The following is a 72,089-nucleotide window of genomic DNA, read 5'->3' on the forward strand; positions in this document are numbered from 1 at the left end:
TAGTGCGCCGTCTGGTACAGTAGCGCTGCCACATGACTGCACAAGGCTGTACCTGCCACACAGGTACACTGGCATGTGGCATCTCAGTAACTCTACTGGCTTTGAATCCCTCAGCACAATCTGTTACAACAACAATTATTTGTTAGAAAAATGTACCAGCTACAACTGCAATTAAAGAGACACAGCCTTTTACACAATAAATTTGTGAACTTCTGTTAGTGAACTTTAAAATGTGTAAAGTGATACAGGGATTGATATAATAGATCATGAGTAATCTCACTTTAAATTTAAAATAGCAGTGCAGAATAAGTAATGAAGAAACTATGAGAACTCTTAACAAAATATAGCTTCTGTGGGAGTCATTAATTTGACATTCTTTCTTGCACACCCTGTATTCATATTTCACATGATATCTCAGGTACCATATGATTCAGTGCAATATGGTGGTGTTTATCTGGATCTAATTTACAGCAATGATATGACTCACAGAAACTTTATTTTGACAAAAAAAAGGAACCGGTTTCTTCTGAACCTGAACTGAACCTGCACTGAACCTGCAGAATGACTTTCCCTTACACTCAGACAGTGAGGCTTTTGGCTTTTCCTCATAGATCTGAAGCACTCAGACCTAACCGGGACCTCTCCTGACTCCTTGTTTGAAACTGTGATTAACATAGAGATTAGGGTATTGCATTTCAGAAACACAAAATATTCATGACGTTAACCTATCACTCTGCTAACATTATTAACGTTGCAACACCTCCTTTCTTTGAAAGATGTTACTCTGAGGAGGTTCAACAGAATTCTGACATGTACTGATAAAAATCACTCTTCACAAACCAAATGATCATTTGCTTATTTTATTGTATTCACCAATGCTTAATAAATGTGTCAAAAAAGACAATAGAAACAAAGTCAGAGATCTTGGAGGTCTTTGTCTCCTCAACAAAGAGTCAATGAGATGAAGAAAACTTATCTCTTGGCATGTCTTATCTTGGATAAGGTGTGTTACGATGATGAAGTGCTGAAGATGTAATGAGTTTCAGATCCCCAAAGTTATTTGAGAGCGATGCAAAGATTGAGTGCGATGCAATGATAGTAATCCTATAATCCTCCATACGAGAAAAGATCGTTTGAAATGCAGATGCTTAGTGCATAGCTGTCCTCAGTGCCACATAGCTGACCATGTGCAAAGCCATTCACAAAAGCACCTGTGATAAATGAAAAGTCCTTTAGTTGAGCAGAAACTCAAAGAGTTCTCAACACAAAACTTAGGATGAGAAAGAAGGTAGCACAAGATCAATCCTGAGATTTCCCTCTACCAAACGAACCGTCTTACTCTATGGTGTCAGTGTTTATATACCCAGTTACCTCCAGGCAATAGCGCCCTCTAACTGTTCCTGTTGTTACTGCCCGTCACTCCCATACATTACAACCAGGTCTTAACAAAAATACTTGAACAAAAATACAAAAAGTACAGAATTACAAAAAGTAACGTTTGTCCGTTACATACCCCTCCCTTTGGTGTCAAAAATTTGACATATGGCAAATTTTTAAGTTTTGGGTATGATAATTGTCTATCTGGGTAGGATCAGATAACATTGTCACCTTGTAATTTACTGGACCTAGCCTTTTGACTACTCGAGCTGGGCCTCGCCATTTTGGCGCAATTTTAGCCATGAAACCATCATCTGCACGAGATAAAGGATGAGTACGCACCCAAACTAGATCACCCTCCTGGAAGTCTTGAGTTCTTCTCTTGAGGTTGTAATACTTTCTCTGCTTAGTTTGTGCTTTCTCAACATTTTCTCGAACAGTTTCGTACAGTAGTTTCTGGCGACCAAGAGTACTGTAGCTTGGTTGATCTGGATCTGGCGGACTCTGTAGAGCTCTTTGTAGTGGGCCTTTTAATTGACGTCCCAGGGCCACTTCAGCGGGTGAAAATCCGGTGCTTTCATGCCATGCAGTATTCAAAGCAAACCTAAATTCACAGATCCACTGATCCCAAGTGCGGTGATTATTGTCAACATAGGATGTGATCATGGTTTTTAGATTACGGTTAATGCGTTCAGTCAAGTTTGATTGTGGATGATAAGCAGTTGTGAGTTTTTGAGTTACCTGCCACTGCTTGCACAACTGATCCAGGAGGTTTGAGGTGAATTGAGTGCCTCTATCAGAAACAATAAAGGCTGGTGTTCCCCACCTTGTAAATATCTCTTCAATGAGAATACGAACAATGATGGTCGATTTGGCAGATCTCATGGGGAAGACCTCTACCCATTTAGAGAAGTAGTCTACCACCACTAGAAGATATTCATTTTGACGAGTACTCCGTGGGAATGGTCCCATAATGTCCATGCCAAGCATGTATCCAGGCTCAACAATGGGCACACTTTGGAGACCTCCTGCTGGCTTTAAGTTCGTAGACTTATACTGCTGACATTTTTCACACTGTTTGCAGTGTTGCCATACGTCAGTACGCATGGAAGGCCAATAAGCAAATTCTAGGAGTCTCATTAGAGTTTTAAATTTGCCTAAATGTCCACTGAGGGGGCTATCATGGGCATATGTTAAAAACTCTTCCTTCAAGCTAGCAGGTACAATAATTTGGAACTTTCGACCTCCTTTGGCGACTGGGACACTCCTGAATAAAATATCATTTTTCAAGACATAGTGGGTTCTCATAATATCAATGGTATTTTGGTTTTTGGCTCTTACCATGATTTCTTGGCACTCTGAATCTTTCTTCTGCTCAGCAGCAATCTGAGACAGGTCCATTGGCAGTTCACAAGTGATAGGATTAAGAACATGTTTTGAAGGTATGTGCATCAGCTTGGCTGTTGGTTCAACTAGATATCTCCTTGACAAAACATCCGCAACCACATTACATTGTCCTTTTCTATAACGTACTACGAAGTGATAGCCTTGAAGCCTGATAGTCCATCTTTCCAACCTAGACGAAGGCTTTGGGTGCTGGAAAAGCCAAACCAAGGAAGCATGGTCAGTGATTACTTCAAATGCTCTGCCCTCAAGATAATGATGCCACTTTTCCACAGCCCAGACTACCGCTAGACATTCTTTCTCTGATGCGGAATATGACCTCTCAGCACCTCTCAGTAATCTAGATGCATAAGCAATCACTTTCTCTTGTCCATCCACTTCTTGTGTCAGCACTGCTCCCAAACCAACTCCGCTTGCGTCTGTTTGCACTTTAAAAGAAGAATTAAAATGGGGAGTGTTTAACACCGGAGCTTTAGTCAGGTCATCTTTGAGGGATTCAAACGCTCTCTGACACTCGTCTGTCCATATCCATTTAGCTCCTTTCTTCTTTAGTGCATGTAAGGGTGCTGCTTTAGTGGAGAAATCTGAAATGAAACGGTGATACCAAGCCGCAAGACCTAGGAACCGTTGTAACTCCTTTATGGAAGTTGGTGTAGGGAATGATTTGACCGCGTCCACCTTGTCAGCGTTCACTTTGACTCCATCAGTAGTGATTGTGTGACCCAAGTAGTCCAGTGATGAACAGATAAATTTGCACTTCTTGAGATTGAGAGTGAGACCGGCAATGTGCAGACTATTGAATACTTGATTAAGATGTTGCAGATGTGTTTGAATGTCTGGTGAGTATACAATGATGCCGTCTATGTATACCATACAACACCTGTTTTTGTGCTCTCGTAGAACTTGTTCCATTAAACGTTGGAAAGAGGCAGCGGCATTTTTAAGACCAAAGGGAAGACACAAAAATTCGTATAACCCTGAAGCGTTTACAAATGCAGTCTTCTCCACTCTTGCAGCATTCATCTCTACTTGCCAGTAACCACTCTACAGGTCCAAAGTGCTAAACACCTTGGCTCCTTGCAAAGAATCCAGTATATCTGTAATTTGGGGCATCGGATAAGCATCGAGGTGAGTTTTAGAATTAAGGCCACGATAGTCAACGCATAACCGAGATCCACCATCCTTCTTATCTACTACCACAACAAGGGAAGCCCATGGTGATGTGGAAGGTCTAATGATTTTTTGTTGAAGCAATTCTTTGATTTGTTCCTCAATAAAATCATTCTTGACTCTTGATACTCGATAAGGTCTCTTTCTTAGGGGAAGTTCATCAATTGTTTTTATTTCATGTTTGATGCAGTTTGTACGTCCTAGCTTGTGAGTGCAAACTGATGACCAATCAAACATGAGAGATTTCAACTGATTCTTTACCTTGAGGGAGGCATGAGAATTTTCCACTGCTTGTTCAATGAGCTTCGAGTCTTCCTTTTTAGAGCTCCATTCGGCATCATCTTGAGCAGCATAAAACTGAATGGGAGCATTCTCATGAAGTTCATTAAAACAAATGGGGTGACTGGTGTTAGAATCAGGTAAGTAAACATGTGAAGAATTAAAATCAATGGTAACTTTTGCTTCCCTTAGGAAATCCAGTCCAAGGATAACAGGAACAACCAAGTCTTCATCATTCATCACATAAAATGTGACAACAAGTTTCACTCCATATATTTCACATTGCCAGAGAACCTTTCCCTGAGTTCTCTGACTTTGACCATTAGCAAGCATAAAAGTTTGAGTACTTTTGGTCAGATGCTCATCATTTCTCCTCAACCTCTGCCAAACTTTCTGCTGCAACAAAGAGAAGGTGCTTCCAGTGTCAATTACAGCATTAAAGTAAGAGTGATTTAAAATGATCGGAGTTTGCAGCACGCTATTATATTGAGAGCTGCAAGTTGAAGTTGGATCAACGAGCATGAGGTGATTCTGTTGCCCTCTTCCACCAGCAGATTTCTTTCTCTGCTCCTCTTCTTTTCCTTGATTCCATCTCTTTTTACTCTCCACCCAATCCTTCTCTATCTGAGTACCGAGACGGACCAGATCATCAACCGTCTTCACTGTTCCCCTTAACAACGAAGCCAATCGAGGGTTGCAGTTTCTTAAAGTCGCTTGAACGATCTCAGTTTCAGACATTTTAGGATTATTCTTCAGGCACAGAGCTCGGTAATTGAAAAAAAAGTCTCTGATGTTCTCATTAATCCCTTGACGATAGTTTGCTAATTTTTGGGCAGCAACTTCTTTATGATCTTCATTTAAGAAAGAAAAAAGAAACTTTTCTTTGAAAGAAGACCAGTCTTTTATATTTTGTTTCTCCGCTTTCCACCAGCTCTTAGCAGTACCTTTCATACTCACAGATAATGAGGCTAACAGCTCTTCAGGATACAGAGGTCTCAGATCATTATATTCTTCAAATCGATCAATAAAATCAATTGGGTCTTCTGCATCCAGATTACTGAAGGTAGGCAGTTCAAGTTTAACTGGAGGATTAGGAGATGAGGAAAGATATGTTACTTGCTTTGAATCGTGTTGTGTAACTGGGTCAATCTTGGATGGGTATTGAGACATCTTATGAGTAGTAGAAGTACTGGTGTGCAAGGGAGTAGACACAAGGGGTTTGAAGGTTTTAAATTGTTGCTCTAATTGTCGGTCTCGTCGCTTTAAGCAGTCCACAATACTTTGACCCATATCGTCGATTTTGGAAAGGAACAGCTGTTTAACACGATCCAACTCTCTTTGCAAGCCATAGCTCATTTTGTCTTCACATGCCTGTAACTCTGCCTTCATAGTTTCGATGGTAACCAGTCCACTGATACGATGCTCGAGATCATCAAGATGCTCCTCAATGCTACCCATGCGCTGGGCAACCTCTCCATTTTCAAATTGCAGTCTGTCTTCATGAAACTCAGGTGGTTGAGGAGGTAATGGTACGTCAATCGGTTTAGAAATAAGGTCACCTATCTGATCAGTGGACACATCTCTAAATTCTCTCTCTTCTTCAGAGTCTAAATAGAACTCACTTAATGTATCAATGAGATTAGCTACAGGGTCTCTGTGCTTAACAAAAGGTTCATCTGAGAAGTCAATGACATCTGCGCTCTCTGCCATAGCAGCAGATGATTTATATTATTTGTCTGTGAAGATTTATCAGTACAGTCAAAAATTTTCAGGTCAGGTTAAAATTCTGTCCCTGTTCGGGCGCCATTCTGCAACACCTCCTTTCTTTGAAAGATGTTACTCTGAGGAGGTTCAACAGAATTCTGACATGTACTGATAAAAATCACTCTTCACAAACCAAATGATCATTTGCTTATTTTATTGTATTCACCAATGCTTAATAAATGTGTCAAAAAAGACAATAGAAACAAAGTCAGAGATCTTGGAGGTCTTTGTCTCCTCAACAAAGAGTCAATGAGATGAAGAAAACTTATCTCTTGGCATGTCTTATCTTGGATAAGGTGTGTTACGATGATGAAGTGCTGAAGATGTAATGAGTTTCAGATCCCCAAAGTTATTTGAGAGCGATGCAAAGATTGAGTGCGATGCAATGATAGTAATCCTATAATCCTCCATACGAGAAAAGATCGTTTGAAATGCAGATGCTTAGTGCATAGCTGTCCTCAGTGCCACATAGCTGACCATGTGCAAAGCCATTCACAAAAGCACCTGTGATAAATGAAAAGTCCTTTAGTTGAGCAGAAACTCAAAGAGTTCTCAACACAAAACTTAGGATGAGAAAGAAGGTAGCACAAGATCAATCCTGAGATTTCCCTCTACCAAACGAACCGTCTTACTCTATGGTGTCAGTGTTTATATACCCAGTTACCTCCAGGCAATAGCGCCCTCTAACTGTTCCTGTTGTTACTGCCCGTCACTCCCATACATTACAACCAGGTCTTAACAAAAATACTTGAACAAAAATACAAAAAGTACAGAATTACAAAAAGTAACGTTTGTCCGTTACAACGTTGCTTCCTCACTGTGATAACTTTGGCTAGTAAAGAGCCAAGGAGCTAACGTTAGCATGTATAATTCTTTTGTAAACAAAACAGGCTTGTTAACTTACCTTCGTAGTTGTTTATATAGCTGGACACATACAATTTAAAACCTTTGTCCTTTTTTGATGTTGGTGTCTTCGATGTGGCCTGGATGATTCGATGTACATCGTTTGCCGTCATACTCGGCAGGTCCTGAAGCGATCGCGTAAAAAACGACATGGCTGCGGCAAACGTTAACGCGAACCGGAAGTACTAAAGCTGGCTGAAGAGTCCGGAAGCATCAGAACGGAAGTGCACGGCATTTAGCCTATTACACAGCCAAAGTTCAGTGACATTTTTATTTGTGCATGGTAGAAAGCACAAAGTGAACTCCAAGAAAACGCTGTGCTTGAGCAAACAGTTTGTGAATAGGCTACTACAAATGATGCCGGTGTGAACACATTGAATAGGATATGTTTAGTTGGTGAATAGCGTAGGCCACTATTACACAGTAGCGATAACGTTAAGCGCACCAGAGTTAAATATAATATTCAGAAGTAACCAGCATAGCTGACTTACAGATTCAGTTAACATCCACAAATGAATAAGCACGTCGTTTCAGGGAGCAGTGCAAAGTGCCTGTGCAAAATCAGTTTTTGTGTGTGTTTTTAGTAATTGTTAGTTTCCTGCTAAAGAAAACACATTTTTACTCAAATTAATCAAAATGGATTTATCACATTTTGGAACCAAACTATAATATTCAGAAGTAAACAGTGTAGCTGACTGAGTGTTTATGTCAGAAAGTTTATTTTTAAACCATATCCTTCTAAAAATGATATATTTAACGATATCTTTAGCATTTCTCATCAAAACAACGTCAACTTTGCACTGCACTTACTCGTGCCCATATACTTGTCGAGTTTGAAATCCATCGGACTAACGGTTCGAGAGATATGCAAATAACAGACACACACAGACAGACAGACGTTTCTGTAATTTATAGATAGATGTAAACACACACACACTGGAGAATTATCTGAATGACTCATAAACAAGATGTTGAAAATGTGAAAATAAAACAAAGTGGTTCTAAAATGTTCTACATTGTAAGTTGTTGTTTTTTTAGGAAGAAAAATCTATTAGCATACCTGTTCTCACTTGCACCTCAAGAGTATAGAATAGCTCTAGGTGTTCTTATAAGATATTTACTGTCAGATGTGTCTGCTATATGTACTGACTGCATATGTGCATCATAGTTATTTCTTTATATTAACATAAAATGTGGACAGTCTGATTCAGCCATGGCAAACTAAGTATTGTGGTCACTACAAAAAATGTGCAGTCACTACCGTAACATGGGATGTTTTGTCAAAAATAAAGTAAATTGAATTATCAAAAAAAAAGATGTTATATTAGTGTTTGGTTCAATGCATATTCAAACTAATGAATCCTTAACTTTGAAATCAGTACGATAAACTTTATGCCTTCTACAAAGAAAGATTGGGTTCAAAATACAACAAATCTCATAAATTACACTTAAAATATTATTAAAATCTTTATTGATTTAACCTGTAAAAATATTTTTCAAAAATAGAAAAAATATAGATTTATAAGGTAGATGTAAACAAAATCTTAATAGGTCATTATAATCCTTCTTAATAAATTGAAAAAAATTGAAAAAATCAGCTTAGTTAGCTTTAACAATTTTTTATTACAAAATATCAATGTGAATAGCAGTAATTGATACAACAACCAATAATAAAAAATACAGACAATAACAAATAAAGAAACAATAAAATGTATTTATAAACATCTCATCCTACAGCAAAATGGCAAAAACTAATACTGAAAGACAATGTACATTCAGAGAGAAAAAGAGGAATAATGAAAATTTCAAGGAAAAGGAAAGGATAAGGAAACAAGCAGAAAGACAAAGAAAGAAAGAAACACAATCAAACCATGAGGCAGAAAGAGTCTCAAAACATAATATTGTGATCATTATGACAAGATTGTTTTTTTGCTTGCTCTCCAGACTGTTTGTTCTATATAGACACAGGCCTACGCACTGTTACAATCGGACAGCGTTTCAATTCACTGACGGGACTGAGGGGAAACCGGTGCTCTCGACTATGCAGAATATCGATATGATAAAATGCATATATAATGATTATGTATCTTAGCATTAGCAATTCCGTATCTTTCGGGGTCTATAGTAAACACCACATTATCAAGCAATATCATGCCCGAATTGAGTTTTGAACATGCCCATGCGCCGGTTACAGAGATATGCGTGAACTAATCTATAATACGGTGATTTCAGTTTAAATTTGATTAATTGTGCAGACTTACCTTACTGATGTCTCAGATGTTTGTTGTTTCAAATAAAAAGAGACAAACAAAAAGGTCTCTGTTCAAGTTTTCCAGCGTCAGCCAAGTGATGGTTTCAGAACAGTCACGTCCATAACGGAAAGACGTCACGTCCGTAACGTCCGTTTTTCCTCATAAATGGAAAAAATTTAAACTAAACTAAAATAAATAATTTATGTTCTATAGAGAGCCGACACTTATCCATTCGGTTGGTATTATTTCTTTTGGCATGTGCATTTTAATTCACAGAATTTCAACAAAGTATATTGTCTCCCTCAAACTCACGTCTTTTTTTTTGTCACGTCCATAACGCATGTGTATTTCCCTCATATTAAATATAAAACGCATGTGTAGACTGATATTTTTCTAATGTCTGTACTCCTTTATTAAGGGAGTATGGACATATAAACAGACATTTAAATATATTGGTATTTTCTGAGAATTTATATTTTATGTTTTGACTGCAAATGTCACGTCCATAACGCTGGAATTGCTCCTGCATTACTTCAACATCATCATTTTTCCTGGAAAACTTGACCTACAGTGCAAGAGAAAAAAAACATTTCCAGAGAATCACCCAGACAAGTAAAGCCAAGATAAACCGAATAGTTTCGCAATAGTAGAACATTATGGAGATGTGTAATGGGTGCTCCATTTATTTCCTCAAGAATTTTGTTTCAATATAAATTTACAAGGAACAACAGACTTACACTTCTCTATAATGTTACCACTATTGCGAAACTGGGTGATTCTCTGGAAATGTTTTTTTTTTTCTTTTCTCTTTGACTGTATGTCAAGTTGAATTATGTTTCTGTTACTTTTGATTCATGTGGAATTCATATTTGATTAAATTATGTAAATCCAAAACTTTCAGTGAGTATCAGAGTAACGTTTTTTACAGATCCACAACTAAACATGCAACTTGGTAAACTGCTAAAAGGAGGAAGTCAAATATCGAGCACAATTTTTGGTTTGTGAAACCTGTTGAGAACTTCATCGAATCAAATCGCACACCGCAGACTGTGTAAAACAATGGACAAATTGTCCGTGACATCACACCCTCTTAACGAACGTTAACGGTTGTTTTAAGGACATGTTCGTGCATGCCCATAGACAGCCACTCTGAAGCGGTCAAAGGCGACTCTAAACAAGTCTAAAAGTCGAGTCAGGACCCATCGTCAAAATGTCTGTGTCCACCACTCTAGTTCATCCAAAACAAACCAGAAAAGAGACTCAAAGTGCTAAATACTGGAATTATCCTTTGTTGAGATGATTTCTTATAGAAGGAATAGTACAGACGAATAATATCATTATCATTAAAGTGAAAGTGAAGTGAAGTGACATTCAGCCAAGTATGGTGACCCATACTCAGAATTTGTGCTCTGCATTTAACCCATCCGAAATGCACACACACAGAGCAGTGAACACACACACACACACACTGTGAGAACACACCCGGAGCAGTGGGCAGCCATTTATGCTGCGGCGTCCGGGGAGCAGTTGGGGGTTCAATGCCTTGCTCAAGGGCACCTAAGTCGTGGTATTGAAGGTGGAGAGAGAACTGTACATGCACACTATTTATAATACAGTACTGGCTTTTTTCAGGTGAGAGCCCATAACATTATACAGCTGTGTTGTCTTGATTTAACTTAGCCCAATCATTACATGACTTGATTATCTACATTCGGTTACAGTCTTCGATTATATCATATTTACCCCCAGCCACCCCAAACATCATTGGGCTAGAGTACTGTACAGTATATGTACTGTAGCCTACAGTACAAAAAGTACTATATCAGTCAATGATGCCATTGGACTAGAGTGCTGTCAATCACTGCCTGATTCAACTGTAAAGCCTTTTTTACCATGCCAATAAAGCTATTTAAACCTGAATTTCTCAATTGCTGATTAATTTGCGATGCAGACTTTTTGAAAGAGGAGAGAAACTACTTGACCACAGACCACTTCTCTGTTCGTAATATGTAAACACTCAATTATTTTGAAGTATCTTGAAAATTATTAAATTATTTTGAAATTATTTATTCTGATTACTTTTGTGTGATAAAGATGACTGATAGATAAAGCTATTATATGTAGCTAGTATGAGTAATTGCTTTTTCTGTGTCCATATTTGACAAATAATAATGCCAAAAAGTGCACTTCAAATTAACATTTCTGAGAAAAATGTTAAATCTTTAATAGTCTTTAATAATAAATATATGTCCAAATTAAAACCTTAATACATGCAAGTAATTAAGACTGAAAACATCCAGCAACTAGGGAATGCACAGCCATATGTTTATATATAGGGCTATTCAGCCATCTACTGGTTACACAACAGTATTACAGATGATAAATGCTTCATGTCTCCCGAGGTAAATAGTACTGTAAAATCCCTTAAATATAAATATAATAAATATTTTAAGTCTGCAACTTGTTACTGTATGGGGATTTCAAAGCAGTTTGTATTGTTAGATTATAATACATTTCCTCTCTCATTTTCCAGGAGTGGAGCAACTTTTCCATAAACAAAATTCTGATGCTGACACAGAGGATGGAGTGATAGTACCAGAGATCCACTGTCCCTATCAGACAATAATCTTACTTTGTTCAGACACACCACCTTTGAATGACTGGGATCTTGATCTTCAGACGCCTGATTTATTTTATTTTAATATAAACTAGCAAATATTTTAATTTCCTCTAGATTAAAACAAACACAGTTCACAAGAGGTTGCACTTTATTCAAAAGTTTATAAAAATCACTTCCGACCAACTGTCTTGCATACATGGGTTACAATCCACTTGTATTATGGACTCACAGAGATGGATTATTTCCTTAAATATCTTTGTCTATGTTTATGTGAAGAAGCAAGTCATATATATCTGGGTTGGCATAAAGGTGAGTAAATGATGAGAGAATCCTATTTTTTTGGGTGGACTATCCTTGTACTGCTTGTGTCCAGTCACTGCTTTGTTACTTGTACTGCAACAGGAACTGCTCAAAGAATCATTGCAACATTTAAAATGTATATGAATTTTTAAAATGTATTCTGTATTTGTAATTGTGCATTTTGTATAGTAATGTATATCATGAGAATACTGTGCATTACATGTATATTATGCAGTGAATGTTTTGTGGATTCTGGTCTTTCCTGTCACAACATAATTGCATCCAAGACCTTCACTTCGATACTTGTGTATATGCTTTAGTGACAGTAAAGAATGTACATTTATTTGAATTCATATTTTCAATTACATTTATTTAACTGGTTGTATAAGTCACGATTGAAACGGTTGATGATTGTTAAAATCTATTTACAATTTTAAATGTTAGAAGGAGGAATTAATTAAAATAACTAAATACAATTATCAATTTTTAAAAAATGACAACAAGAATATTCTTTCCCTTTGAGGTCTGTATCTGACAGCAGGCCACGATTGTAATTTTCATATCGTTAAAATTACTCTTATTTAAGCGATCATTAATTTTGATGGTGTAAATGTATATCATGCTAACAATGAGTAGTGTGATGGCCATGGTTGCCAACCTTGATTACATGGTTGAGGTTTGACTTTCTTGACGGCTGAATATATCACACACGTTTGCTAGTATTCTCTTTATAACAGCTGAACCTAATCAGAGCCTTACATGCAAAATAATCATCAGGAATAAACAAATATTCTCCGAAAACATTGGACACTACAATATTTTAAGTATTATATACAGACAGTACTTTAATGTGCAATTACACCTGAATAGACTGAATAGATCTCTTGTGCTCCTAAAAATCTTCTGCCAACTAAGTAGTAGCAGCAGGTAAATACATATAAACTTAAAAAACAAACATAACTTAATATCACTAAAATGAAATAGAAAGCTGCGATTACAGACGCTCACATCCACACATAAACACACCACTGACGTCTTCACTTCCTGGTCACGAACCCATCAATCAAAAGCTCAGTAACCAATGAAAACACACTGCTACTAGCCCCGCCCCCACGAGAGAAATGTGTCAGAACGGCGAACGAAAACTCAGGGAGCGTAAACGAAAACTTCAGAAGCGTAAATGAAAACTCTGGAAGCGCATTTGTAAGTTCAGATCAGCGATTGAAATATGTGAAATAGTTGTATAATGTATTAAAAACGAAGTCAAAAAATTTGCCTGCGATTTATTCTTTTTCAGTTTTAGAGATAATTTATTTAGTTTCAATTTATATTTTCATTAGTTTCTTGAAAAGCTACGTTCATTTTTATTGGCACAAGAATAGCTCCATACCTGTGGGTCACATGACCGATAGTTTGCGCGTTGGCTTAATCCATATGCTCAGCTTCTCATTTGCGGTGATGCGTGTTCCAGTAGCGTATTCATATCTGGCTATATCACTATATAAAGCCTATTACACGCGCTCACACGTTTATTTATTTTTTGCAAGGAGTAGAATTTACAATTTCATATGTGGTTTGTGGTAGATTTTTTCCCTAAACCTAACTATCTCTATCTATTGGTTCCCGTCTTCGACGTCCCCACTCTATAGATCACCAGCTTTTCTGACTCGATTTCCCTAAACTAGTTTTCCTTCCTAAACTAGCTTCCTACACAGGAATAAATTGACAAACAGACCTGCAAATGTCCTTTAAATGCTTTAATCACGGCCAGGAGATCTTCCCGAGCAGTTCTCAGGGAATCTCTCCCAAGAAGCAAGGCCGGAGGATCTCAGACAAATTCCATTTAGAATCCCACCGTAAAAAACAGATACAACAGTTTTTATAGTATAGAGGTATGGCATAAATTTCATGCTGCATTACATAATTTCCCCACTATTTGATTGGTTCTTCATATGCAAACCCCTCTGTTACTAGGTAAAGCAAACTCAAACCTTGTGCTTACTTATCACAAGTTTTTGCAAACTAGTCATGTCTAGTTTCACTTACCATTTCTCTTATTTTTACACATAGACACAGTCAGTCAGTCACAAGTTTTTCCCCAAACATTAAAAGGATATGAATGTTGTTCCTGCAAGAAAAGCAAATGTTTAGTTGATTAATTAACGTTGATTAATTAAAATCCATAACAGGTTTCAACAACCAGATGCAATTACACTTTTCCAGTTTCGTCTGGAATGCGGCCCAGATCTCCTCCTGAAGTGGTTTGAGCGATCGGATTCAAATCCTGGCTGAATGTCACTTCACTTTCACTTTCATGTTCACAGCAGATCTTGATGTTGATGAGTTTGGTCTTCCATCTCTCTGTCCTTTACACCAGTACTGACCCTGATCAGACTCAGTAGCTTCTCTGATAGTGAGAGTGTCTCAGGCAATTAGTTAAGAGCAGCATGTATACAGCAGTACATTACACAAACCACACACATTATTCGCAACATACAACCGTCGGAAAATATGTACACTTTTTTCCTTTTTCCCTTCCCTTCTCTCTCTCTAAAAAAAAAAGGAGCCCTACACAGAGTTTAAGAGTTTGAGCGCAAAAGGAATGAAAGATTTGGAAAGACGGTTCGTCTTACACACAGGAAGCGCATAACGACGCCCAGAAGGCAACAGAGAAAATTCACCTGCCAAAGCATATCACGGAGAGTCTAAGTCAAAGTCAAAGTCACCTTTATTTATATAGCGCTTTAAAAAAAATACATTGCGTCAAAGCAACTGAACAACATTCATTAGGAAAACAGTCAATAATGCAAAAATGATTGTTAAAGGCAGTTCATCATTGCAGTGATGTCATCTCTGTTCAGTTAAATAGCGTCTGTGCATTTATTTGCAATCAAGTCAACGATATCGCTGAGGCGAGAGGCGACAGCGGCAAGGAACCGAAACTCCATCGGTGACATAATGGAGAAAAAAACCTTGGGAGAAACCAGGCTCAGTTGGGGGTCAGTTCTCCTCTGACCAGACGAAACCAGTAGTTCAATTCCAGACTGCAGCAAAGTCAGATTGTGCAGAAGAGTCATCTGTTTCCTGTGGTCTTGTCCTGGTGCTCCTCTGAGACTAAGGTCTTTACAGGGGATCTGTATCTGGGGCTCTAGTTGTCCTGGTCTACGCTGTCTTTCAGGGATGTAGAGGTCCTTTCTAGGTGCTGATCCACCATCTGGTCTGGATACATACTGGATCCGGGTGACTGCAGTGACCCTCTGATCTGGATACAGACTGGATCCGGTAGCTACGGTGACCTCGGAACAAGAGAGAAACAGACTAATATTAGAGTAGATGTCATTCTTCTAATGATGTAGCAAGTACATCGGATGTTATGGGAAGTGTTCCCGGTTTCGGTTTAACTAATTAATGCAGCCTAAAAATCCTTTAACGGATTTGGATAATAAAAGCATATTAGTATGTTATGTGTATGCCAGGTTAAAGAGATGGGTCTTCAATCTAGATTTAAACTGCAAGGGTGTGTCTGCCTCCCGAACAATTTAGGTAGGTTATTCCAGAGTTTAGGCGCCAAATAGGAAAAGGATCTGCCGCCCGCAGTTGATTTTGATATTCTAGGTATTATCAAATTGCCTGAGTTTTGAGAACATAGCGGACGTAGAGGATTATAATGTAAAAGGAGCTCATTCAAATACTGAGGTGCTAAACCATTCAGGGCTTTATAAGTAATAAGCAATATTTTAAAATCTATACGATGCTTGATAGGGAACCAGTGCAGTGTTGACAGGACCGGGCTAATATGGTCATACTTCCTGGTTCTAGTAAGAACTCTTGCTGCTGCATTTTGGACTAGCTGTAGTTTGTTTACTAAGCGTGCAGAACAACCACCCAATAAAGCATTACAATAATCTAACCTTGAGGACATAAATGCATGTCTTAACATTTCTGCATTTGACATTGAGAGCATAGGCCGTAATTTAGATATATTTTTGAGATGGAAAAATGCAGTTTTACAAATGCTAGAAACGTGGCTTTCTAAGGAAAGATTGCGATCAAATAGCACACCTAGGTTCCTAACTGATGACGAAGAATTGACAGAGCAACCATCAAGTCTTAGACAGTGTTCTAGGTTATTACAAGCAGAGTTTTTAGGTCCTATAATTAACACCTCTGTTTTTTCATAATTCAGCAGTAAGAAATTACTCGTCATCCAGTTTTTTATATCGACTATGCAATCCATTAGTTTTTCAAATTGGTGTGTTTCACCAGCCGCGAAGAAAAATAGAGCTGAGTATCATCAGCATAACAGTGAAAGCTAACACCATGTTTCCTGATGATATCTCCCAAGGGTAACATATAAAGCGTGAAGAGTAGCGGCCCTAGTACTGAGCCTTGAGGTACTCCATACTGCACTTGTGATCGATAGGATACATCTTCATTCACGGCTACGAACTGATGGCGGTCATATAAGTACGATTTAAACCATGCTAATGCACTTCCACTGATGCCAACAAAGTATTCAAGTCTATGCAGAAGAATGTTGTGGTCAATTGTGTCAAACGCAGCACTAAGATCCAATAAAACTAATAGAGAGATACACCCACGATCAGATGATAAGAGCAGATCATTTGTAACTCTAAAGAGAGCAGTCTCAGTACTATGATACAGTCTAAATCCTGACTGGAAATCCTCACATATACCATTTTTCTCTAAGAAGGAATATAATTGTGAGGATACCACCTTTTCTAGTATCTTGGACAGAAAAGGGAGATTCGAGATTGGTCTATAATTAACTAGTTCTTTGGGGTCAAGTTGTGTTTTTTTGATGAGAGGCTTAATAACAGCCAGTTTGAAGGTTTTGGGGACATATCCTAATGACAATGAGGAATTAATAATAGTCAGAAGAGGATCTATGACTTCTGGAAGCACCTCTTTTAGGAGCTTAGATGGTATAGGGTCTAACATACATGTTGTTGGTTTAGATGATTTAACAAGTTTATACAATTCTTCCTCTCCTATGGTAGAGAATGAGTGGAACTGTTCCTCAGGGGGTCTATAGTGCACTGTCTGATGTGATACTGTAGCTGACGGCTGAATGGTTGCAATTTTATCTCTAATAGTATCGATTTTAGAAGTAAAGTAGTTCATAAAGTCATTACTGCTGTGGTGTTGGGAAATGTCAACACTTGTTGAGGCTTTATTTTTCGTTAATTTAGCCACTATATTGAATAAATACCTGGGGTTATGTTTGTTTTCTTCTAAAAGAGAAGACAAGTAATCAGATCTAGCAGTTTTTAATGCTTTTCTGTAGGATATGTTACTTTCCCGCCAAGCAATACGAAATACCTCTAGTTTTGTTTTCCTCCAGCTGCGCTCCATTTTTCGGGCTGCTCTCTTTAGGGTGCGAGTATGCTCATTATACCATGGTGTCAAACTGTTTTCCTTAACCTTCCTTAAGCGTAAAGGAGCAACTTTATTTAAAGTGCTAGAAAAGAGAGAGTCCATAGTTTCTGTTACATCATCAAGTTGTTCTGAGGTTTTGGATATGCTAAGGAATTTGGATACATCAGGAAGATAACTTAAAAAGCAGTCTTTTGTGGTAGAAGTGATGGCTCTTCCATACTTGTAACAAGAAGTAGAATTTACAATTTTGGCTATATGAAGTTTGCACAGAACTAAATAATGATCTGAGATATCATCACTTGGCTGAATAATTTCAACACCATCAACATCAATTCCATGTGACAGTATTAAATCTAGAGTATGATTTAGACAATGAGTAGGTCCTGAAACGTGTTGTCTAACACCAATAGAGTTCAGAATGTCTATAAATGCTGATCCCAATGCATCTTTTTCATTATCAACATGGATATTAAAATCACCAACTATTAAGACTTTATCTGCAGCCAGAACTAACTCGGATGTAATCACCAAACTCTTTTATAAAGTCTGTATGGTGCCCTGGTGGCCTGTATACAGTAGCCAGTACAAACATAACAGGGGATTTATCATTAACATTTGTTTCTCTGGATAATGTTATATGAAGCACCATTACTTCAAACGAGTTATACTTGTAGCCTGCCCTCTGAGAAATCCTGAAAACGTTGTTATAAATTGAAGCAACACCTCCACCTTTGCCTTTTAGACGCGGCTCATGTTTATAACAGTAATCTTGGGGGGTGGACTCATTTAAAATAATGTAATCATCAGGTTTTAGCCAGGTTTCTGTCAAACAGAGTACATCTATATTATGATCAGTGATCATATTATTTACCGAAAAAAGTGTTTTCGTAGAAAGGGATCTGATATTAAATAAGCCAAGCTTTATCATTTGTTTATCCATATTGCTTCTGTTTTTTATTTGTTGAACCTCAATTAAATTGTTAATCTTAACTTGGTTTGGACGTTTTTTGTTTTTTCTAGTTCGGGGAACAGACACAGTCTCTATAGTGTGATATCTAGGTATAAGAGTCTCTATGTGCTGAGAATTAACTGACCTCTGTGGCGGGAGGCAGCTAGCAGACGGTCGGTTTAGCCAGTCTGTCTGCTTCCTGACCTGGGCCCCAGTTAGTCAAGTATAAACACTAAGACTATTTGCCATATTTCTAGAAAGAAGAGTGGCGCCACCCCAGGAGGGATGAAGACCATCTCTTTTAAACAGGTCAGGTCTGCCCCAAAAGCTCGTCCAATTGTCTATGAAACCTATGTTATTCTGTGGGCACCACTTAGACATCCAGCCATTGAGTGATGACAATCTGCTATGCATCTCATCACCACGGTAAGCAGGGAGGGGACCAGAGCATATTACAGTGTCTGACATCGTGCTTGCAAGTTCACACACCTCTTTAATGTTATTTTTAGTGATCTCCGACTGGCGAAGTCGAACATCATTAGCGCAGGTATGAATAACAATCTTACTGTATTTACGTTTAGCATTAGCCAGCACTTTTAAATTTGCCAAGATGTCAGGCGCTCTGGCTCCCGGTAAACATTTGACTATGGTGGCTGGTGTTTCTATATTCATGTTCCATACAATAGAATCACCAATAACTAGAGCAATTTCATCAGGTTTCTCAGTGGGTGCATCACTGAGTGGGGAGAACCTGTTTAATGTTCTGATCGGAACAGAGGAGCGGTGTTTTGACCCACGACTACGCTGCCTCACCGTCACCCAGTTGCCCTGCTGCAGGGGTTCTGTTGCCGGAACCGAACAATGTACAGGAATCCCTGAGCTAGACGCATCCAAAGCCGTATCTAGAGCCCTAACATTCTTACTGTCCTCAATTAAAGTTTGGATACCTTCATAGTTAGTGACGTTAAAGCAACAGGGCTAAAATCATTTAGTTGCCCTGGTTTGCTAATCTTTTTAGGAACTGGGATCACTTTGGATGATTTCCAAAGAGTGGGAACCACACTGCTCTCCAGTGACATCTGAAAGATGTGCTGGAGGACACTGCTCAGCTGATCGGCACAATAGCGTAGTGTCCGCCCACAGACAAGATCAGGTCCAGGTCAGGGGCCTCATGTATCAACACTGCGTACGCACAAAAACACGGCATACGCCAGCTTTCACGTTCACGGTCAGATGTACTAACAGTGAAATTAACGTAAGAATGTGCGTTCCTCCACGTAAACTTCATGCCTGGCGTACGTACATTTGTCGTGATTTTTGTCCGTTGGCGACTCATAGAGGCAATAAAGTGAAGTGGCAAACATTACACTACGAATTGTTCTATCGCACCACCAGCTGTCAGATTGCTTATAATTTGTAATTGATAAATTATTTGACATATTATTGTCACACGAGTCTTATTAAAATATTCTATTAATTATGCAATTAAGTAACATATATAAAGCATGTGCAAATTGATAGCCTACAACCCGTCTAGCAATGGCAGTGTTGGCTTTATTAGAGGACATTTTCAATGGACGAATCCGGAGAGAACGAGTTTTTAGGGACCACAATGATTTTCTGGCCCACGATGATGACTGGCTTATCAGCCGTTTCAGATTTCCAAGGGCTATACTCTTGGAGCTCTGCGCTGAGTTGGGTCCGAATTTGGAAAGAGAGACAGTGAGGAGCCACGCATTACCCGTTCCTTTACAGGTGCTTACTACACTTGGTTTCCTGGCAACTGGTTCTTTCCAAAGAGAACTAGCAGACCGCTCAGGTATAAGCCAGTCGTGTTTGAGCCGTGCAATGCCAGCTGTATGGGACGGGATCATCCGCTTGTCTACCCGGTACATAACGTTCCCATACGATGCAGGTGACCAGCCAAACATTAAAGCGCAATTTGCAGCGATAGCCGGTTTTCATAATGCAATCGGAGCGATCGACTGCACACATATTGCTATAAAGGCGCCATCTGAAGAATTTGCATATGTGAATCGGAAACATTTTCATTCAGTAAATGTGCAGATTATATGTGATGCACAAATGCGCCTAACAAATATTGTGGCAAGATGGCCTGGGTCAACCCATGATTCATTTATCCTCACAAACAGCATGGTTGGGATGAGACTCCAAGCTGGCAGGGTGCGCGATGGGTGGCTACTTGGTAAGTTATGCATTTAAATGTATGGTTCTATCTAAAAGTTTAATGTTTGTGTGTGTAATTATTCAACTGCCCATCAGGAGACAGTGGTTATCCACTAAAGACGTGGCTGTTAACCTCACCAACCCTCACCAACCCACAAACTGACCGAGAGCGCAGATACAATGATGCCCATTCTCGCACTCGGTCAGTTGTGGAGCGGGCGATTGGGCAGCTGAAACGTCGGTGGCGCTGCCTTGACAGGACCGGGGGGATGCTGTTATACCGCCCTGACAAGGTTTGCCGCATCATACTGGCCTGTGGAGTGCTGCACAATGTTGCGCACAGGCATGGCATAGACCTTGGTGAGGTGGGGGCACCGCTAGATGACCCTGACCCAGGACCAGTATATGTGCAGCACAATCAACAAGCCATTCAGGCCCGTATACGTGTAATTGCGACAATATAAATGGTACTCAGACAAAAAGTTAATTTTTTGACCAATTCTTTTAATGAATGGCTTATTTCTGTAAGTGCGTCAGTGACATTTTTTAAGTGACTGTTCATTTCTTCAATGGCCCTAACAATTTGTTGCTGTGACTCCAGAACAGCATGAGTCAAGACGCGACCAGATGCACGGGCTCAGTACTGGGGGAAGCATTAGAGACACCGGAGACGCTGGACTGAATGGGCTCTGGCTGCTCGGGTAGTGCGGACTCTGAGTGCGTGCCAGTGGACGTTTCTGTTGTTGTTCCTGCGGTTCCTAAGTCCAAATAAACACAGGCACATGTTACCTGTATTTGAGTCTGTTCCTTATTAATGGGTACATTACTACATTGCATTTTAAAATTAAATGGTGGCTGGTAGGCTATGTATCAAAGTTAAGGAAATACATTTTAAATTAGTCACCTTGCTGGCAGTCCTGTAGTATATCCGAGTCTCCCACATCAACGGATACGATTCCAGAGATTAACGTGTCTCCTACAATAGACGCAACTCTCTGATCAAAGGGTGCGAGTTCATCTGCCCCTGTACCACCGCCTGTTCTGCCCACACTTTGTCGGTGTGCAGCAGTTCTCCGCTTAACTTCCACCTTTATGTCAGACCATTTCTTCTTCAGTTCATTTACGGTGCGATTCTCAGATCCCACCACTTGACGGCATCAGACAAACTCTCCCACTCTTTTTTCTTTCTTTTATTATTAATTCCAGAGGACAAAGTTCCAAATAAAATATTTGTTCTTGTTTCTACCTCTGTTAGTAGGACCTCTAATTCATTTTCAGTGAAATTTCGTTTCTTGCTTGCTTTAGCCATGTTCTAGCAGGTTTCTTTTGCCAAATTAGACTAATTACCATATTTAAATTAATTTAATTGAGGGATGAGACAGGGTGTGGGGTTGTGCTCGTGCATGTGCGCTCAATTTCGCGTTAATTGGGATGTACAAAGAAAATGTATGTGGAATGCTGCGTACGCAGAGATTAATACATCTGATTTTTTTTGTGCGTACACACATTTACAGCTTTGACCGTAAGCAATGTTTTAGTATGAATTCAACGCAAGTCTTTGTACATGAGGCCCCTGGTCCTTATATTGACCTTACTCAGCTGGTCCCTGACACACTCTTGACTGATGGTGACAACATTTTGAGACCCTAAAGATTCCCCCAAGCAAGAAATATTTTTAAAAAGGTCATATTTCTCAAAGCGAGAGTAGACATTGTTAAAAGCATTCGGGAGATCAGCATCATATATCCCCTTAATTGTTATAGGTTTCCTGCTGTCTCCGTTTCCCTGAGTAACTGAGGACATTGCTTTAATTCCCCTCCAAGCTGCATGAAGGTCCCCACTACTATACTTGTGCTCCATCCTATCCTTATACATAATTTTAGCTTTCCTTATCCCATTTCTTACTTCTCTATTGATTTCTTTCTTTTCCTGATTACTCCCTGTTTAAAAAATGTGTTTCTTTTTATTCAAAACACTTTTTAGTTCTTTAGTGACCCATGGTTTGTTGTTAGGAAATATTGTGATATTTTTACATGGAATATTACTGTCTACACAAAAAGATATATAAGATGACACAGTTTGTGTAAGTTCATTTAAATCAGTGCAGGAACTATAAAACACGTCCCAGTCTGTACATTCAAAACATGCTTGTAGGCTGGCAATGCTATCTTCAGTCCAGCATTTCACCGTCTTAACAATCTTCTCCTGTCACTTACAGATGGATTTGTAAGTAGGTAACAGGAGGACGCTATTATGGTAAGATGCACCAAAGGCAGGCTTGGGCATGGACTTAAAAGCACCGGGCACTGAGCCGAGGCACAAGTCAATGGTAGTGTTATTCATAGTTGTTGCACAGGTGATATACTGCTCATATGTTTTTAGAGTCTTATGTATCTGGCAGTGGTTAAAGTCTCCCATAACAAATTTTGGAGCATCAGATGAGAGAGCATCGAGTCTGTTGGTCACTTCCGCTATTAAGTGAGCAGCTGAGGAAGCATTTGCACGCGGATGTATGTACACCAGGGTGAAGAAAAGCTGGGGAAACTCCCTTGGAAGATAAAAAGGGCGAAGAGAGATAGATAGCAGCTCGAGGTCAGGAGTACAAATTTCCTCCCGAACAATGTCAATGTCAATGTCACCTTTATTTATATAGCGCTTTAAACAAAATACATTGCGTCAAAGCAACTGAACAACATTCATTAGGAAAACAGTGTCAATAATGCAAAAATGAGAGTTAAAGGCAGTTCATCATTGGATTCAGTTATGTCATCTCTGTTCAGTTAAATAGTGTCTGTGCATTTATTTGCAATCAAGTCAATGATATCGCTGTAGATGAAGTGTCCCCAACTAAGCAAGCCAGAGGCGACAGCGGCAAGGAACCGAAACTCCATCGGTGACAGAATGGAGAAAAAAACCTTGGGAGAAACCAGGCTCAGTTGAGGGGCCAGTTCTCCTCTGACCAGACGAAACCAGTAGTTCAATTCCAGACTGCAGCAAAGTCAGATTGTGCAGAAGAATCATCTGTTTCCTGTGGTCTTGTCCTGGTGCTCCTCTGAGACAAGGTCTTTACAGGGGATCTGTATCTGGGGCTCTAGTTGTCCTGGTCTCCGCTGTCTTTCAGGGATGTAGAGGTCCTTTCTAGGTGCTGATCCACCATCTGGTCTGGATACGTACTGGATCCGGGTGACTGCAGTGACCCTCTGATCTGGACACAGACTGGATCTGGTGGCCACGGTGACCTCGGAACAAGAGAGAAACAGACAAATATTAGCGTAGATGCCATTCTTCTAATGATGTAGCAAGTACATAGGTTGTTATGGGAAGTGTTTCCGGTTCCGGTTTACCTAATTAATGCAGCCTAAAAATCCTTTAACGGATTTGGATAATAAAAGCATATTAGTATGTTATGTGTATGCCAGGTTAAAGAGATGGGTCTTTAATCTAACAATGACGGTGTTGCAGTACCTCTCATTGATGTAGAAGCAGACTCCTCCCCCGGTGGATTTGTTTGTTATCACAGGTGACCTGTCCATGCGCACGGGGCACCCGAAGCCGCTAATGCGTAGATCCTCATTCCTGTCCGCCTCTCCCAGCCATGTCTCAGTGAAAGCCAGCAGGCATGTGTCTTTAAAATCACGCTTACACCTAGCGTAAGCCAATGCAAATGGACGGAGTTCGAGCAATAGCTCACGAGAGTAGATAATTCTGTGACCAACTCCGCCGCCGTCATCACTTCCCCAGGTAGAACGATTAGGAATCGTAATCAAAAATGTCAAATAGACACAATTCATGGCTCCAGATTAGCAAAGGAAAAAGAAAAGGGTTTAAAAAGTGCTCGGCGACATAGGGACGCACATAGGAATGCAAATAGCAATACAACAATCAAGCGTTCAGCAATCAAGCGTTCAACAATCAAGCGTTCAGCATACACGCTGCTCACGGGTCGCACAGTAGCTTGAGCACCCCGGAGCTTGAATAATCATATTCAAGCACAACATTTTGAGCCAAATCGTGCGGTCCCTGAACAAGCACAGCAAACCTGTTGTTCTTTATAATTTAGTTTTGTTTATTTGTTTTAAAAATCACATTAAAAATAGCATTTTTAACTAGACAAATCACAATTAGATTTGTGTGCAGCCCTATATGCACATGTTTTAATTTACAACACAATATCAATAACTGATCATTTTTCACTTTACTTTGTGAATGGAGGCAAAAACACTCACCTGGATGAGTGGACCAGTCTCATTTTATCTGTCATAGAGAAACACAATAGAAAAGAATTACTGATATTGTGGGCCATTCATCAGCAATGATTAATTTAATTTTAAAAAAGTGTTGGAGTTAGTGTAAATATTACTCTTTTAATTTAACTTAAATTCAAAATAACTCAAAGAAAAACAAATGTCTTAGCTGTGGTAACATTAGTGAAAAGCCAATTAAGGAATATCACAATTTAATCGCACATAATGATGATATCCAGTATACAGCATGACACACTTTAACACACGCAGTTCAATGAACAATCCAAGCGCAGATTTATGGGTGGGCCTGGGTGGGCACGTGCCCACCCAGATTGATCGGTGGCCCACCCAATCAGATTAATAAAAACTATTTAAATTTTTAATTTTAATAATAATGAATTAAAAAGTCCAGTGATGCTATCACGCAACACCGCGGGCGCGTTTCAGACCAAAAGTTTTTTGTCGCAGCGGCAACCTAACTGAGCTATGGCTGCAGCTATCATTGACACACTTTAAAGGGTAACTAAACCCCTGCTCAGAGCCTGCCTCCACCCACTGGCAATATTAGTGGGCAGACCCCAGCAGAGATACCGGACGAACCGAGGGCGGGGCTGAGCGGGGGGGTATGCACCTGAGACCCGCAGTGACGGAATAATTGACAGCTGCTGTCAGACTCTAAAATGGAGAGTGACTCACACACAGGGTCCCAAGACGACGTTAAGTACATGCATCTGATGAGTTTTATTGAGTTGATGTCAATAGCGTGCGCTCTCTGTAGGCATATTCATATTTTGCCGCTATGTGAAAAAATCCAGCAAAATGTGCCGACGTGTTTGTCGACCCCAGAGCATTAACTTTAGCCTAACCATAAATTGCGATTAAAATATAAATGATCACTCACATCAAGACGCCGCTGCGGTGGTGGAGTCCATTCAAGAGGGGCAGCGCTTGGCACTGCGTCGCTTTTCAGCGCGAGCTGTGTGGAGAAGCCCATTTCCACCTTTATTGTGTTGGATCACGTGTAAAATGCAGGTTGCACACTTGAGCTCTAGGCGGGAACTCACAGTCTTCCAGGCCAAGTGCATGCAACCACTGTACAGTACAGCCAATACAGATAAATCTACACTAACTTGAAGCTAACCTAACTGATGCAATACTATGCGTGGTAGCTCGTACCAAGGGCGTGGTGAGCTGGAACCTGCTTTCGTCTGGCAGTACTGCTACGTCACGCAGTACCCCAAACATCCAATAGGAAAATTCAACTGCAGTGCCCACCCTTCAACCTGAAGAGGGCAGCACTCAAGACGTTTTTACACCATATAGAATTAAAACACTTTATACTCAAATGTCAAAAAAGTTACTCGAATCAATGAACAGCACTAATAAAGCCCCATTCTTACAGATCATTAACTAAAAAAAGTTGGTTTAGGGTTTAGTTACCCTTTTAAAAAAAAACACACGTCTAGATGAATGATATACTTCTAGACCATGCCATACCTGAAGTGTCAGAGTGAAAGTCTTGGATGCAATTATGTTGTGACAGGAAAGACCAGAATTCACAAAACATTAACTGCATAATATACATGTAATGCACAGTATTCTCATGATATACATTACTATAAAAAATGAAAAAGTACAAATACAGAATACATTTTAAAATTTAATATACATTTTAAATGTTGCAATGATTCTTTGAGCAGTTCCTGTTGCAGTACAAGTAACAAAGCAGTGACTGGACACAAGCAGTACAAGGATAGTCCACCCAAAAAAATAGGATTCTCTCATCATTTACTCACCTTTATGCCAACCCAGATATATATTACTTGCTTCTTGACATAAACATAGACAAAGATATTTAAGGAAATAATCCATCTCTGTGAGTCCATAATGTCATTAATGACTCAGCCTCATGTCGTTCCAAGCCCGTAAGACCTCCGTTCATCTTCGGAACACAGTTTAAGATATTTTAGTTTTAGTCCGAGAGCTTTCTGTCACTCCATTGAAAACCTATGGACGGTATACTGTCCATGTCCAGAAAGGCAATAAAGTCATCATCAAAGTAGTCCATGTGACATCAGTGGCTCAATCTTAAGTTTATCAAGCGACGAGAGTACTTTTTGTGTGAAAAAGTAAACAAAAATAACGACTTTATTCCACTATTCATTTCCTTCTCTCTGGGCCTCGAGTGAGTTCGCGTAGTGTTTTAGCGCAGCACGTCTGTGTTGTACGTCACACGCATCACACATGACCAGCGTCGGCCAATAGTGAGCCTACGTGTGACGTACAACACAGAAGCTGTTGCTATCACACTACGTGTGATAAAAAAAAAATATATATATATATATATATATATATATATATATATATATATATATATATATATATAAATATATAAATGAACTGTCATAAACATCGGGTCTCAAACACTAATTGTGTACATACATTTTTGCTGTACAAATGGGTGTAAATCTATAACCACACACACACAGCGTGTCTTAGTCTGTATAAAGGGATTTATTGTACCTTATACTGTACAATGTTCAGGGTGAACTCTATTGCATGTTTGCTGAGAGTGATGAAAGGCTGTAAACCCTTCATGTGGAGATTATTTTTGCATGTTTACGCAAATTACTAATCCCAGGTGTGCTGCTCACAGAAATATTCAGAAATACAAAATTAATTAACTTTAGAACAAAATAATTTCAGACAAGTTTTCCTGTGCATTTAAAATGCAAATTATCCATGCATTTATTAGTATAGTTGATAGTAACAAAATAGAATGATTGCAAAAGTTTGACTTCACGTCACATATCTCTTCTATTGTGTGGCTCGGTGCAACATACCCTTGTGCACTGTTCGATTTCTGTGTACATGCTTTATGGAGTGGGTCAAATTGACCCTAATTGGATTCAATACAATTCCTCAAAAATCACAATTTCTCAAAAATCTTTATTCAGATACAAACTATACTTTTATACTTTAAATATCAACATTTGTCAAACATAAAATAAACATAATTGGGGGTTGAGGTAGTCCTACCAGAGCGGACATTGAATGCCAGTAATCGTCCAATGCCGGACATTCTCTGGTCCTACTATGATATTAGACTACATAGCCTATAATAAAAGATAATTAATTTCAAACCTGAACCAGAACATATTTTTATTCAAAGATCATCAGTCTGTCATTAGTCTGCCACAAAAGAACAACATTAAAATCATGAACTCAAATGTCATTATGAAAAAAATAAAAATAAAAGACTGTTGTAACAGTGCGTAAATCAGCCATTTCAGACTATAGCCTAACACTAATAAGCTTATGACTAAATTGTCGCCCATTAAATAAGAAAACTAAATAAGACAGTTTTTAATGTTTTATCAGAAAATAACTACTCAAGAATTTATATTAGTATAATTTTCGGGACAATTAGGGCCGGATTCGGGATTCGGGACAACATATATATATATAAGCATACGATTACTGAATTTTTTGCATATACATTTTTTTAACGTTTTCATTTATTTATTTTTACATTTTATGCTTAGAACATCATAACTGAACAATTACATTTTGCTGTATAATGACAATAATGTTTGAAAATCCTACATATAAAAGGTTTGGGTAAAAGCTATAGGTATCAGATATCTTGAATATATAAATGAGAGCTTATTTTACTATCTGTGTCTGACAAAGATTTTCATCTAATTTGCAGTTAGGCTAATTCTGAACACCATGATTTAGCTTTTTCAAGTGTGTTTGGTTAGGGTTACAGCACTTTTATGGCGCTCTTCCATTACCAGTACCAGCTCAACTCGACTCGACTCGCCTCGCCTCGGCTCGCTTTTCGCTTTGTTTTCCATTGCAGATAGTACCTCCACAATAGTAGGCTACCCGGTCGTCATAGCAACCCTGCAGGAAACTGCTGTGACTTAATCTTCTACGCGACACACACCCGCTACCCACACACAATGGACAATGGCGGAAATCGAGTGTATGCTGTTTTTGGATGCTTTTGTTTTTGCTGTTTTTTATTCAGGATACTCCGTCTGGCGCGTGCAATGATGACGCAGTGAATAGTGACGAATCTCTCTGACCAATCAGCAGTCTGTCGTGTTTTCACGTCACATTTTAGTATCGCCTCAGCTCACTTAGAACCTCGCCGGAGGTGGTACGAAAAAAAGTACCTGGAAGCAGGTACAGGTACAACTTTTACACAGTGGAAAACCAAACAGAGTCGAGCCAAGCCGAGCCGAAGTTGAAGTGCCCTGACATACATAAAATAAATGTTTTTATTTTGTGCCTGTACAGTTGCTTTTGAATAGCTTCCTATGAGGGTCAAATTGACCCGCGTACATCATAAACATAATAGTAATTTTATTTGTATATGTCAAAACACATCAGCATGTTGAAACTTTGCATGCATGTTCATGATGATAAAATAAAAAAATCACAAAATATCAAGAAAAAAAAACATAGGCCTTTGGCAAGTGATGCATACATGACATACCCGAAATAAAAAAGGTTGCTGCTCATAAGTCATTCTGAATAGACACATAACCAACATATATTTAGAAAGCCAACCCTTGAGAGTTTACAGTTTAAGACTCAAAATTAACCAGACTGTTATTAATATTGAGATATATAAGCTCAAACATAAAAACAAATATTAAGAATATATGTATTAAATGTATAAAAATATTATTTGAATTTAGGATAGCAACTTATAACCACAACTAAAGTGTAGCCACAACTGTGGTCATGCTTCATTTCATGTCTGAGGATGATATCTCGAAAATTATGCATTTTATGAAGCCTATTGTGAGACCATGTCAAGGGGAGGATTTCAGATAATTTTTTTTAGATGGCTACAAGTTTCTCATCATCATTTTATTGCCCTCTAAACACCCATTTACAGTCTCTGACTAATGTCTGGCGAGGAGAACTGCCCCATTCATGTTCTTTTCATTTAAATAGACCAACCTTTCACACCTTTGCCGGCATGAAACTTAATCTTCATTATTCTTTTAGCCTTATTCTTTTGTTTGAATTCAGCCATTACAGCCTTTCTTCTGGCATAATGCTAGGGCATCGACAGCTATGTAAATCGTGAATACATGAATAATCCTTAAGTCTTGTTAGAAAACAAACAATAAAAAACTATTATTGGAACTTTAAAATGCGAATTATTTTTTCAAAATGATTGTATACACGGGTTTCTTGTATATAAACAATACCGGATGCGCGCGCATCCGGGAGGCAGAAAACCGCTATCTGTTATGCCAAGTTCAGTAAAAGAACATTGTAATTAACGTAGATTTCGCATTGTTTGTAATTTCTTGTTGACTCAATAATAAATTGCAATTTCAGAGTTGGATCTGTTTGTTTGTGTTTCATATTAATATATTATTAATATAACATTATGTAAAACGTCCAACTGTTTACGAATCAAAATCCGGACATACTGGGCACGTTGAACATCTGACACCCAGCACTGGCTCGGCTGGTACAATTGACAACGCAACAACTCCTTGGCATTTTGACTAACGACAACACCACCACCTAAACCATTTACTCCGGTACTGTAACAAGGAGTCGGAGGCGTTCAGATCCATATGCAGCATTTATTCCACAGAATGGTTATACAGGCAGAGATCAGGAATGGCGTCAGGTGTGTCAGGGATAACCAGAATCGTAACCAAAAACAAGCAGAGATCGGGACAGGCAGCAGAGAATCAGAGTCGGAATACACAGTCCAAAGGTCAAAACACAGGAATAACAAACACAGGGAAAAACGCTCAGAAATGTCAGACTGGCTAAACAAGACTTCGCATTGAGTGAGAGTGAGTGTGCTGCTTTTATGTGTGTGTGTAAATGAGGTGCAGGTGTGGCAAGGAAATTGGCTGATGAATGAGGTGCAGGTGTGGCAGGATGATTGTGATGCAGTGACTCATGGGTAATGTAGTTCGGGTGTGGTGCAACAGTATGAGAGGTGCTAGTGTCCAAGTGACATCTGGTGGTTGATGGGTGGAATGGTCCTGAGTGGAGTGCCCTCTAATGAAGTTCATGGGCACTCCATCTAATAATCGTGACATAGCCCACCCCCAAAGGAGCGGCTTCCAGACGCTCAAAACAATCTAGGAGGGCGGTGGAGCGGAGGCGGAACAGGGGGAGGGATGGAGGGCCAGGTCCATGAGGAAGTGCAGTGGACTGGGGCAGAGCAGGTAGAACTGGAGCCCTTCCTGGGCCTAACTCAGGAAAACAGGAGCCCCTCCTGGGCCTGGCATAGGAAACAGGGGCCCGCCATGGGCTTAACTCGGGAACGGGAGCCCGCCATGGGCCTAACTCTGGAACAAGGGTCCACCAAGGCAGAGCAGGTGGCGTGGCAGCCCACCAGAGTGGAGCAGGTGGAGCTGGAGCCCACCAGGGAGGAGTAGAGGACCACCACAGCTGAGAAGACGGGACAGAAGCCCACCAGGGCGGTGCAGAGGACCACCACAGCCGAGCAGACGGGACAGAAGCCCACCAGGGCGGTGCAGAGGACCACCACAGCCGAGCAGACGGGACAGAAGCCCACCAGGGCGGAGCAGAGGACCACCACAGCCGAGCAGACAGGACAGAAGCCCACCAGACCGGAGCAGAGGACCACCACAGCCGAGCAGATGGGACAGAAGCCCACCAGGGCGGAGCAGAGGACCACCACAGCCGAGCAGACGGGACAGAAGCCCACCAGGGCGAAGCAGAGGACCACCACAGTGGAGTCGATGGCACCGGACCGCAAGTCTGCTCAGGTGGGACTGAAACAGAGGACATTGACAGGTTAATAGCGGCCTCCGTGGCCGTGATGAGATGGTAGCTGGCCTCCTTGGCCATTACAGGGCAGGCGGTTAGTTCATGGAGGATCTCTGTGGCCATGACAGGACAGACAGAGAGTTGGTGGATGGTCTCCGTAGCCCCGACCGGAATGAATGAGAGCTCATTGACGGCCTCCCTGGCCGTGACAGGATAGGACGAGAGCTCTGAGATGTGACGAGGCTCTGGGAGTTCGGCTGAGATGTGACGAGGCTCTGGTAGATCTGTGGTGATTTGATTGGGTTCATGAAGATCAGCTGTGACTTGACTGTGCCCATGAAGATCGTTGGTGACTTGACTTGGTTCCTGAGGATCAACTGTGACTTGACTTTGCTCATGAAGATCGTTGGTGACTTGACTTTGCTCATGAAGATCGTTGGTGACTTGACTTTGCTCATGAAGATCGTTGGTGACTTGACTTTGCTCATGAAGATCGTTGGTGACTTGACTTTGCTCATGAAGATCGTTGGTGACTTGACTCGGTCCTTGAAGATCACCGGTGACTTGACTTTGCTCATGAAGATCGTTGGTGACTTGACTCGGTCCTTGAAGATCACCGGTGACTAGCCCTGGCTCCGGAAAGTCCACGGTGACTAGCCCTGGCTCCGGAAAGTCCACGGTGACTAGCCCTGGCTCCGGAAGGTCCACGGTGACTAGCCCTGGCTCCGGAAGGTCCACGGTGACTAGCCCTGGCTCTGGAGAGTTCACTGGAACCTGACTCGGCTCTGGAGAGTTCACTGGAACCTGACTCGGCTCTGGAGAGTTCACTGGAACCTGACTCGACTCTGGAGAGTTCACTGGAACCTGACTCGACTCTGGAGAGTTCACTGGAACCTGACTCGACTCTGGAGAGTTCACTGGAACCTGACTCGACTCTGAAAATTCAACGGTCAACTGACTCGATTCTGGAAGGCCAACAGGAACTAACCCTGACTCTGGAAGGTCAGCGAAGACTTGACCTGACTCTGGAAATTCAACTGAGGTGGCCATCTTGTGCAGCGACGTTGGGCTGGCGGCCATCTTGTGCAGCGGCGCTGGGCTGGCGGCCATCTTGTGCAGCGGTTTTGGGGCTTTAAAGTCCTCTGCCTCTCCCACCGTGAAAGGAGAACCACATAACAAGAGTGCATAGTCCATTGTGCCCCTTAAGCTGCAATTAAACTCCCCTCTAGGCAACCATGATTTTACTGGTTCATTGAGTCCAAAACGGAATAAATCCTTAAACCAGACTTCATCGTCTAGAGGAACTCGATAAACCAATTCACAGAACTGTTGAACATAGTCCTCAATAGATCGATCTCCTTGCTTAAGATCTAACAGCAGGTCAACTGGATCTGTGGTTAGGCTGGATTGGTGATATGCTGACATTGCAACAGGAACCGATACCTCAGTGACAAGGGGATACCGGGCTGCTGGATCCTGGGATGGCGAAGTCTTCTGTAACAAGGAGTCGGAGGCATTCGGATCCATATGCAGCATTTATTCCACAGAATGGTAATACAGGCAGAGATCAGGAATGGCGTCAGGTGTGTCAGGGATAACCAGAATCGTAACCAAAAACAAGCAGAGATCAGGACAGGCAGCAGAGAATCAGAGTCGGAATACACAGTCCAAAGGTCAAAACACAGGAATAACAAACACAGGGAAAAACGCTCAGAAATGTCAGACTGGCTAAACAAGACTTCGCATTGAGTGAGAGTGAGTGTGCTGCTTTTATGTGTGTGTGTAAATGAGGTGCAGGTGTGGCAAGGAAATTGGCTGATGAATGAGGTGCAGGTGTGGCAGGGTGATTGTGATGCAGTGACTCATGGGTAATGTAGTTCGGGTGTGGTGCAACAGTATGAGAGGTGCTAGTGTCCAAGTGACATCTGGTGGTTGATGGGTGGAATGGTCCTGAGTGGAGTGCCCTCTAATGAAGTTCATGGGCACTCCATCTAATAATCGTGACAGGTACGAAGAGCTCGGGTCTTTTGCCTCTTGGTTGGGTGCGCAAGCAGTGATGACGTCGCCGAGAAATCCATGTATGGAATAGAAAGCTCCTGCAGCAGGTGCATTAGCACAACAGGTAGCCTCAAGCTACATGACACAATTTAATTTATTAATATTACACTTTTATTTAAAGCTCATTTTAAAACATCATCGAGTATTTGTATAATATTCCGGTCGCGGTTTAAAATCGTTTCAAGTCATAAAAACATTTTGAAATATGTTATATTTAGCATTTTAGATGAAGCTATGGGCTATCATTACCTAGCATATGCATTCTGTAAACATTCTTTATTCATATGAAAACCCCAAATCTCACGAAAATCACCCACAAAACACAAATACTTTGTTTCGTGCATTTATTAGCTACTTGTTTCAAGTGAAGAAATGTCACTTTGGTTTTGTTATCACGGATGTCCAGAATGAGGAAGTGTAAACATACGCGTCTGTGAGCTGTTTGAGCTCTTCAGATCGCATAATTCAGTGGAAAATGAATAGAATTTGCTTTCTGTATGACCAAAATATTTTACTAACATGTGATAATTAATAATTTTTCTCCAAATATGCGCACTATTGGACTAATAACCCTGGCGGATGCTGTTTATTATACAACCCGAATTCCGGAAAAGTTGGGACGTTTTTTAAATTTTAATAAAATGAAAACTAAAGGAATTTCAAATCACATGAGCCAATATTTTATTCACAATAGAACATAGATAACGTAGCAAATGTTTAAACTGAGAAATTTTACACTTTTATCCACTTAATTAGCTCATTTAAAATTTAATGCCTGCTACAGGTCTCAAAAAAGTTGGGAGAACATCTAGTGATTAATTAAGTTAATTGATATCAGGTCTGTAACATGATTAGCTATAAAAGCTTTGTCTTAGAGAAGCAGAGTCTCTCAGAAGTAAAGATGGGCAGAGGCTCTCCAATCTGTGAAAGACTGCGTAAAAAAATTGTGGAAAACTTTAAAAACAATGTTCCTCAACGTCAAATTGCAAAGGCTTTGCAAATCTCATCATCTACAGTGCATAACATCATCAAAAGATTCAGAGAAACTGGAGAAATCTCTGTGCGTAAGGGACAAGGCCGGAGACCTTTATTGAATGCCCGTGGTCTTCGGGCTCTCAGACGACACTGCATCACTCATCAGCATGATTGTGTCAATGACATTACTAAATGGGCCCAGGAATACTTTCAGAAACCACTGTCGGTAAACACAATCTGCCGTGCCATCAGCAGATGCCAACTAAAGCTCTATCATGCAAAAAGGAAGCCATATGTGAACATGGTCCAGAAGCGCCGTCGTGTCCTGTGGGCCAAGGCTCATTTAAAATGGACTATTTCAAAGTGGAATAGTGTTTTATGGTCAGACGAGTCCAAATTTGACATTCTTGTTGGAAATCACGGACGCCGTGTCCTCCGAGCTAAAGAGGAGGGAGACCTTCCAGCATGTTATCAGCGTTCAGTTCAAAAGCCAGCATCTCTGATGGTATGGGGGTGCATAAGTGCATACGGTATGGGCAGCTTGCATGTTTTGGAAGGCTCTGTGAATGCTGAAAGGTATATAAAGGTTTTAGAGCAACATATGCTTCCCTCCAAACAACGTCTATTTCAGGGAAGGCCTTGTTTATTTCAGCAGGACAATGCAAAACCACATACTGCAGCTATAACAACAGCATGGCTTCGTCGTAGAAGAGTCCGGGTGCTAACCTGGCCTGCCTGCAGTCCAGATCTTTCACCTATAGAGAACATTTGGCGCATCATTAAACGAAAAATACGTCAAAGACGACCACGAACTCTTCAGCAGCTGGAAATCTATATAAGGCAAGAATGGGACCAAATTCCAACAGCAAAACTCCAGCAACTCATAGCCTCAATGCCCAGACGTCTTCAAACTGTTTTGAAAAGAAAAGGAGATGCTACACCATGGTAAACATGGCCCGTCCCAACTATTTTGAGACCTGTAGCAGAAATCAAAATTGAAATGAGCTCATTTTGTGCATAAAATTTTAAACTTTCTCAGTTTAAACATTTGCTATGTTATCTATGTTCTATTGTGAATAAAATATTGGCTCATGTGATTTGAAAGTCTTTTAGTTTTCATTTTATTAAAATTTAAAAAACATCCCAACTTTTCCGGAATTCGGGTTGTATGTACTTGACCACAAATAAACCGGAGGAGACGAAAATTAATGTTTTGTGAGTCATAATTTCTATTCAAAATAACGATTGTTACAGATTAATTATTTTGCACTCCTTGCATAAATTAAGAAATTAATGTCACTGCAAACCACTTAAATCATAAATAGTGGTCAAATATCGAAACTGGAGTCGTAAACCTTCTTTATGATGCTGAGTTTGTCCAGATCGAGTAAGAGTGTGATGATTTGACGAGTAATGAATTTTGAACAACAAAAATCCGGGATCACCAGTGATTCCTGCCGGGCAAGGGTTAACCAGTATTTCCAACAACTAGAAACGGGTCGAATTTACCCGCAACATAACACAAGGGTTGATTCGTTTTCTGCAAAAACATCTTTCTTTACTTAAGCTCACATTTAAATCAGTAGAATGTTGCTTGAGTCTCGTATCATATTTATATGTTTAAACATAAATTTCTGCCACCATTGGTCAATTCATTTCTTGTTTCTTGAATTACTGTCAAGACATTGCGAAGCTCTGTATGCGTTTCCCTCATCTGTGTGATGGCTTTGAGTACAGGGGATTGGACCCTTTCTGGATCATGTACTCTTCCCTGTCTGATCTGGTGAATCTCCCTGGAATCTTTCACGATGAAGGCGACGTCCACTATGACTAAGATTCCACTCAATACTCCTGAAGCTGCGGCTACTGCTCGCACGACACCGGCAGACTGAACAGCAATTCTGCCGAATCTTGCCAACATTCCAAGAGCCACGAATTCTGTGACACCTGCTACTGTGGTTCTGCCTATTCTCCATGACATTTGCACATTATCAAGAGTTGAGCTAGGGACAAAATCACGGAACTTTGTAACTTTTCTCAGTAACTTTCTCCGTTTTTTAAGTGACTTAAGAATCGGTTCACTTGCTTTTTTGTAGTCCTGCTGAATTCTTTCAAAGCTCTCAGAGTGCTTTTTGTTTGACTGAATTGGTAATGTTGGATGCAGCACCTGTTACACCCCCTGCAACTCCAACACCAATCCCAACACCTGCTACAAATCAGAGACAAATGTGAATGGTGACAAAATTGCCCCAACCTAACCCGACCTTGCCCTAGTGAATCTGTTGTTGTTTTCCACTCACTAACTACAGTCTCAAAGTCATTATAGTGCATGTCGTAGGCCTCATTAAAGTTATTGATGGAAGTCAAGAAGCTTTGTTGCAGTCTATCTGGAATCCTCCTATTTCTGTTTACTGCAGGCCTCAGGAATGGTTTTACCAGAATCTCACCAGCTGAAGGTCTCGTATGAGGGTCATGGCTGAGCATTTCACAGATTAATTCCCTTAGATCATTCGAGTACCTATTTGAGATTTCAGGTATGGCTCCTGCCAAGCTATTGGCATGTAGACAGTGACGCTCTATGATGTTTGACTGTTAGATAAAGGAAAAATAAAAGTCTGATTAACCTCTAGATAATAATAAAATTTAAATATCTAAAAAACTAAGACCTTTATTTATGTGACTGAATTTATAATTCAGACACCTTTCTCCAAAGTAACTTGCCACAGAAGAACAAAGGCAATTTGTTAAACAAAGCCAACAGTATTTGTAGGACACAATTCCAGACTTATGATACAGAAGATTAAGAAGCAAGCTAGAGAAGAGGAGAAATGCAGAGAGAAAAAATAAGATTTCTGGGTGTACAAATGTAAACTAATATTTCCTTTTGGTACAAATGGCAAACTTTTCCTCCATAGCAGTTACAAAGATCTTAAAATAGGTTAGGACTGTTCTCTTTGTTTGTACACTTTGAAGGTAATTGATTGAGCCATATAATCAATAATTCATATATACTCACCCACACATTCAGCATGGAGAGATCATGAAGCAACCATCCCAATGACCATATGTCACTAAACAAAGTCAGTATAATTTAGTTAGTTACTTCAGTTGATATAGTGTCACATCTATGTTCTGTTTTTCATTGAGATTTGGTTCCCCATCATTTCGGGAAACTGCCGCTGCGTCTAATATAAACGCTACGGGGAATGCCTTCGGCATGCGTTATCTGAAACCACTATACAACTATTCCAATCTGGATTGGTGCGCGTCATGACGTTGCATGTGACGGTGACCCGGACGCTATATGAGGGTCACAGGAACAAGGAAATGACAGCTTCTGTTCTTCAGCAGCGTTCTGTGTCAAACTGTACATCTTATTTGGTGTTGTCTGTCAAATCTACTATGACGAAGGCAGTTTGCGTCTCCTTGATTTAAGAAAAATAAAGAAGCAAGGATGGTGCACACTTGCTTTGTGGTGTTGGGTTGTGAGCGGAGCTTGCACGGACAGTTCTCGAGGGCACTGTCTATTTTGTGTAAACTGAAAGGATTCTCTGACTGGGATTCTTGCGTTTGCCGAGGCAGCGCGCAGATTACAGGTCTGCAGCGCGTAGACTCAGAGTTTACTCTGAAAATAAATGCTCCGCTCCCGCCTGAGCCTGTTTAAAAAGAATAAAAACAGGCGTGCGTTCCTAGTGCATCAGCTCGCGTCTGTTGAGGCAGCGCGTTGTCTGTTTGCATCGGGTTCGCACGTGGAGCAGTGTTTACGGGTCTTGCGCACGGTTCGGAAGCCCGCGTCACTGCGGCTTCTTCCGACCGTGTTAAAGACCCTGTGTTTGATTTATCTGATTCTGAGGAGTCAGATATTATCAACACTGAACCACAATTATTCACCACATTATGAGGAATTGCTGGAGAAAGACTGGGACTGTAATGAAATTAAATGTATGGTCATTTAATAAGCAGGAAGCGACTAAAAAGAGTGCTTCAAACCCAGTCAAAATCCTCGTGTCAGAGTCTTTCTTTTTTCAAACGATCTCCATACTGAGTTATTGAGATTGTGGAATAATTGAAGAAGAAAATTACTGGGGAATTTAATGATGCAGGGGGTAGAAGAATAGTTCTCCCAGATATCGTATTACCTCTGATGACTCAGACACGTCCCTCCAAAATTAAAGTGGAGCTAATATAAATATTATCTCGAATTTGGTAGGGAAGGCTTATATGGCGGCATGTCAAGCTGGTGCATGCATACATGCCCCCATGGGACAGCCGCCAGCTCCTCATATTCTGAGAAGTCACCTATTCCCCTCCCCCTCCCCCTGTACAGGGCTTGGGGTCAGAGGAGACGTTCTCATAAAAAATAAAATAAAAGCCCCGAAGTCAGGTCTGGGGACTGCCTTTCGGGCTAGGACGACTTCAACTATGAGGTCCTGTCGTAAAAACGCGGACCCTTATGGGCACTTCATATTATTTTCGGTTAGTTCCTGCCAATCTATCGCTTCAGGTCACCGAATCTCAAAAATATAATACCTGAGGTCAGTCTCGAGGGATTGATCCCCTAATTAGATTATTCATCGGTTACTTCCTGCCAGTAAACTGCTTCAGACCACCGGTAAGCACATTATATCACCTGAGACTAACCCAGAGAAATTGATTCCTCTTGTAGATTATTTAGACGCCTGGTCAGGCCTTCCGAATATATCTAAATGGACCCTGGGTAGGGTTAAAAAAGGATATAGGATCCAGTTTAAAGTGAGACCACCCGATTTCAACGGAGTATTACACACACTGGTTTTCTCAGATCAGCGCCAGGTGATGGAAAATGAAGTTGAATCCCTTTTAGCAAAAGCAATAGAAATTGTCCCTAGCCACGTATTCAAAGTATCGTGGCTGCAGTTAGAGCTATCAGGTTAGGCCAGGCCATCACTGTCAAACATTTTCAAAGAATTTTGGGCCGTATGGCAACCGCATCAGTAGTGATTCCACTCGGTTGCTTCATATAAGGGCCCTACAGTGGTGGCTCAGGACCAGGGGGTTTTCCCCAAGGGGCAACCCCTTCCGTACGATTAGAGTTACGTCCAGGTACCTTTGTTCTCTAGTCATATGGAAAGACATACGGTTCCTGTTCCAAGGCCAGGTGCTTGGATCTTCGTGTCCCAGAAAAATTCTGACCACGGATGCTTCCCACATGGGCTGGGGTGCGGTCATGGAGGGCCGGTACACATGCGGGGTCTGGAAGGACCATCACCTCTCATGGCACATCAATTGCCTAGAGATTCTGGCAGTATTCTTTGCCCTCAGGCATTTCCCTCCAGACCTCAGAGGCCATCAGGTCCTTGTTAGGTCTGATAATATATCGGTGGTCTTCTACATCAACCATCAGGGGGGCTTGAGGTCTCGTCCTCTGTGCAAATTGGCCCATCATATTCTATCATGGTCTAAGGACAAATTTCTCTCTGTGAGGGCTATGTATATACCTGGGGTTGATAATGTGGGAGCAGACACCCTGTTGAGGCAGGGGCCCAGGCCAGGGGAATGGAGGCTCCACCCCGAGGTGGTGGAGCTTATATGGGAGAAGTTCGGCCAGGCGGAGGTAGATTTATTCGCTTCTCATGAGAATTCTCATTGCCCGCTCTGGTTCTCTCTCTCGATGGTACAGACTCTTCTCTCTTTCCATGGTACAGACGTGGCCGAGGCGACGTCTGTACGCATTTTCCCCCGGTCGCTCTGCTCCCTGGGGTTCTGGAGAGGGTCAGAAGGTTTTGAGTAGATCTTATTCTCTTGGCTCCACACTGGCCTTCTCAAACAGGGTTTTCGGATCTTGTTAGTCTCCTGGCAGACCCCCATGGCAGTTACTGCCTAGGGGAGACCTTCTTACTCAGGCCGAGGGAACTCTATTTCATCCGTCTCCCCAGTCCTGGAATCTTTGGGTTTGGCCCCTGAGAGGCCCAGAACCCTTTAAAATTTTGATCTGGTGGCCGAGGTCATCAGATCAGCTACCTCCAGAACTCCCCGGCTCAGGAAGTTTTAATTGAGTTAGCTGGACCCAGCCTTTTACTGCCCTATGGCTTCAGTACTGGGATTCTTCTATACTCTAATCGGGACCTCTCGTCCACGCTCAGAGCTGCTATAGCGCCTACAGCTATACTCTGTATGCTCTCAGGGTGGTCCACCCGGGTCGTCCCATGACCTTCATATTTCTCTGTAGCCTTCTAGGATGAATCCTGCTATCCTTGCAGGCTGACAGGTCCATGTATATATGTTTAGATTAAAAGAAAATCTACATATTTGGAAATCTGTTAGCTTTCTAGTATGAAATTTCCCAGGTCACCAATAAAGGTACCGGAGGCTATCTTATGATTTCCTCTGGCTCTTCATCCTTCGTTGCTATAAGTGTGACAGGAGAGCCTTCTAGGCTTTTAGAGTTATCCACTAATGGTGCCTTGGAGTCAGTGTCCTGCCTTTTTAGGCATATGTATATATTGGACCTCACTTCTGAGGCTGTTAACTCAGCCTTTTTCTTACACCAAAAAGACAAGAATAAAATTCTAAGTATAGTGGGATCTATAAATTCTCCCCTGTCCTTAGCAATGATCTTCACCTTCAAAGTGCTTTCTGCCTCTGTATGCTGCATTAGGTGATCAAAATCTGGATGAACTCTGTCTCTGCAGGCTATCATATTAAATTGCTTAGAGCCTCTATTCGGCTCCGCAGAGTATATCTATATATGATAATAAATGGGAGTTTGTTAGCTTTCTTTGAGATATTTCTCCCCGGTGACCAAGGTACCGGAGGCTATTCTAAAAATTCCTCAGGCTCTTCATCCTTCATTGCATGTACGGTGTAAGCAAGAGGGCCTCTTAGGCTTCCAGAGATTATCCACTAAAAAGGGTGTTAGGAGCTAAGTGTTCTGCCTGTCATTAATCAGGCCTATCTACTTGGACCTTAATATTGAGGTTGCTGATGCAACCTTCCCTTTGTACACCAAACAAGAAAGAATAAAATTCTTAGCACAGTTGGATCTTTCACTCTCCCTTGCTTTAGTGCTCTTGAGTGTGCCAGATGCTTCACACCCAGGGCGTTTGTTCTCTGTGGGGGCTAGCTGGTACTCGTTCCCCGTAGTGTTTATATTAGATGCAGCGGGAGTTCCCCGAAACGATGGGGAACGTCTCGGGTTACTGGATGTAACCCTGGTTCCCCGAGAGAGGGGAACGAGACGCTGCATCTAATATTTTTCGAAGCTGTCATTTCCTTGTTCCTGTGACCCTTATATAGCGTCCGGGTCACCGTCACATGCAACATCATGACGCGCACCAATCCAGATTGGAATAGTTGTATAGTGGCTTCAGATAACGCATGCCGAAGGCATTCCCCGTAGCGTTTATATTAGACGCAGCGTCTCGTTCCCCTCTCTCGGGGAACCAGGGTTACATCCAGTAACCCGAGACGTTTTCCCTGTTTGCCTGCTAGATTGTGTTCTAGTTAATTTCCTTGATTGTTAATTAGGTTACACCTGTCCCCATTATGGCCAGCAGCCATATCACCCTGTAGCCTAAGATTGGTTGCCCACTGAAGCTAAGCAGGGCTGAGCCTGGTTAGTACCTGGATGGGAGACCTCCTGAGAAAACCAGGTTGCTGCTGGAAGAGGTGTTAGTAAGGCCAGCAGGGGGTGCTCACCCTGTGGTCTGTGTGGGTCCTAACGCCCCAGTGTAGTGACGGGGACACTATACTGTCAAAGAGCACTGTCCTTCGGATGAGACGTAAAACCGAGGTCCTGACTCTCTATGGTCATTAAAAATCCCATGGCATTTCTCGTAAAGAGTAGGGGTGTAACCCCGGTGTCCTGGCCACATTCCACCCATTGGCCTTTACCAATCATGGCCTCCTAATAATCCCCTTACATTGAATTGGCTCTATCACTCTCTCTCCTCTCTCCACCTATAGCTGGTGTGTGGTGAGCGCACTGGCGCCGTTGTACTGTGGCTGCCGTCGCATCATCCAAGTGGATGCTGCACACTGGTGGTGGTTGAGGAGAGATCCTCTGATATGATTGTAAAGCGCTTTGGGTGTACAGTAGTACATTTGAAAGCGCTATATAAATGCCTCATTCATTCATTCATTCATTCATTCATTCATTATGTTAGTTATTGTCATCTGTGTATGTAAGCCCTGTGTTCTTTGAGTTTGGTGTTGTTTCAGTTTACTGGTCTTGTTTCCCTGTGAAGGGTCTTATCTAGCGAAACAATCAGTCAATTTTCTAATAAAAAATAATAATAAAAAAATAAACTTTTTAAGCACATATGCCATTATTGTAGCATGGTACCAGAAATGGTACAAGGCGGCACTTGTGGTTAAAAAGAATATATATATATATATATAGTTTTTTTTTTTTTTTTTTTTTGAAAATGACAGATTGTTTCTCTAGATAAGACCCTTATTACTCATCTGGGATCGTGTCAAGCCTTTGAAGCTGCATTGAGGCCTTGTCAGAGTTCTGTCACTTCTGTTTGGGTTACATCTGGGTTTGGTGACAGAGCTCTGACATTCCCGGTTTGTCATGTGTTTGTGTATTGTCTGGTTTGTTGTGAGCACATGGCTTGTCATGTATTTCCTTGTGCCATCTGCTCTCCTGTCAATTGTCTACGCCTCCCATCTTGTTACCTGATTATTGATTTATTTTCCCCTGCTTTCCTCGTTAACCTCTTTTGTTTGCTTCCCTATTTAGTTTCCCTGTGTTTGCAGTCCTTTGCTGGTTTGTTGTCTATGTTCACTTGTGTTTTCAGTTTTGCCAGATGCCTGTCTTGATTTCCCCCACGGGGAGTTTTTGTTTGTAGTTTTGTTTTGTTTATTTTTATTACTTATTAAAGATCCTTATTTTTCTGTACCTGAATCCGCGCTTCACCATTTACTAGTCTGTGTGACAGACGTATGATTGAGACTGACATTTGGACCTTTTAAACCGTTGGTTGCAAATGTAGATTTATGGAGAAAAATCCTGGAATGTTTTCCTTAAAAACCTTAATTTATTTTCAACTGAAGAAAATAAAGACATGGACATCTTGGATGACATGGGGATGAGTAAATTATCAGGAAAGTTTTATTTGAAAGTGAACTAATCCTTTAATACTGGCACTTATATTTCTATTTTATTCTTGACAATATTGTATCTCACCCCAACAACTAACCCTACCAGTCATTAAAACTGTAAGCTTAATTAACGAAACCCCCAACCCACTTATCACAGCACATATACATTGTTGCCCTATTGTTAGTTTGATTGTTTCTATTGCTCTCCTCATTTGTAAGTCACTTTGGATAAAAGTGTCTGCTAAATGATTAAATCTAAATGGATTATTGGATTAAAGTCTACTCATTGCTATTCTTCATTTTGCACTTTATTATAACATTCATTACATATCGTTAATTGTATTGTTTTGGATGACCTTCATCTGAATGCTTAACTTTCATGTTTTTTAACACCCAGTTTTGCAGACAATTCTTAAGTCTCAGACTAAAATGAATTATTGAGCTGTTTTGACAAAGCATATCTTAAAATATGTCTCAAGATGCACACCAGTAATGTTTTTTTTTTCTAAGACATGTTTCTAATGTTTCAGGCCTAATCCTGGTTTAATTTAAAATTGTCTGTGAAACCAGGCCTCAATGTATGCATTACCATATATTTTTACAAAAAACATACCTTTTTGAATTGTGTCTTGTAAAGATTTCTGGGCTGACATATAGCTCTGCACCCACACTCGATGTTGCATATTCATCAGCTCTTAAAAAGAAAAATCAAATATATAAATTCAAATGGATGGAACTGACAAACTCTCTTCAAAATCCTATTACTATTTAATTTCACCTTTGCAGCACTTTTGAGCATCCAAAATCTCCTAGGTTGATGTAACCATCCTCAGTAAGAAAAACATTCTAGAAGAACACCATAAATTCTCACATGAACACATAAACACATTTGTTTTTAATGTTAATAAATAATTAAATGACCTTTGTCAATGTCTACCTGTGGTTTTACATCTCTGTGGAGAACATTGTTCTCATTAAGATACTGCAGAGCCAGACAAATCTGAACAAACCAGTCAATGATCTACACAGAAGAAACAAAGAAAGCAGTAATTTCTGGACATTTTTTAGCATAATTTTTCAATTCTTTTAAAACAAGCGCAGCATGTTTTAAAGCATTTCTCTGGTTGCTGAGAGATGGAAAATTGGGTAAAACGTGGTGCTAATCACTGTCACTTTTTACAAAGCCATCTAATCACATCGAAGGACAAAGACCCAACCGCCACATTCTGTTACAACGATAACAGATGACAATACAAGCACATTCATCCAAAACAAGTACTTTACATTGTTTTTATGTTTTTATATTCAGAAACAAACTTTTTTGTGAAATCAGATGCTAGTAACAGTTCAGCAGATATTCCGTATAATGGCAACCAAAGTGTCTTAAGGTCCTTTCACACCGAACGCGAAACAATTGTTCCCCTTCGTCAGTCACTACTATGTTAAGTCAAGACTGACGAATGGGGATCGCTTGCGAGAGTCTATCTACTTCGAGTGAAACTAAACGAGCCAATGCACATTGGCATGCGATAATTGCACCAGCTGCTGTTGCATTGCGGCGTAAGCATATAATGAGCAGAAGGTGCGTCACATCCTTGTCTTTCACTTCGGAGCCAAGTGGTGAATGCTGTTCCTGCTCAGCAATCTTATCTGAGAGTGTTTTAACTTCAGACGAGTCTGCTTCTTCTGGAGAATGCCTCTTTAAGCTGGTGTTGGTTTTAGAGCGCAGACAGCACTGGCCGCAATCTCACAGAGAGCAAAACAGCTGTTTTCACAGCTTAGAATGTTAAAAAAAGCTATGTTCCTGTTTGTGTAGCCGCGGTCATCCCTGGGTGCTTCAGCATTAGAGAGAGCGGTTTCCTGAAAGAGCATATGGTACTCAGTTTGACTCCCTTTGCCTATTCCCCGATCTAGGTCCTCTTCAGGTGCATCAGAAAAGGGCTACTTTGGCTAACAGCTCTCGTGATCTGAGGATTACAGTGAGCATTCCCCAACGAGACCACCTCCTCGGTCCCCTCACTCCTCTAGGGCATCACAAACATGCTGACACTGCATTCGTGAGTGGTTTATGCTTTCCCATGAAAGCATGACCACGTTGGCATGTGGTTTGTCTTGCCTCTCTCATGAGGGCTTGAGCACTCAGCGTGCCGTGTGGCATCGAGCTTGATGGCCACGTTCACTGTCTCGTATGCCTTGCAGATGGGATTACTGGGATCACTTCATCAGAGAGAGAGGGCTGTGACGCTCTGGAAATGAAGATGATGCTGAGTTCGCTCCCTTGATGCATCTCACGAGGTGGCCTTTTTCGGAGACACTGTTGAACACTGTACCCAGCGGTTTTCCACGGTTCAGAAACAGGCTGAGGTAACCAAGAGCTTGTCCCAATGTGCTACCAGATTCACTCGTTGGCTTCCCCTCAGTCTATGTCACAAAAGGTGTCAGTCCCCTGCGAAAAAACAAAAAAAAACTGTCACAGCCAGCTCTACTGTGATGTTAAGCTGTTGAAGGAAGACAGCGCCACCTGTCTTCGTGTGGAGTTGCGATGCCCTTCTTATGGGCAGAGATCCACGTCCTACTGGCGAAAAAAGCGATCGACACGGTCCTTCCAGTCGATATGAAGACAGGGTTACATAGCACCTAATTCATTGTACCCATGAAATGCGGTGGGTTACGGCTAATCTTGGACCTGCAAACCCTGAATTGGGCCCTGCACAAGGTCCCGTTCAAGATTTGACATGATGGCGGCGCGTACAGTCGCAGCGGCTAGGAGCTCTCACGGTGGGCACAGGTTTTTCGTTGTTTTGGTAGCACTCGATATTACTGCACGCAGCTTCAACTGGAGATACACACATACAGCCGCCACAAACTATTATGACTTAACAATGGAGCAGAATACCATCTTCCAGTGGATATATCTATCCCCCCGAGATCGCCAGATCATCACCCGGGGCTCCCGAGGCTGTGAACCGGAGGAGGAGACGCTGTGAGTGCTGACAGAAGAGAAGCAGGCGCGGGGGAGTGCGGGTCAGGCTAAAGGCCAATCCATTCAAAACCGCGCATCCCACCATCTTCCTATCGAATGCCCGCTCAATCCGAAACAAGATGGATGAAATCCGACTGCGATTGACTATGCAGAAACACATGGACAACTGCAACTGCTTGATCTTCACAGAAACATGGCTAGACAGCAAGACCCCGGCAGCAGTGATCGAGCTAGCTGGCCGCACTAACTACCGAGCTGACAGGACAGCAGACTCGGGTAAGAAGACCGGTGGAGGTCTTTGTATTTACATTAATGACTCTTGGTGCATGAACACCACTGTAGTTAAACAGCTTTGCTGCCCTGACGTGGAATTCTTGCTGCTTAAATGCAAACCATTCTACATTCCTCGTGAATTCAGTGTTTACACTTGCGCGGTCTACATTCCACCTGACGCAAATACCAAACTAGCGTTAACAAGGCTTCATGACTGCATACAAAAATGTCTGGTTGCACACCCCGACAGTACTTTTATTGCGGTGGGAGATTTTAATCATGCCAATTTAAAGACTGTTCTCCACGCGTTCCAACGTAATGTGAAATGTGCAACCAGAGGGAACAATATACTCGATCAGGTATATACTAACATAGCACACACATACAGAGCTCAGGTGTACCCCCACCTGGGTCTCTAACCATGTTTCACTCCTCTTATAACCTGCTATACCACGAAAAGCCAGATCCTCTAGGTCCTTAGTTAGGTTTGTCAGGACATGGCCTGATGATGCAATCCTCAGACTTCAGGACTGCTTCGACTCCAACGACTGGGACATCTTCAGAGGCCAGGAGGTTCTGACATGGTTTTGGATTACATCAACTTCTGTGTGGATATTGTTACATACAGCAGGTCTGTGTAGCTCCAAACCAAAATCACTGGATGATACCAAAGCTAAAAACATTAACTAACGCCAGGGATTTAGCATATAGATCAGGGGACACTGAGGCATACAGTGCAGCCAGGGCAGCTCTTAGAAGGGGCATCAGATATGCCAAGCTGGCATACAAAAACCGCGTTGAGGCACACTTCTACAACTCCTCAAACCCCCGGCAGGTGTGGGAGGGCATTAGGACAATCACAGACTACAAGGGAGTGTCACCCCCCCCCCCCCGTCAACAGTTGTGCCACCTTAGCTGAGGAACTTAACATCTTTTATGCCTGCTTTGACAGAGATAACAAAGACTCTGTGTTTCCCCCTCTCCACCCTAATGACGCGGCACTAGTCCTGTGTCCACAATAGTTCCAGTCCCCAAGCAGTCTGTCACAAGCCTGAATGACTACAGGCCAGTGGCACTCAACCCCATCATTGCAAAATGTTTCGAGAGACTGGTCATTACACAAATAAAAACTGCCATGCCGCCCTCACTAGATCAATACCAGTTTGCATACAGGAAGAACAGGTCAACAGAGGATGCCATAGCTATTGTGTTACACACTTTGCTAGAACACCTAGAGCACAGGAACACATATGCAAGGCTTCTCTTTGTTGATTTCAGCTCAGCAGTACAAAGTCATGGGTAATTCATGGGAACATAAATTGATAAAGCAAATGGGTGAACAACTTCAAACTATATGCCTGTCTGTTTTTGGTCTAACAACATTTTGTTGTTTTCTTGTAACAATGACAAATAAATAAAACTGAACTGAAGATGTTAACGGAGAAACACATTTTCAAATGCCTCCGTCCCTGAGATTGGTTTGCAGTGATTGACCTGAAGGACGCATACTTCTTCCTTGTCACAGACCATTTCTGCAGTTTGAGTTCGAGGGACGGTACAAAGTACTATAAGTACAAAGTCCTACCCGTCGGGCTGTCCCTGTTGCCCCGCGTCTTTACAAAGGTCATGGAGGCAGCCATTGTTCCACTCAGAGAACGCGACATTTGTATTTTCAACTATCTAGACCAGGGTTCACCAATCTCGGTCCTGGAGGGCCGCTGTCCTGCAGAGTTTAGCTCCAACCCCAATTAAACACACCTGCACCAACTAATCAAGGTCTCACTAGGCATACTAGAAACTTTCAAACAGGTGTGTTGGAGCTGGTTGGAGCTAAACTCTGCAGGACAGCGGCCCTCCAGGACCGAGATTGGTGATCCCTGATCTAGACGACTGGCTGATTCTGGTTCAGTCTCGAGATCAGTTATGCGAACATAGGGATATGATGCTCTGTCACCTCAACCTGTTGGGGCTTCGAGTCAACTGGGACAAGAGCAAACTCTCCCCTGTGCAGAGGATCTCATATATCGGTATGGAGCTGGACTCGGTCAATCAGACAGCGCAATACACAGAGGAACGTGTCCTGTCAGTGTTGAACTTCTTGAGTACATTCAAGAGCAGGACAGTGGTTCCACTGAAACTTCCTGAGAAGGGGTTCCTGGGGCATATGGCATCTGTAGTCGCAGTAACGCCACTCGGATTGCTTCATATGAGACTGTTTCAGCACTGGCTTCACGGCTGAGTCCCAAGATGGGCGTGGCAGAGCGGCACGTACCGGGTGCACATCACCCCGCACTGCCCGTGGTGGGACCCTTCGTTTCAGGTGGACCTCAACTGCATTGGCATATCAATTGCCTCGAGTTGCTCGCAGTATGCCAGTGCTGACCGAAAATGCATTTTCCCTTGTGTCTGTATTTCAATGGTTTATCCATTTGGATATAATGGATCCATTATCAGATTTTTCTGTCATTGTTTATTCACTTATTAAACTAATTTGTCAAAACACAGTTAATATACAATATTCTTTAAAAGTTAAGGGCATCTTGCCAATGGGAAAATACCTCTTTAACATTCATCCTTCCCTCGCATTGTCAGGGTTCTGTCCCTTCAGTCTTGTTTTTTGACAGAGCTCTGACGCTCCTGTAATTTCTTGTCTTTGTCCATGTGCTTGGTTTCATGTTCGGAGCATGGTGTTTGGATTCCGGCACTAATGTCATGTTCGGTATCGGTTCTGTGTCGGGATTCGGATATTCATGCTCCGAGTGTTTAGACTTGTTCGACTTGAACCGGCGCTTCACAGACTGATCGGTTTATGACATCAAAATACTGCGAGAGTGATTCAAAAGCATACGGAGCCGTCTACTCTCTAATTGCTCTCGCGGTACATTGATGTCATTCACCGATCCGTCTGTGCAGCGCCGGTTCAAGTGAACTAGCCTTGTCTTGTCACGAGTGCATGGAATGAGTATTCACTCATTCTCGTGTGCTCCCTGTTTATTATACTTGTGTTTGCAGTCCTGTGGTGGATCGATCGTCATGTTGACTATTACCTTATGTGTCAACTTAACTCAAGTCTCTTGTTCCCCCCCTCGGGGTAGTTTTATTTAATTATTAACAGAAGCCCATTACCTCTGCAAATTGAGTCCTCGCTTCATCCCTTACTCACAATCCTGACAAATCTTCCCCTCGCAGGTCAAAATCACCCGAAGCCCTATGATTATTCTTAATTTATAAAAAAAATTGTACAGAAAGCTAATTTTATTTAATTCGATCTTTCAATTTTTTTAATCAAGATCAAGGTAGCATTTATTGTCTCCCTTAGGATTTAGGGAAACTACTGCAACATCAACACAACACATGTAACATACAACATTAACTAAAATTCCAAATCCTAAAATCCTGCATCATTAAAAACAGTACATATATCATATATCATAATACTGCCCTCAGTTTCTGCAAAAATACTCTTGTACCAGCTATTGCCGTTATTTAACTTCCTGCTGCAGTTGCTCATTAATTAATTTAATAGACAGTGGTACAAATGAATATTTGTATCGGTTGTACTTGCATAATGTAACCCTGTTTCTCTTTCGTGGTCACTCCGAGTTACGTCGGATGACGACGAATGGGGTTTCGCTTAGAAAGCCCATCACCTTCGAGTATATAAAACGAGCCAATGGCAATGAAATGCAATGGGTCTGCGGAGTTTGCATAGCGTAACTCCACCGCACCCTGGGGGTATATAAGGAAGTACGCTGGCAACATGCAGATAAGTTTTTCGCTTCGGAGCCGAGAGCTATTTCTTCACTCCACAAGAAGCCTAAAGATCCTGAGTTACTCTTTACCTCTGCATCAACTCTCCGGTGTTGGTGTGACGGCGAGTGCACATTACCCTGCGGATCTGGTCAGTGCTAATGACTGTGCCCCCGCACAGGGTCACTATGCCACCCTCGCCTGGGCCAGTCATTCCACCTCGCTGCACCCCCGATGGTTCGTCTGTGGTTCGAATGACCCTGCTGGCGCGGTTTCTGGAGGCCTGGCTAGATCTTCCAAGACTGTCCGGCTTGGTCGTGAGAAACATCAGGCTCGGCTACTCGATTCAGTTCGCGCGGCCTCCTCCCCGCTTCAGGTGAGTCCGCTTTACTGTGGTCGGGGCCAATGCCCTTGTCATGAGAGCGGAGGTTGCCACCTTACTGGCGAAGGGTGCGATCGAGACTGTCCCTCCAGCCGAAATGAAGTCCGGCTTCTACAGCCCTTACATCATTGTACCGAAGAAGTCCGGTGGGTTATGGCCAATCCTCGACCTGCGCGTCTTGAACCGCTCCCTTCACAGGCTGCCGTTCAAGATGCTCATGGCCAAACGCATCCTCCAGTGTCTCCTCGCATCTTCACGAAAGTCGTAGAGGCAGCCCTTGTTCCCCTCCGGGAACACGGCGTTCGCATCCTGAACTATGTCAACGACTGGCTAATCCTAGCTCTCTTTCGAGACCAGGTTTGCGAACACAGGGACCTAGTGCTCCGGCACCTAGCTCGTCTGGGCCTTCAGGTCAACTGGGAGAAGAGCAAACTCTGCCCCGTGCAGAGGATCGGTATGGAGATCGACTCGGTGGCCATGTGCGCGCAGCTTACGAGCGAGAGCGCGCAGTCACTGCTGACTTGTCTTCGTCACTTCGAGGGCAAGAGTGCGGTTCCACTGAAACTATTTCAGAGGCTCCTGGGGCATATGGCATCCGCAGCCGCAGTAATGCCACTCGGATTGCTTCATATGAGACCACTTCAGCTTTTGCTTCGCGATCGAGTCCTCAAGTCTCAAGTCTCTGAGCTAGAGTCCAAGTCAAGTATCAAGTCTCTTGTCGTTATATTAAGTGTTGCATCACGTACAGAGACCCATCCAGGCTGCTTAGAACACTGCATAGCTATAAGGAATTCAAAGCATGTAATATGTTATTATGACTCCTTTATTTATTAGCATACAGTATCAGCTTTGATTTTGGTATATAATCAGTGTAAACAGGCTATTGCAACATGACAAAAACAAAATTTTATTAGGTTTAGTGGAAACATGTTACAATGTTAACATGGTACAATTTCTGGTAAGCTACATTTTGTTATTATTGCTTGACACAAATTTCACGATTTCAATTAAATTAAATTCTTGTAATTTAATTTAATATTTGGATAAATATTAGGTACACAATATAGGTGTTAATTTTTCTCAAGAAAAAAAATCTCACCTAATGATGTAAACATAGCTACAGAGAGCCCTATCAGCTGGTAGTATTACTTGGTTAAAAATAACTCAAATTAAATAATGCATTTTTTTATTATAACAAATTTAGTAAAAGTTAAATAAAATACGTCAAATAAAAATATAATAAATACGTAATATAGTACTCATATTTATCAAAATACTCTCTATAGCTCTTTTTTTCTAGCCAACTAACGTGGCTAGAATGGTCATTAAATGGATTTTCTGAGGTAAATGTTATGTGACATATTTGTTCCCCAGCTGTTTTATTGACCCTTTTTCGCGGATGAAAAACACTGATTGATCGATGTATGAGGATGGAATATACATTTCGGTAAGATGTACTGTATCGTTCAGTGTTCGTGTTTATTTACTATTAGCTAGTAGAAAGGGTCGGTTCACGTGCCGTTAGGGATCTGTCACGTCACATTTACAAGCGCCAAAACGGTATTTATTGTTTGAATTTCATAATAGAATTGACAGAATTTGAGAGCTTAATAATGAAGTAAGTAACAATCTGAGTAAGTAGGCTCACCTACTCTGTCTAGTCTGTCGCGATTTTTCTGTGCGTGAGAAAATGGATGTGTGGCGTGAGAGCGTGTGAAGTGTAAATCGTGTGAGTCTCACGGTGAATGCGTGACAGTTGGCAGCTCTGTTGAAGTTTTTAAACCCAAAGCTTACGATGAATGGCACAGCAGCCAGCGGCCGGTGCAGTCGACATGTTTGTTGTCCTCTCATGTGTGGCCGCATGCAGCAGATACATAGTAGCCTACTTCACGTGTTACGTAGGCAGATTATAGGTAATGGAGGGAGGGGAATAACAGCGAGCTCATCAGACGTTTCCTAAAAATACACATTGTTCACGAGTCCCGCAGCTCGAGTCTGAGTCGAGTCTGAAGTCTTTCGAGAACGAGTCTCAAGTCGAGTCTGAAGTCACTGTGTGTGAGACTTAAGTCGCACTCGAGTCCGAGTCTCAAACTCGAGTCCCCATCTCTGGGGTGGGGGCACTGGATCAGCTATTCAGGAGGGAAATGGCTCTTGGAAAAAAATTGTTAAGATGGCGTGAGGTCCTTGTCCTCATCGCCCTGTACCTTCTTCCTGAGGGTAGCAACCTAAAAATGTTACTTGCTCGATGAGTCTGATCAGCAGCAATTTTAGCTGCCCTCTTCCTGACTCTGCCCTCATACAGCTCATTGATTGGCAACTGCCTCTGTCCAGTCAGCCTCTCTGCTGTGCGCACAATGCGCTGAAGTCTGTTCTTCACCTGGGCCGATGCTGAGGCAAACCATACAGTTATAGATGTTGAAAGAAGGCTTTCCACAGTGGCTCTGTAAAACCTAGGCCGAACAGAGCTGGAAACGTTCAGTTTGATTAACTGCCTTAGGAAAAACATTCCACTGTTAGCCCTCTTAATGATGGAGGAACGGTTTTCCTCCCATTTCAGGTTGTTTGTGATGACAGTGCATTTGAATGACTCCACCTCCTTAACAACAGTGCTCTTGATGGTAAGGGGTGGAAGAGAGGCGAGGGCTCTGCGAAAATCTATCACCATTTCCACTGTCTTTTGTTGGTTAAGCTTCAGATCGCACCACGAAACCAGATGAGACACTTCCTGCCTATAAGCAGACTCGTCGTTGCCTAATAAGTCTGACCAAGGTGGTATCGTCTGCAAATTTAATCAGCTTGATGGAACGGTTGTTAGAAGTGCAATCATTGGTATACAGTGAGTAGAGAAATGGTGACAGCACACACCCTTGAGGTGCTCCAATGTTTGTGGTCCGAGGATCGGACATGTGCTGGCCAAACCGCACACGCTGTTGTCTGTTGCTGAGAAAATCCATAATCCAGCGGCAGATAGAGGGTTCCACCCCCATCAGTGACAGCTTCATCCGCAGACGCTCAGGTAGAATGGTATTAAAAGCGGCACTGAAATCTACAAGCAACATCCTTACATAGGAGCCAGGAGAGTCAAGATGATCCAGAGCATAATGCAGGCCTAAGTTGACTGCATCATCCACTGAGCGGTTTGCCCTGTAAGCAAACTGCAGTGGATCAAGATGGGGAGCTGTGATGGGTTTGAGATGGAACAGAACCAACCGCTCAAGACATTTTAATGACCACTGATGTAAGGGCCACCGTTCTGTAGTCATTCAGGCCCACGGCATTGTTTTTCTTCGGTACTGGAATAATGGTTGATGACTTAAAACAACCCGGAACCTTACATAAGAAAATTGACTGATTAAAAATGTCTGTAAAAACTGGAGCGAGCTGACTGGTGCAGTGCTTCAGGGTGGCAGGCGAAATCCCATCGGGGCCACCAGTTTTCCTTACATTCTGCTGGCTAAATAGCCGGTACACATCCTTCTCCTCAATATCAAAGGGGACTTGATCTTGAGGGGCAATATTCTCCTCCTCCCTAAGTGGGACTTCATGATTATGAGCCAGATCCCACCTGAAGGGGCAAGGGGAAGGGGAAGGGCAGGGAGATCTTTCAAATCTGTTATAAAATACATTTAACTCATTGGCCAATTTAGCAGATGGAGTGCATTGTTGTATTTTATTTTTATAGCCTGTCAAGTTCTTCAGTGACCTCCAGGCTAAAGAGGAGTCATTAGTGCCAAATTGTTCTTCCATCCTCACCTTGTATGCAGCTTTTGCTTTCCTAATAGCTTTATTTAACTTTTGTCTGGCAAGCCTGTATTCATCTCCATTCCCTTCCCTGTAGGCCTGCTCTTTGGTCTTCCTGATCAGCCTGAGGGATTTTGTGAACCAGGGTTTGTTGTTATTATATTTCATGGCGCCTCTCTAACAGACATCTGCAGAGCTGCAGGCTGGGCGACACCTAACACATTCGCGAGATTCTATAATCTCCGAGTGGAGCCAGTTTCTTCTCATGTACTCGCTTCAACTAGCCGGTACTAAATTCCACTCAGGTGTCTTCGCTTGCTTGCCTCTCCACGGACGGGATACGTGCAATATTTTCCTCAGGTGAGCCTCATAAGCCCTGAGTCCCTCCAGCACTGTAGACATCAACACCAGAGTTATGCCACCGGCAGCTTTCGCGATTGGCTAGGTGCCGCCATGTGCATGGTTCCCCCTCTGGGCGACCCCCACATGTGTATTTCCACTGTAAGCCTCTCTGAGCATGTGTCTTTCCCTCGGCAAGCCACCTTGCCACCCATGGGGTTGAAATATTCCACCTGTGTGTGCCATTTAAGCTCACTGTCAATATGGACCCACAAGTATTTATAAGCAGCTGCCAGTTTAATAGCTTCACCATGAACCACAACAGAGCTCCTGTCCCCCAGTGATCTGGGGTCTATGATGACCTCTTCAGTTTTTTTGACATTGATCTGTAGATAATGGTCGTCACACCAGCCCACAAACGCTTCTATAGCAGCTTTATAGTCGTCAATACTGCAGTCTTTTGTCAACAATTGCAATAATACCATGTCATCCGAAAATTTCATAATAAATTGGTTTGACTGCTGGCTAATGCAGTCATGTACAAAGTAAACAAAAGTGGCGAACTTATGCACCCTTGTGGGGCCCCTGTACTATTTACTGCAACATCCGACAACACTGAGTTAAATTTCACCTGTTGTGTCCTATTTGTTAAGAAGGAATAATGTCTTCATTATAAAATGATTAACTCATAAGTTAATTCATTTCTCTAAAAGTTTGTGTGGTTGAATGGAGTTAAACGCAGAACTAAAATCAATAAAAAGCAACCTGCAATTGCAAATGTTTGCTGGGGTTTTTTTTTTTTTTTTTTGTACTTACATTTAAATTACTAGATTTGATCAATAAAAGTAAATGCACATCACTCATCTTACCCCACATTCACTGTTAGTTGTTCACACTCATAAAAAGGTTTCACATTTTCTAAAAAAACGGTTACATTTACTTTCAGACTTCAGGAGCATTGTCATACTTATCTTTTTTTTTTTTTTTAAACCGACACACCTTCAAAGGAGTCCTCGTAACCAACGATAAATCCATGCTGCAGTTTCTTCAGGATGTTGATTTCGTTTTTGGCTGCGTCTAGATTAAAATTCACATTCTGCGAAGAACACATTTAATCTATGTAATATTAATTGATAGGATTCTATTAATATGTTCAATCAATCAATCCATCCATCTTCCTAACATTATTTCCGCTTGTTGCAGGGTTCACTTCACACACACATTTGGATTTGGCACAAGTTTTATGACAGAGTTGGGACACATTCAGATACACATACAATTTTTGCATCGAACCAGGGACCTTCTTACTGTGAGACGACAGTGCCGTCCATAATTAATACGTTCAATACTTTAATAAATTCTTGATTGTACTTACATCACTATAGTTGATCTCTTTGACCACAAGGGAATCTTCATCTGGACTCTTCACCAGAAACACTCTTCCTGAAATCCCTTGTCCAAGTTCTTTTGTTATGGTGTATTCATGTTTTTTTAACACTTCTACAATCAAGATTCAAATCGGAACAATTACCATTAGCAAAACATTAAAACTATATAAATACAAATATTACTCAAAATTATTGGCAACATTTTTTACAATATATTCAGTAGCTACTGATTACCTTATGCTTATTTATTTTTAATTCGAATTATTGAATACATTTATTTAACGCTAATACTTATTAGTTTACAACACTAATGTACATCACTTGCAATTCTTGGTGTGCAATGATCAATATAACACAATATTATATACATTTAACTACCATTTAATTTACATAATATTATATGTACATGTATAATATTATATAAATATTTATATACAATTTATGTGAATAAAAATTAGAAGGTAGAAACAACTGTGACAGTTAACACACACACATAAACGGGATCAGTTGCCCACTTCAATTTGTTTTAATGAATTGAGCTGGTTGTTGAGTGAAGTCTTGGTTTTTACTTCATCACAGCTAAGAAAGGCCAGTAAGACTCAGTTTAGATATGCAAATCACAAAATACACTCACAGTCATTGTTATAGGAGCATTCACGCTTTGACTATTTACACTCACCTGCTCTTGCTGTTGCTCTGCTATCATTTCGATTGTTTTGTGCTGTCATAAAAAAAGGACAAGAGGTTCAAATTCAGTACTTAAAGATACAAAACAGTATATTACTGTTGCACATAATGTGGCACATAACAACATTCAATGAATATGTGGGCTTTTATCAGTCGGTTTAGCAACAAAGTGGACCGAGATTATTGAATGAGACAAACAGAAGCTATCCCTCCAATATGCCCTCAACGGACATGTCAGCAGACCTAAATTTGCACAGGGATTGACAGAAAGCTAACACTTATGATCGGCTAAAAGTATTAGTTGCTAATCTGAGTCTTAAACTATTCTTAAAATGCTGGGCTTAAAATTAGTCACAAAAATGAAGGGCATACTCTCTCACCAGACCTATTTAAATAACTTGTCAAATAGCAACATCAATGTATTCAGTAGGGCTGCAAAACTACATGAAAACTACATTTCTTTCTTAAATATTGGCAACATTTGAATAATATTCAAATTCTAAAGGCAATGCTTAATGTTATAGGGAAAAGTACTGTATTATCTCCTATGCCTACAAGTGGGTGCAAGCGAGCACAATAAGCAAATATAAGCTAAATCCAGCATCACATCTTTTATTGAAATGGCATTTACTTATAAATATAGGAGATTAAGCTTTTCAAACAATTGTTCTTAAATAAAATATACTTTCCTTAATGTGCATGCAAGGAAAATTAGGTAACAATACTACATAAAACTGTGTCCGTGCATCAGTAACCTCAGAAAACATACTTTGACAGACAGCGTACTGTTACATTAACGTTACATGAACACAAAATAGCAAACATCTCGGTTACGTATGGTAACCCTCGTTCCCTGAAGGAGGGAACTGAGACGCCATGTCGGGACCGAGGGCAATCTACTCTGAGTCAATGTCAATTTCACCTTTATTTATATAGCGCTTTAAACAAAATACATTGCGTCAAAGCAACTGAACAACATTCATTAGGAAAACAGTGTCAATAATGCAAAAATGATAGATAAAGGCAGTTCATCATTGGATTCAGTGATGTCATCTCTGTTCAGTTAAATAGTGTCTGTGCATTTATTTGCAATCAAGTCAACGATATCGCTGTAGATGAAGTGACCCCAACTAAGCAAGCCAGAGGTGACAGCGGCAAGGAACCGAAACTCCATCGGTGACAGAATGGAGAAAAAAACCTTGGGAGAAACCAGGCTCAGTTGGGGGGCCAGTTCTCCTCTGACCAGACGAAACCAGTAGTTCAATTCCAGACTGCAGCAAAGTCAGATTGTGCAGAAGAATCATCTGTTTCCTGTGGTCTTGTCCTGGTGCTCCTCTGAGACAAGGTCTTTACAGGGGATCTGTATCTGGGGCTCTAGTTGTCCTGGTCTCCGCTGTCTTTCAGGGATGTAGAGGTCCTTTCTAGGTGCTGATCCACCATCTGGTCTGGATACGTACTGGATCCGGGTGACTGCAGTGACCCTCTGATCTGGACACAGACTGGATCTGGTGGCTACGGTGACCTCGGAACAAGAGAGAAACAGACAAATATTAGCGTAGATGCCATTCTTCTAATGATGTAGCAAGTACATAGGGTGTTATGGGAAGTGTTCCCGGTTCCGGTTTACCTAATTAATGCAGCCTAAAAATCCTTTAACGGATTTGGATAATAAAAGCATATTAGTATGTTATGTGTATGCCAGGTTAAAGAGATGGGTCTTTAATCTAGATTTAAACTGCAAGAGTGTGTCTGCCTCCTGAACAATGTTAGGAGTTATAATGTAAAAGGAGCTCATTCAAATACTGAGGTGCTAAACCATTCAGGGCTTTATAAGTAATAAGCAATATTTTAAAATCTATACGATGCTTGATAGGGAGCCAGTGCAGTGTTGACAGGACCGGGCTAATATGGTCATACTTCCTGGTTCTAGTAAGAACTCTTGCTGCTGCATTTTGGACTAGCTGTAGTTTGTTTACTAAGCGTGCAGAACAACCACCCAATAAAGCATTACAATAATCTAACCTTGAGGTCATAAATGCATGGATTAACATTTCTGCTTTGACATTGAGAGCATAGGCCGTAATTTAGATATATTTTTGAGATGGAAAAATGCAGTTTTACAAATGCTGAGTGAAACTAAAACGAGCCAATGCATATTGGCATGCGATAATTGCATCAGCTGTTCAGCCATGCAGTGCAGGTATATAATGACCAGCAGGTGCATTGCATCTTCAGGTTTTCGCTGAGGAGCCCGAGCCGGTGACTGACTGCCCCAGCGGAGCGCAGCAGATGTGGCGACGAGACGTCTCTGTCACTGTTTTTCCATGATAACCCATACAGTGAGATTATTGGATAATCACTGGGAAAGCGTGTCCTTCTGTTAGGAAGGAGAATGCTGAGGAACCCACATTCTTCTCCGAAGGAGTTATGTGGAGATATAGATTGAGATTCCTATTACCGCCGCGCTAGCTGCCACGGCAAAAATAAACCAGCTTGGTATAATCAGCAATTGTCGCATTTTGAAACGTAAGTGAGGCTAATGTCAATTAATAGTAAGGATGAAATACTACAACTATGGTAATTTAAAAATAATGCTACAACAAACATGAAAAATCAAACCATGAGCTATTGACATTTGCTGTACAATAATGAAACAACCTAAGATTTGGAAGTTGAAGTTGAAACTGCATGTTATAAATTAATAATTTGATCATTAAATAAATAAAGAAAATTTTGTTAATGTTGTTTAAAAGATCATATTCAAGTTATAGTCTACATAGTATGCATACATATATATAGATATATATCACTGATTCTTGAGATAAGGGACAAAAAATGTCCCCCATCAAAATGTTGCAATTTGCCTTAGAAAAATCAATTAATTATTTAATATAAAAAAGGCTTTAAAAGTTGGATATGAAAGACTTGTGTATGTTTAGACCCTTAGTTTTGTATATATTTATATTATTTCATAGAATTTTATAAAATACCGGCACTACACTATGAAAGGCAAGGCAAGGCAAGTTTATTTATTATAGCACATTTCATACACAATGGCGATTCAAAGTGCTTTACATAGAAGAAATTAAAATAATAAAAAGAAATAAGAATAATTAAAACAGTTTAGAAAAATAAAAAATAAAATACAGTACAAACAGTCGGATGAACATTGGCACAGTGCTCATTCAGTAAATGCATAGCTAAACAGATGTGTTTTGAGTCTGGATTTGAATGTGACTAGTGTAGGAGCACGTCTGATCTCTTCTGGAAGCTGATTCCAGCTGCGGCTGGCATAATAGCTAAAAGTGGACTCGCCATGCTTTGAGTGAACCCTTGGTATTTCTAGCTGATATGATCCTAGTGATCTGAGTGATCTGTTAGGTTTATATTCAGTGAGCATATCTGCAATGTATTGAGGTCCTAGGCCATTGAATGATTTATATACCAGTAATAATACTTTAAAATCAATCCTAAATCTAACTGGGAGCCAGTGTAAAGACCTGAGGACTGGTGTGATATGCTCAGATTTTCTGGTTCTGCTCAGAATCCTGGCAGCAGCGTTCTGGATGAGCTGCAACTGTCTTATGGTGTTTTTGGGAAGGACTGTGAGGAGCCCATTACAACAGTCCACCCTGCTGGTGATGAAGGCATGAACTAGTTTCTCCAAGTCTTGGCTGGAAACAAAATATCTAATTCTTGCAATGTTTTTTAAATGATAGTATGCTGATTTAGTTACTGATTTGACATGACTACTGAAACTAAGCTCTGTCTCCAGAATCACACCAAGATTCCTAACTTGATTTTTAGTTGTTTGACCCCTAGAGTGAAGGTATGCATTCACCTTGAGAACTTCATCCTTGTTTCCAAACGCAATGACTTCAGTTTTGTCTTTGTTTAATTGAAGAAAGTTCTGGCACATCCAACTATTAATTTCATCAATGCATTGGCAGAGGGAGTCAATGGGGCTGTAATCGTTAGGCGATCGGGCTAAGTAGATCTGTGTGTCATCTGCATAGCTGTGGTAAGCAATTTGGTTCTTTCTCATTATTTGACTTAGTGGAAGCATATACAGGCTAAACAAGAGCGGTGCAAGAATTGACCCTTGTGGGACTCCGCATGTCATGGACGTCCACTTAGACTTATGCTCTCCTAGACTCACATAATATCCTCTCCCATCTAAGTATGACCTGAACCATTTGAGTACCATCCCAGAAAGCCCGACCCAGTTTTCCAGTCTCTCTAGTAGTATGTTATGATCGACAGTGTCAAATGCAGCACTGTGGTCGAGTAGTACCAGCACCGATAATTTGCCTGAATCAGTATTTAAGCGAATATCGTTTATTATCTTTATGAGCGCTGTCTCTGTGCTGTGGTGCGGTCGGAAACCAGATTGAAAATTGTCAAAGTATCCATTTGAGCATAAGAATTTGTTCAGCTGATTGAAGACAACTTTTTCAATAATCTTGCATATGAAAGGAAGATTTGAGATCGGTCTATAGTTGCTTATTATGGTCTTATCCAGATTGCTCTTTTTCAGGAGGGGCTTGACAACTGCAGTTTTCAGGGAGTTTGGAAAACTCCCAGAGAGAAGTGAGGCATTTACCACTTCTAGAAGATCTGCTTCTAAACTGTTTAACACACTTTTGAAAAATGATGTGGGAAGTGTGTCAAGAGCGCAGGTTGATGTTTTAAAGGTCCCGTTATATGCCCCTTTTCACAAGATGTAAAATAAGTCTCTGATATCCCCAGAGTGTGTATGTGAAGTTCCAGCTCAAAATACCCAACAGATCATTTTTTACAGCATGTTTAAATAGCCATTTTTTGGGGCTCAGAAAAACGCCCTGTTTTAGTGTGTGCCCTTTAAATGCAAATAAGCTGCTGCTGGACGACGCAGGGGGCGGAGCTTCATGAGCTCACGCACAGTCTCAGGACAATTTCATCTCACAGAATGATGATAATATCAGAAACTCTCAGTAACGGTGTTCAGTTCGAGTCGGACAATAATGCCTACAGAGTCAGAGTGCTGTATAGAGATGAAACAGGAATGGTTTAGTAGTTTAATTACGGTTATTATAAAACGTATTTGTCATCTGCTTGTATGTATCCATTATTTATTAACAGCCTACAAGTGAAGTCTGCTGTCTGAATGATGATCAAACATGTACTGAGGAGTTTAATAAAGTTTATTGTACATCACACAAAAGATGAAGCGTCAGTTTTACTTCAGAAAATCACCATAAGTGCTGAGTAAACACAATAGGCTAAGTTATAAGAAGGGCGCAAGTAGCCAGTAGAGTTGAGGGAGCATTCCTGTGGGTGGAGCTTAGTCAAAAAACGGTTCTAGTGACATCATTAAAGAAGGAAGTAGAGGGATGTAGTCCAAACGGGCCATTTACTGTAGTCGACTTCTGTTAAATAAAATATCTTGCTTGGCATTGAACTTTGAGCTTTATAATTTTACAGATATTATTTATGCTCTAACAGCAACATTACACACTAACTAAAGTTTGAAACATGGGATCACGCAGAAGGGGACCTTTAAGGTGCTGTACGGTTTCTTCCAAAATTTTGCCATCAATTTCTTTGAAGTCAGACATAGTAACTACTTTCTCAGGTGGTTTGATCTGTCTGACCCCAGTGCAACTCAAGGATGTGCTGATCACCTTTCTGATATTATTGATTTTCTCAGAAAAGAAAGAAGCAAACTCATTGCACTTGTTCTCTGAGAGCATTTCACTGGGAATCTGGCTTGGGGGCATGCAAATGAACTCGTCCTCCATAGAGGTCACAAAATCAAACTGCAAATAAAAAGTGTTTTAAAATGCCTAAAATGCACAAATATGAATATGAGGTTAATTGGATGGCTTAATAAAATATCACAAAATACTTAACCCTCTACTGCACGGTGTTGCCATATGGCAACATACCCTTTCTTTGGACATTTCTTGAAATATAAAAATAAACATAAGCTCTGATTGGTCTTAAATTCATGGTAGAACCTGGTGGTAACTAATGGTATGCTTTGATGACATCACATGACACTACACACCCTTGCACTGTCATTCTTTTCACATACTTTTGATGACTCCAGTTGCTGAAGAAGTGAATGTGAAGATTTTCCTCAATTTTTCATATTTCTTCAGAATTTAAAAAGCATCTGGGATAAGTTCTAATCTTTTTTCAATCACTGTCACATTGTTTTGATACAACTATTATTAATTTTAAAAATGTCCCTGAGCAAGACACTTAACCCCTAGTTGCTCCAGAGGTGTGCGACCTCTGACATATGTGGTAATTGTAAGTTGCTTTGGATAAAAGCGTCAGCTAAGTGAATAAATGTAAAAATGTATAAAATGTATATGGCAACATTGTGCGGTAATGGAACAATATTTTGCCCATGCTAATGCAGAGTAGCTTTGTATGAATGACAATGTATGGATGCACTGATATAGTTGGAATGGTTGTATTCTACTCATATATTTATAAATATTTGTATATCTATAAAGTAAAATAAAAGTAATATATGTATATATATATATATATATATATATATATATATATATATATGTATATATATATATATATATATATATATATATATGTATATATACGCTTATTTTGTTTAAAAAATGAAGCCGTTAGTGTTCTATGGCAAGGCTGAGAGGAGGGCTGAAATGTACAGGGTACAAGTGGTTATACCATCTCATGAAAGTGAGGATGAGCTAGGGATCAGTGATGAGGAGTATGAGAGGCAGGCAGAATTAGGCCTAGTAGACTCAATATGTAATAGACTAAATGTTGTTGAAATAATCATTTCACATTGAGTAGTTTCAGTTGAACAGTTCTTATGAGTTTGCGTCAGATGTTTTGTAAATGTTGTTGAATTAATACTTTGAAAATTTGTTTAATACTTTGTACACAAAGCTCTTGAAAACATTTTAAATAATAAAAACTATTTAATTTCTAAAAGACAGGTCTGTAATCATCTATGAATATCATGTCATTTTGGGAGAAAACACATCAGGCTGTTCCATTGTCGCACAATGTTGCCATATGGCACCGCACCCAAAAGTACCCCCCGAAAAATAGAAAAAAATAAAAAATATATAAATATGTTAATTTGAGTCTATTTTATATATAAAAAAAACACTGTAGCATTTTTTTCCATGATTGCATAATAATGCGTGCAGTAGAGGGTTAAAGTGAACATTGCATTATTTTATACATTAACAATAGCCTAGTCATCAATAGTCATCAATTCATGTCAACTCAGTCAGATATTTTTCAAATTCTAAATAAATCAGGCATATTATGGTCAACTTAACCCTGAGGACCCCCTTTGACTTCTATCTGTTGATGGATGCAGCAGTCCAACACATGGTCTCGTAAGTTTACTTTAAAAAAAATATATATTCAGCAAACAAGTTGAAATCCCTGTGGTCACAGCTTTTATGTGTCAACAGTCTTCAAAGTAGGGATGATTTCAATCAAGAATTTTAAAATAAAAATGGGTATTTTGGTTTAGTTTAGTGGCAGCTGGCAACTTAGGAAAATAAAAACGGCTACCATTTATTAGACATGATTAAGTTGAAAAAACATGTTGTTTTGTCAACTCCGTCAAATGTCAACTCTGTCTGATATTTTATCTGACGGTGTTGACATGTAAGCTGTAAGTGGAAAAGTGCTCCCAAATACTCATTAAGTAATGTATAACAACTACATAACATGATAATATGATCTAAGTATACATGTTGATTGACTTAAAATATCTTAATACCCAAATAACATAATAACTTTAATAAAAAAGTATTTTTAGTTAGCTCTCAGCCTATTGTGTCCTCTTGCAAATCATTTGTTAGATTTACATTTTAGTTCAAATATACACTGAACAAAATTATTAACGCAACACTTTTGTTTTTGCCCCCATTCTTCATGAGCTGAACTCAAAGATCTAAGACTTTTTCTATGTACACAAAAGGCCTATTTCTCTCAAATATTGTTCACAAATTTGTGTTATTGAGCACTTTCCTTTGCTGAGATAATCCATCCACCTCACAGGTGTGGATCTTGAATCGAGAACATAACCTGTGTCACAGTGTCTGTTGTGTTCCACTGGGTTTCACTAGAGGTCTCTTTCCCTTCCTGTCACCATTCACTCTGGAACCTCATTTCCCATAATCCTTTGTCTGTTCCCATCACTCTTGATTGCACTCAGCTGTTCCCTATCACATTGTTAGTCAATGTCAATGTCACCTTTATTTATATAGCGCTTTAAACAAAATACATTGCGTCAAAGCAACTGAACAACATTCATTAGGAAAACAGTGTCAATAATGCAAAAATGATAGTTAAAGGCAGTTCATCATTGGATTCAGTGATGTCATCTCTGTTCAGTTAAATAGTGTCTGTGCATTTATTTGCAATCAACTCAACGATATCGCTGTAGATGAAGTGACCCCAACTAAGCAAGCCAGAGGCGACAGCGGCAAGGAACCGAAACTCCATCGGTGACAGAATGGAGAAAAAAACCTTGGGAGAAACCAGGCTCAGTTGGGGGTCAGTTCTCCTCTGACCAGACGAAACCAGTAGTTCAATTCCAGGCTGCAGCAAAGTCAGATTGTGCAGAAGAATCATCTGTTTCCTGTGGTCTTGTCCTGGTGCTCCTCTGAGACAAGGTCTTTACAGGGGATCTGTATCTGGGGCTCTAGTTGTCCTGGTCTCCGCTGTCTTTCAGGGATGTAGAGGTCCTTTCTAGGTGCTGATTCACCATCTGGTCTGGATACGTACTGGATCCGGGTGACTGCAGTGACCCCTCTGATCTGGATACAGACTGGATCTGGTGGCCACGGTGACCTCGGAACAAGAGAGAAACAGACAAATATTAGAGTAGATGCCATTCTTCTAATGATGTAGCAAGTACATAGGTTGTTATGGGAAGTGTTTCCGGTTCCGGTTTACCTAATTAATGCAGCCTAAAAATCCTTTAATGGATTTGGATAATAAAAGCATATTAGTATGTTATGTGTATGCCAGGTTAAAGAGATGGGTCTTTAATCTAGATTTAAACTGCAAGAGTGTGTCTGCCTCCCGAACAATGTTAGGTAGGTTATTCCAGAGTTTGGGCGCCAAATAGGAAAATTTGGCCGCCTGCAGTTGATTTTGATATTCTAGGTATTATCAAATTGCCTGAGTTTTGAGAACGTAGCGGACGTAGAGGATTATAATGTAAAAGGAGCTCATTCAAATACTGAGGTGCTAAACCATTCAGGGCTTTATAAGTAATAAGCAATATTTTAAAATCTATGCGATGCTTGATAGGGAGCCAGTGCAGTGTTGACAGGACCGGGCTAATATGGTCATACTTCCTGGTTCTAGTAAGAACTCTTGCTGCTGCATTTTGGACTAGCTGTAGTTTGTTTACTAAGCGTGCAGAACAACCACCCAATAAAGCATTACAATAATCTAACCTTGAGGTCATAAATGCATGGATTAACATTTCTGCATTTGACATTGAGAGCATAGGCCGTAATTTAGATATATTTTTGAGATGGAAAAATGCAGTTTTACAAATGCTAGAAACGTGGCTTTCTAAGGAAAGATTGCGATCAAATAGCACACCTAGGTTCCTAACTGATGACGAAGAATTGACAGAGCAACCATCAAGTCTTAGACAGTGTTCTAGGTTATTACAAGCAGAGTTTTTAGGTCCTATAATTAACACCTCTGTTTTTTCAGAATTTAGCAGTAAGAAATGACTGGTCATCCAGTTTTTTATATCGACTATGCAATCCATTAGTTTTTCAAATTGGTGTGTTTCACCGGGCTGCGAAGAAATATAGAGCTAAATATCATCAGCATAACAGTGAAAGCTAACACCATGTTTCCTGATGATATCTCCCAAGGGTAACATATAAAGCGTGAAGAGTAGCGGCCCTAGTACTGAGCCTTGAGGTACTCCATACTGCACTTGTGATCGATAGGATACATCTTCATTCACTGCTACGAACTGATGGCGGTCATATAAGTACGATTTAAACCATGCTAATGCACTTCCACTGATGCCAACAAAGTGTTCAAGTCTATGCAGAAGAATGTTGTGGTCAATTGTGTCAAACGCAGCACTAAGATCCAATAAAACTAATAGAGAGATACAACCACGATCAGATGATAAGAGCAGATCATTTGTAACTCTAAGGAGAGCAGTCTCAGTACTATGATACGGTCTAAATCCTGACTGGAAATCCTCACATATACCATTTTTCTCTAAGAAGGAATATAATTGTGTGGATACCACCTTTTCTAGTATCTTGGACAGAAAAGGGAGATTCGAGATTGGTCTATAATTAACTAGTTCTTTGGGGTCAAGTTGTGGTTTTTTGATGAGAGGCTTAATAACAGCCAGTTTGAAGGTTTTGGGGACATGTCCTAATGACAATGAGGAATTAATAATAGTCAGAAGAGGATCTATGACTTCTGGAAGCACCTCTTTTAGGAGCTTAGATGGTATAGGGTCTAACATACATGTTGTTGGTTTAGATGATTTAACAAGTTTATACAATTCTTCCTCTCCTATGGTAGAGAATAAGTGGAACTGTTCCTCAGGGGGTCTATAGTGCACTGTCTGATGTGATACTGTAGCTGACGGCTGAATGGTTGCAATTTTATCTCTAATAGTATCGATTTTAGAAGTAAAGTAGTTCATAAAGTCATTACTGCTGTGGTGTTGGGAAATGTCAACACTTGTTGAGGCTTTATTTTTCGTTAATTTAGCCACTGTATTGAATAAATACCTGGGGTTATGTTTGTTTTCTTCTAAAAGAGAAGAAAAGTAATCGGATCTAGCAGTTTTTAATGCTTTTCTGTAGGATATGTTACTTTCCCGCCAAGCAATACGAAATACCTCTAGTTTTGTTTTCCTCCAGCTGCGCTCCATTTTTCGGGCTGCTCTCTTTAGGGTGCGAGTATGCTCATTATACCATGGTGTCAAACTGTTTTCCCTAACCTTCCTTAAGCGTAAAGGAGCAACTTTATTTAAAGTGCTAGAAAAGAGAGAGTCCATAGTTTCTGTTACATCATCAAGTTCTGAGGTTTTGGATATGCTAAGGAATTTGGATACATCAGGAAGATAACTTAAAAAGCAGTCTTTTGTGTTAGAAGTGATGGTTCTTCCATACTTGTAACAAGAAGTAGAATTTACAATTTTGGCTATATGAATTTTGCAAAGAACTAAATAATGATCTGAGATATCATCACTTGGCTGAATAATTTCAACACCATCAACATCAATTCCATGTGACAGTATTAAATCTAGAGTATGATTTCGACAATGAGTAAGTCCTGAAACGTGTTGTCTAACACCAATAGAGTTCAGAATGTCTATAAATGCTGATCCCAATGCATCGTTTTCATTATCAACATGGATATTAAAATCACCAACTATTAAAACTTTATCTGCAGCCAGAACTAACTCGGATGTAAAATCACCAAACTCTTTAATAAAGTCTGTATGGTGCCCTGGTGGCCTGTATACAGTAGCCAGTACAAACATAACAGGGGATTTATCATTAACATTTGTTTCTCTGGATAATGTTATATGTAGCACCATTACTTCAAACGAGTTATACTTGAAGCCTGCCCTCTGAGAAATACTGAAAACGTTGTTATAAATTGAAGCAACACCTCCACCTTTGCCTTTTAGACGCGGTTCATGTTTATAACAGTAATCTTGGGGGGTGGACTCATTTAAAATAATGTAATCATCAGGTTTTAGCCAGGTTTCTGTCAAACAGAGTACATCTATATTATGATCAGTGATCATATTATTTACAAAAAGTGTTTTCGTAGAAACGGGATCTGATTTTCAATAAGCCAAGCTTTATCATTTGTTTATCCATATTGCTTCTGTTTTTTATTTGTTGAACCTCAATTAAATTGTTAATCTTAACTTGGTTTGGACGTTTTTTGTATATTCTAGTTCGGGGAACAGACACAGTCTCTATAGTGTGATATCTAGGTGAAAAAGTCTCTATGTGCTGAGAATTAACTGACCTCTGTGACGGGAGGCAGCTAGCAGACGGTCGGTTTAGCCAGTCTGTCTGCTTCCTGACCTGGGCCCCAGTTAGTCAAGTATAAACACTAAGACTATTTGCCATATTTCTAGAGAGAAGAGTGGCGCCACCCCAGGAGGGATGAAGACCATCTCTTTTAAACAGGTCAGGTCTGCCCCAAAAGCTCGTCCAATTGTCTATGAAACCTATGTTATTTTGTGGGCACCACTTAGACATCCAGCCATTGAGTGATGACAATCTGCTATGCATCTCATCACCACGGTAAGCAGGGAGGGGACCAGAGCATATTACAGTGTCTGACATCGTGCTTGCAAGTTCACACACCTCTTTAATGTTATTTTTAGTGATCTCCGACTGGCGAAGTCGAACATCATTAGCGCCGGCATGAATAACAATCTTACTGTATTTACGTTTAGCATTAGCCAGCACTTTTAAATTTGCCAAGATGTCAGGCGCTCTGGCTCCCGGTAAACATTTGTCTATGGTGGCTGGTGTCTCTATATTCACGTTCCGTACAATAGAATCACCAATAACTAGAGCACTTTCATCAGGTTTCTAAGTGGGTGCATCACTGAGTGGGGAGAACCTGTTTAATGTTTTGATCGGAACAGAAGAGTGGTGTTTTGACCCACGACTACGCTGCCTCACCGTCACCCAGTTGCCCTGCTGCAGGGGCTCTGTTTCCGGAACCGAACAATGTACAGGAATCCCTGAGCTAGACGCATCCAAAGCCGTATCTAGAGCCCTAACATTTTTACTGTCCTCAATTAAAGTTTGGATGCGTGTCTCTAATTCTGAAATCTTCTCTGTCAGCCTAACTATTTCCCTGCATTTATCACATGTGAATCCCTCATCAGCGACAGAGATAGATAAACTGTACATGTGGCAAGAGGTGCAAATAACAATAGCAGGAGAAGCCATTACTCACCGTGCTTGATGAAAATTCTTACTGCGGTTGTTTGATGAACTTGTGAAAAACTGGAGCGAGGGAGAGGAGAAAAGAAAACAGCGATAGGTTCGAATGAAAACGCTAATGACAAGCTAACGAGTGCTAACGCTTTGCAGGTGTACTGCACTCACGGATATAAAATAAAAGTGAACGATCAAAGTTAATCTGATAAGATTGATCGATAATATCAGAAATATGGTGTGAATTAAGTTACATTTTACCACTTTAAAAAACAGAGAGTGATAGTAAGATAAAGATTCTAGAGAAAAAAATAAAATAAAAACAGCTACACGTAGCTACAATTTGCTACAGAAGGCCAACAGGAAGTAGAGAAAACACTGTCCAACAGCGACCTATTAGTGTCGGTGTATAAATACCTGTCTGTTTCAGTTCATGTCACGGAGTCATTGTTAAATGTCACGCTACACATCTGAGGTCTGTTACAAGTCTGTTCTGGTTCTGTGTCTTGTTTATTTTGTGTATTTGTTATCGGACTGATTAAAATGGATTTCGACCCTTGCATGGATGACGACGAATTGGATTGCCCTACTAATAAAATTGCTGTTTTTGGATCCACCTGTTTCTCTCCTTTCCTGTATGTGTGGATCGTGACAACCTGCCCCGGAGCAGGTTAGCCAACCCTGGGTTTTAGGTACTATGAAAGTAGCTCGGCTTTAATCGGTGTTCGTTGCCATGGTATCTTAAGCCACCTAAACCGGCTTCATGATATAGGCCCCTGGTCTGTGTTCTAGCCTGTTTCTTGTTTTGTTTCTTGTGCTTGGATTGCTAAAATGGACTTTGAACCCAGGATGACTATGAATTGGATTGCCCTAACAATAAATATACTGCATTTGGATCTACCTGTTTTCCCGTGTGTTCCCGTGACAGAACGACTCCGTCAACAGGTAGATCCAAATGCAGTATATTTATTGTTAGGGCAATCCAATTCATAGTCATCCAGACAGGGTTCAAAGTCCATTTTAGCAATCCAAACAAAACAGGCTAGAACACAGACCAGCGGCCTGTTTCAGAAAGGAGGTTCAACCAACTCTGAGTTAAAACTTGAACTCTGAGTTGACTTACCCTGAGATGGGAAACTCTGAGTTTTTGGTTTCAGATCAGCTGAAATGAGTTAGTTCAATCAACTCTGAGTTGACTGACTCTGAGTTAAGCGCGTGCACCACAACGCTAAAAAGCCATTATCGATGGAGCGCAGATATTATGAGTCACCATGGCAACAGCGCCAGACAAAAAGAGGTCTGCATATTTCTCACCAGTACGAACATTATTACTGTAATTTTAGAGTATTAGAACATTAATACTGTAATTTAATTAAAAGGATTACTCTTAATTATTCTGTCATTTAAAGTAAAATCTGATGTAATTGCATTAGACTATAGAACAATTCTGTATATTTAACATACATTTTTACAAGGTATATTTTTTAATGTAACCTTCTCCCTCTACACACTTGGGTCAATTGAAGAATAATTCATGCAATTGTATATTGTTTATTTTAAAGCATTAAAAGTGCTGTTTCTTGTCTCTCCTTGTATTGTTCAAGTGGTTGAGGTTGACATGGGATTTAGTAATAAGTAGAACCAATACTTTCTAAAGATAGTCATTATTACATTAATCTAATTACACTGTTGAAGATGTCATTTGTAGTTAGTAATACAAGTAACTTACCCAACTGTTATATTATCAGAGGTGAAACAGGAAGAACAGTGTGTTATTCAACCTAATTTTAATGTTCATGTGCAATCCTGCA

The 72,089-nt window shown here is 40.7% G+C and overlaps 1 pseudogene; it reads right to left on the reverse strand.

Annotated features, from left to right (window-relative positions):
• Nucleotides 1-21,217: 21,217 nt before the first annotated feature.
• On the reverse strand, nucleotides 21,218-48,654 carry LOC132131867 (uncharacterized; annotated as a pseudogene).
• Nucleotides 48,655-72,089: the final 23,435 nt, after the last annotated feature.

The sequence above is a fragment of the Carassius carassius genome, chromosome 48, assembly GCF_963082965.1.
Source record: "Carassius carassius chromosome 48, fCarCar2.1, whole genome shotgun sequence".
Taxonomy (NCBI): Eukaryota; Metazoa; Chordata; class Actinopteri; order Cypriniformes; family Cyprinidae; genus Carassius; species Carassius carassius.